The sequence below is a fragment of the Molossus molossus genome, unplaced genomic scaffold (assembly GCF_014108415.1).
Source record: "Molossus molossus isolate mMolMol1 unplaced genomic scaffold, mMolMol1.p scaffold_m16_p_19, whole genome shotgun sequence".
In the NCBI taxonomy this organism is placed as follows: Eukaryota; Metazoa; Chordata; class Mammalia; order Chiroptera; family Molossidae; genus Molossus; species Molossus molossus.
In genome coordinates, this window is record NW_023425354.1 from 28118208 (window position 1) to 28188234 (window position 70027).

At 47.6% G+C, this 70027-nt stretch overlaps 3 protein-coding genes across 3 annotated transcripts in view; 2 read left to right on the forward strand and 1 right to left on the reverse strand.

Moving 5' to 3' along the window:
- The window catches only part of MRPL45 (mitochondrial ribosomal protein L45), a 17052-nt gene extending 15664 nt beyond the window's left edge, over positions 1 to 1388 (forward strand). The window contains exons 6-8 of the mRNA XM_036268834.1: positions 1 to 98; positions 557 to 730; positions 941 to 1388. The exon at positions 1 to 98 is cut by the window's left edge and continues 52 nt beyond it. Of these exons, the coding sequence (XP_036124727.1) occupies positions 1 to 98; positions 557 to 730; positions 941 to 1027 (359 nt within the window). The 3' untranslated portion in view covers positions 1028 to 1388. The remainder of the gene's footprint in view (positions 99 to 556; positions 731 to 940) is intronic.
- A 2098-nt stretch (positions 1389 to 3486) lies between these two features.
- On the reverse strand, positions 3487 to 20341 carry GPR179 (G protein-coupled receptor 179). Its single transcript, XM_036269116.1, has 11 exons — positions 19424 to 20341; positions 17970 to 18078; positions 16254 to 16341; positions 15610 to 15842; positions 14701 to 14769; positions 13957 to 14066; positions 13414 to 13652; positions 13084 to 13222; positions 12378 to 12483; positions 11728 to 11874; positions 3487 to 10367 (listed from the first exon to the last, which is right to left on the reverse strand). Exons 1-11 carry the CDS (start codon positions 20215 to 20217, stop codon positions 5322 to 5324), a joined length of 7080 nt encoding a protein of 2359 aa, XP_036125009.1. The 5' UTR covers positions 20218 to 20341; the 3' UTR covers positions 3487 to 5321.
- A 6092-nt stretch (positions 20342 to 26433) lies between these two features.
- SOCS7 (suppressor of cytokine signaling 7) lies at positions 26434 to 57988 on the forward strand. Its single transcript, XM_036269967.1, has 10 exons — positions 26434 to 27398; positions 35318 to 35382; positions 38840 to 38944; positions 39397 to 39498; positions 40373 to 40503; positions 41003 to 41171; positions 46664 to 46792; positions 52391 to 52526; positions 52929 to 53077; positions 56126 to 57988. Exons 1-9 carry the CDS (start codon positions 26434 to 26436, stop codon positions 53047 to 53049), a joined length of 1923 nt encoding a protein of 640 aa, XP_036125860.1. The 3' UTR covers positions 53050 to 53077; positions 56126 to 57988.
- Positions 57989 to 70027: the final 12039 nt, after the last annotated feature.

Genomic DNA, 70027 nt, shown 5'->3' on the forward strand with positions numbered 1-70027 from the left:
CTTTAGAGCCAGCCCGAGTGGTTCAGGTTCGCTGTTCAAGTATGGTGAACCAGGGCAACATATATGGCCAGGTCACCGTCCGCATGCATACCCGGCAGGTAAAGGCACCAGTCTGCTTTCTTCCCAGCTTTTCTTCACTCTCAGTTTGGGCACCTACCTCTGGAATTCTGGTTACAGCTGCCTGGGACTGTGGGTTCTAAGGAAAGGTTCACTGCTGTCTTCCTTGCTGTTTCTCTACACCCTTGCTACTGCTAGAAGTTAGCTCTACTAAGATAGGTGCAAAGATATTCTCTCCCACCCTTCTTGGTCTCAACTTCCTCCCTCCTCCCCTCCCCAATCAAAAAAAAAACTTCTAAGAGTAAAGTGTCAGTAGTTGATCAGTTAGTCTAGATTCGGAACTTTCTGAGATAATTTTTTCTACCCATTAAAATGTTTTGTTATGGTTGTTTAAGAAATGGTTGCATGAAAAACAAAACAAAATAAAAAAAACCCAGGAACAAAATAAAACAAAACAATTCTGAGGACTAACAGGCCAGACTTGCTCTCATCCTTGCAGACTTTGGCTATCTATGACCGGTTTGGCAGATTGATGTATGGACAAGAAGATGTGCCCAAGGATGTCCTGGAGTATGTTGTCTTTGAAAAGCACCTGACAAACCCTTATGGAAGCTGGAGAATGCATGGCAAGATCATCCCTCCATGGGCACCCCCTAAGCAGCCTATCCTTAAGGTAAGGTAGCTTGTGTGATTTAACAGAGCTGAGGCTATACTAGTGCATCCTAAGCCAATCCTGTTGGGTGCCACCTAGTTGAAAGAGGGGGTGATGCATCACCAGGAAAGGGGAATCCTGTTAGGGGTGGGCATGAAGGCAAGGGTGAATCTCTCCAGGGTAAGCCATGGGCTTTGATGGTAGTAGATAACTCAGCTTCCTGATTTTCAGACGGTGATGATCCCTGGACCCCAGCTAAAACCTGGAGAAGACTATGAAGAGCCACAAGGAGAGGCCCATAAGCCTCAGTTAGCCTGATGACAAAAGTCCCTCCTGGGGTGAAGTATGGGTGATGAGGTGGCTGGGAGCTGTGAAGTCATCCATCTCCATCATGCTGCAGAAAAAACTACCTTTATTCTCTCCTGTCCTGCTGGGTGTTTACAGCAGTCTCATCCTCGATAACCACAGCTGATAGCTGGGCCCAGTGGGTGGCTGCTATGCACAGCTCTGGACCCACTTCTTCACATTTTATATCTACCTTCTGGGTCTATATGAAAAACACTGTTTTAGAGAATATACGACACTAGTTTTTTTCTGCAGCAGGGACTGTAAGAAGCAAACTAACATAAGTTTCTTTCTTATCACAGGGCAGGGATCAGCATTTGAAATAAAACACTTTTGGGGTATTGGATCAATTGTGGTTGGTTCTGTTTATATTCTCTGGTTCAGCCTAGAAGTAGACCAGCCTTCAAATGGCAGAAATGGAAGACTTCCAGGAAATCCAGACTTAGGAAAAATAAATAGTGTTTATAAGAGGTGGTATTGCCCTGGCCAGTTTGGCTCAGTGGTTAGATCATCAGTCCATGGACCAGTGAGTTGCGGGTTCAGTTCCAGTCAAGGGCACGTACCTCATTTGCGGTTTGTCCCCGGCCCTTGTCAGGGTTGGGCGGGAGGAAATTAGTTGATGTGTCCCTCTCATGATGACATTTTTCTCTCTTTCTCTCTCCCTCCCTCCTATTCCATCTGAAGATAAATAGAAAACTATTCTCGGGTGAGTATTTAAAAAAAAAAAAAAAGAAGTGGTATCATTTAAGAGGGTCTTTTCTCATACACTGACTCACTGAATCAGTACTTGTATTTCACAGAAGAATGTTAATCCAAAGAAATTATTTATCCCTCAGCCTTTGGATTGAGTTCTTTTTTTTTATCCTCACCCGAGGACATTTTTTCATTTTTTGTTCAGATAGAGTAGGAGGGAGAGAGAGAGAGAGAAACATCGACGTGAAAGGTACACATCGAGTGGCTGCCATCCACACGACCCAACCAGGGCCGGGGACAAACTGCAACCGAGGTACATGCCCTTAGTGGGAACCGAACTCGGGTCTTTCTGGACCGCAGGCCGACGTTCTAATCGCTGAGCCAAACCAGCCAGGGCTGGATTGAGTTCTTAATTATCAGCTGCACCCTGGTGTAATCCCAGAAAGTGTGGGGGAAGGCAGGGACCATGGAAAAGTTCATACATTTGGGTAATCTATCTGTGAGACTTGATTCCGATTTCCATCACCTTTTGGGGCAGATGACTTCTTTCCAGCCCAACACTGGGAAGGCAAAGTTTCCAGAATATGGACCTGTGTAGATGAGACAGCCCCTTCTTGTTCCTTAACCCCACCTGGGCTGTCAGGAGGAGGAAGTGGGACTTGACATGCTCATGTGTCCTGGGTCATTGGAGGTAATGACCAGGGAAATTGCTCTGTACTAGCAGCAAGCTTGGCTTATAGTACTATTGTTTTCATCAGCCCAATGTGGCCTTCCCTTAAAAAATAGGACCATAATTCTCATACTTTGTATTTTTCAAGCCTAGAATTTTTGTTTAAGGAGTCTAAATTAGGGTAAAAATTAATCTGTTCTGACTTTGTCCCGAGAATAGAGTCCAAAGAAACTGGAATCCATTGATAATAGTCTAGCTCCTCAGTCTCTCTAAAGCTACCATCTCGGCAAAGCAGCAAACAGACCAGGCAGGCTTCATTGGGGGCAATGGTTATCTTTACAACAGCTGCTGAGTGCTGACTGTAGAAACAAGATGTGTATGCCTAGGGAAGAAGCAGCACTGATGGGTTAATCCAAAACAGCCACTCTCATCATGCTACTTAGTTTCAATCCTTTTGGCTTAAAATGTACATCATTTTGCAGCCCAAGTGCAGTTTGGTCATATCCTATTTGTGTGATCTCCAGATTAAAGCAAAATGAGATGGGAAGTACTTTAAGCAGCATCTACAGCAGCAAGGAATAAAGGGAGGTAATCCAGGTTGGGTAGGGAAGCAGAGAAACAAAGCACACTTACTGGGCAAATGATGCATTGATTTCTCTGAATATGGGAAAACAGTGCTTTAAATAAGCTGTTTCACCCCATTCCCCCAGATCTGTCTCTGGGGTCTCTAGATAATCCTAAATAGCAGCTAAGCAATAGCTGCCACCAGGGAGTCAGGATAAGTGCAATTTTTATTTCCCCTTGGGATCAAATCCAGCTGAGCGAATGGCCCAGATGTAAAGGATTGATTAGAAGGACCAGGCAGAGGCCATCTGCAGTGCCAGCCACAGAGCTGAAGTCCTGAAGGCTGCAGTGTTAATCTTGGGCTTTAGAGCAGGCATTGTTTTTCTTCCTGTTCTTGTTTAAAAACATTGAAAAAAGAAAATCACCATAATGAATACATCTAGAACCAACTGCTCCCCCAAAAAGTATTCTTTATTCCCCCCCCCGCCCCCCCTCCCCCCCGTGGTTTATTTCTCAACATTTTTGTTCCCAGCTAGACCAGACCCAATGGGATTGTTCTGAGGTGTACAGTTAGCAAAATATGCATTGGCTCGGAAGCTGTGGGGTTAACCAGCCAGAGCCCAAAGCAAAACACACTTCAAATACTCTGAAAGGTGAGGGCAAGGGACCTAGTTACGTGAAGGGGCCTAGACATGGGAACAAGGGTATTTAGTCCCTAAAAATGGTTACTCCATTCTTTTTCCTCCTTTTTGGAAATGCAGTACTTGCTATTTTTATGTGAAATGCTTTAAGTGCCCAGAGTATTCACCTGCAGACTTATTTCTTCCCCATTGGGTATTTGGTCTTGTTTTGCCCTTCCTCCTCGCGAATGGCATCAATGTCAGTTTAATTCGCAGGTGGGCTTACTGCCATCTTTAGTGCCCCTGTCCAGTTCTGCCATGTTTAGTTTGTTTGTTTCCACCCCCACTCATGCCTGCCAATCCTGGGATTTCTTTAACCAATGTTTTTCTCTTTCTTCATTTCCCTCTGGTAGTATCATCTAATTCCAGCACGGTTATCTAGGATTGCTTAAGTAAGGGTAGCCTGAACTGACTTGAGAGAATAGAGCCGAGCTAAGAACAAGAGAGAGCTCCCTAAGAAAGAAGGCTTTGTATTTACATGATGCCCTGGCCCCATCCCTCAGGCCTCTAACCTGCCACATGGCACTCCTCTTTCTGCGGGCGGTTATAGTGCTGGCTGTTAACAGGACCTCCTTTCTTTCTCAGGCTTCTCAGCGAGGAGCTTGATGTAGGCCTCTTGTTACTGAGTAAGTGATTTGGAGTGGTTCTCCCATCAGAACCAGAGATCCCCCCTGGCTCTGGTTGCATTGACAACAGAGAGGGGTCCCTTTGATGACAGCACTGAAAGGCTAGGAGGGGGAGAATGAGCCAGTGAGATGAACTCTGGAGAGTGGCAAAAGATAGGGCAGGAAAAGGGGGAGGCCATCTGAAAAAGCTAGCAAGAGGCATACTAAAACTTGGAGACAGGGCATCTGGAAGGGAGAACTTGACCTTGGCCAGTGTGGGGAGGACCTGGAGCCATTGCCTTTCCTTCTCTGCTCTGATACTGCTTTGGGTGCCACATGATATGGATTTAAGAGTGCATGATTGGCCCTGCTTCAGTAGTCAGCAGGGCAGGTCTGAGGATCAATTAAGCAGAAACTGGAGATCCAAAGTCAAAATGACAAGGCATTTCAGGCACCTTTTTTTTTAGCCATTTAGGTTTTCCTCTTATTTATCTTTCAACTTGAATTAAGTGGCTTCTTAAGCTTCTTATGGTGACCTGTTTAGCCTTCCGTGACCCTCAGTCCCTATGTAGGTAGTGTCTTGTGTGGTTTAGTTTCTTCTCAAAAAAAAATAAAAAATAAAAAATAAACAGGGAGGGGGGTTCCTTTGTAGACTTCAGAGAAGAATAGGGTCTCTCCATGAGCAAATGTGGGCCAGCACTGCTGACTTCCTTTCATCCCTAACATTGGCTTTTCAAGTGAGTATTAACACAGATGGCTTGTGTGGAGTACTCTAGCTGGATAGGAGGATTTGTTAGAAGCAGAGGGTCTGGCCTTTGTTCCCTACGCAGGAAGACTTGGAAGTAAGGAGAGAGTGCAATTTTCTGTTGGGGTTTGAGCTGCACCCTTCGTGTACAATTTGTGTTTGAGTAAATTAATGTCTGGCCTTCCTGGAGAGGGGTGGTCAAGTGTTTTTGTTTCAGCTGTTTGGGAACACCTAGGACTCGGAATGGACCTTGGCTCCTGCAAACCAGCCACCCAACGCTTGACCTCACCCTAGTTTAAATTGGGAATTGTTACTCCCAGTCCCAAGGATAGACAGTTGGAGGGGCAAGTTCTTCATGTGGAGCTTTGGAAGCCACTTCTTGGTCTTCAGTTAGGGAAGAAGAATTCTGAGCCTCAGCTTCTTGGAGACTTGGCCCTGGGGCTAAGCTGGTCCTTGGCTCAAGTCCTGAAGGTCCTTGGAATTCTCTGACACCTTCCAGAGTAAAAGAACTGTCTGGCTTGCTCACCTTGGGGCGGGAGCATTTGCTTTCTGGAAGGAAGCCACCCAGAGGTCTCTGGACCAAAAGGCATGGTGGGTTCTCAGGAACTCCGGGGGAAAATATTTCTGTCTGAGTTGCTCTTAAAGCCAGGAGGCCAGATTCTTCAGATGGGGCTCCAGTTCCCTCCCAAGGCCAGATGTCTGCCATGGTAAGCTTTATTTTATTTCCTTCTGGATCTGTGACTTCCCATCGGCACAGCTCTGCCATCCTGCTCCCCACACCACTTGCTCCGTGGGGACTGACTTTGGCTTCATCAGTGTCCAGAGCATCTGGCTGGGGGAAGAGTCCTCCCGAACTCATGTCTTCCCAGGGGCAGACTGTCTCCTGCTCTCTGCTGCCTTTTGCTGCTTTTGTAAAGGGTTCTTCGGTCTCTGCAGACCTTGCCTTTTGAAGGAACAGCTCTCCTTGTCCTTGGAGTTCTCTGTCCACCTCCTGTTCTGGGCCCCCGTCCTCTGCTGCTGCTTTACTCATCTTCCAAGGGCAGATTTCTGCTCTCTTGCCAGAGGGAGCCTCTATTGCTTCCCACGGACACACTTCTGCTCTCCTGGTCTTCACACTGCTTGCTCCCTCAGAAGTGTCTTTGCTTCTGTGAGAAACTTGTGGGGCTGGGTGTGGAGACAGACCTCCACTATCTTGACTCTCCCAGGGACACACAGCCTCCTGCTTCCCACATGCCCTCTCTGGCTTTTTCTGAACTGCCCCAACTTTGGGCTCGGGTGTTTCTGGGGCTTTCCCCTCCTCTTCTTGAGGTTTCCCCTTTCCATTCTGCATTGACACTCCTTCAGGGATTCTTTCAGTCACTTCCCAGGGACAGACCTCCGCTTTGGTGCTGCTGTGAGGCTGGTGAGCATCTGGGGCAGGAGCATCCCATGGGCACACTTCAGCACGCTTGCCCCCAGTGCTGACCAGTGTCTGAGAGCCAGCTTTCGGCTGGTCAGGGCACTGACTTCCGGGATGGGAGGAGGAGATTGCTGGGGCCATGCTTTCCCATGGGCAGATAGACTGTAGTTCATTGTTTGCTCTTTCCCCATCTTCAGTACTGACTTCTGCTTTGGAAGACGGAGCTTTTTCTTGGGTTATGTGTTCTTGGAGGGAACCCATTGTGGGGTCTTTTATCAGGTCCCCTCTCTCTCCTACCTCATCATGGACTTCCAAGGAATGCCTCTCTGCCACTTTGCTACTCATGCTGCTGGATGAGTCTGCGACCTCAGGGGCCTGAGCAGAGGGTTCTCTCAAGTCCTTCTCCCAAGGACAAATAGCTTCCTGCTCTTGATTCAGTTGTGTCTCCCCTTTTGATATGTCTTCTTCCAGGGAGGTGAGTCTACCCCTTTCTGGAGTTTTCTCCCTCTGCCCTGCTGAATCACTCCCCATCTCTTGTTCCAGTCCCTTCCCAGTAGCTCCTTCATTCACCTCCCAGAGACAGATACTGACTTTTTCACTGGTAGATGCTTCTTCCACTTCCCAGGGACATACCTCGGCTGGCCTGCACCCCACATGTTCCAGTTCCTGGAATCCGCCTTTTTGTCTGTCAATATCCACAGTGTCTGAATGCTGAGAGGAGCCCCCTGGATCCACGCTCTCCCAGGGACAGGCTACTTCCTGCTCCCGGGTTGGCCTCTCTGGCTTCTTCGGAGCAGTAACAGCTATCTTGCTGGGTCCAGGATCTGCAGAACCCTTTCCTGTAATGTTTGGCAATTTCCTAATGGCTTCAACTCCCAAAGCTCGTTCCTCCCCTGCTCCAGCACTCACCTCCCAGGGACAGATCTCTGCCTTCTCAGCAGACAGGGTGTTCTCCACATCCCATGGACAGATTGCAGAAGCTTTGCTTCTATCTGTGTCTTGACCTGGTTGTAGGGGGAAGCTGTCAGGTTCCACACTCTCCCAAGGACAGACTGCTCCCTGCTTTTGGAGCTGTCCTTCAGGCTTCGCCCAAGCTGTGACATCTTTGATTCCTGATGTTTCAGGCATTTTTTCCTTGTTCTTTTGAGATTCTCCTCCTTTGGGTACCTGTCCTGATGTCCAGTCCTCTGTTCTTTCATTTACCTCCCAGGGACAGATTTCTGCCTTGGTAGGTGTTACTGCCTTTACCTCTGGCCTGAGGTCTTCCTGTGGACATACCTGCATGGCTCTGCTTCCTCCGTTGCCGAGGAGTTGGCCACCAGCTCTGGATGAGGAACTGTCCAGACCAGGGCTGGAGTGCCCAGGGGCTGTGCTCTCCCAGGGACACACTGACTCCTGCTGTGGACTAGTTGTCTGCACCGCTTTCCCAGTTTGTTCCCCAGTCTCTCCAACGAGCCCTTTCCTGGAGGCTTGACCCTCTTCTTGGACAGATTCTCCACCTGTCCGCTGATGTAGCATGTCCTTCCCCACTACCTCATCACCCAGCTCCCAGGGACAAATCTCTGCTTTCCTGATTGCAGGAGCCTCCCCTGCCTCCCATGGACACACCTCTGCAATGCTCCCGGAGCACTTGGGGGTTCCTGGGATCTCAGTAGAGATTGCTAAGGGGCCACGGAAATCAGTCCTCTCCCATGAACAAAGAGACTTCATGTCTTTGCCCGGTTTCTGTTCCTTCCAGAAGGTTGCTTTCTTGGGGGTTTGCTGCTTTTCTTGGGGGAGCTTCTTCACTCCCTCCTGGGATGGTTTCTCATTCTCTCCTCTTTCACTTGCCTCCCAGGGACGGAGCTCTGCCCTGGAGATGTTAGACATACAAGCTTCTGGGCCTGTGACTTCCTGCCAACACTTCACCTCTCTAGCGTCCGTCCTGGCCCCTGCCTCAGACCTGCCCTTGGTTCTCTCAGAGTCCTGAGGGGACAGATCCCTGGGATTGGCATTCTCCCAGGGACACACTGCCTCCTGCCCCCTGACCAGCCTCTCTGGCTTTTTCCGAGCAAAGGCAGCCACATCTTTGGGCTCTGATTCTTCTGGGGCTTTCCCCCTCTCTTCTTGGGAGTCATCTAGATCTTGTCTTAATTCTCCCCTCGTAGGGCCTCCTTCACTCACCTCCCAGGGGCAGATTTCAGCCTTGTTGCTGTCAGGCAGATAGGTTTCTGACTCAGTGACTTCCCAGGGGCATACCTCTGCCACCCTGCAGTCAGCACTGCCCTGGTGTGGGAGGCCAGCTTTGAGCAGTTCCTGCCTCCCTGCAGGGGCTTCTTTTGCTTGCTCAGTGTTTTCGTCCCCAACTGTGCCCTGCCTGACTTGCCTCAGTGTGGCAGGCTCTGTTCTACCTGCTCTCTCCACGTTCTTCTCCCCTTGACCCTGAGATGTCCTCTTGCCCCTGTCTTCTTCCCTGCTGCCCTCCTGGTGACAGACAAGGAGCAGTCTGCTGGTGTGTGCATTCTGTTGGTTCTGAAGGGACTCCTCGTCTTCGCAGGGGGCGAGGGCGGCCTGCTTACTCACCACCTTGCGCCCGCCTAGCCTGGGGGACCTGGGGCACGCCCCCACCCCCTCTCCTGAAGCTTGGCCCTTTTCCTTCTCAGTACTCTCTTCCCCACTCTCCTTGTCTCTGTGTGTGCTCCGAGAACGGGTCAAAGCTTTGATAGCCAGTCCCAGGCTGCGCACAGAACCCTGCTGAGCAGGGGTCTTGAGGCTGTGGGATTTAGAGAAGATCTTGGGCCTGTCCTCATCTACATCATCAGCTTCCCCTCGGAGACGTCTGTCCTCCGTGTCTACCCCGTTCTCCCCAGCGCCCTTTCTCTCTACTGCAACGGAGAGGGCCCTCCAGAACCTGGCCCGAGCTGGGGCCGGGGAGTGGTTGCCTAGCTCAGGCCCTGAGGGGCCTTCTTGAGCCACATCTTCTTTCTTGATGGGCAGTTCTGCATTCTCCCAGGGGCAGATGAAGGTGAGTAAGCTGGGGCTTTGGGGGGATATTGGGACTGGTGCTAGGGCAGGGACAGGGGCCAGAACCTGGGCTGGACCTGGTATCAAAGCTGGAGCCAAGGTGGAAGTGGGAGACAGCATCCTTGGCTCTCCCAGGCAGGCCCCAGACAGGGCCATAATGGGTGTGGAGATCTGGTGCTGGATGGGTGGGTGAGGCAGCCTTCTCCCAGCCTCCTCCGGAAGCTTCCCAGAGGCATAGGAGCTGTCCATGCTGCCGCTGCTCTTGGCAGGGGAGGGTGGGGCTGACAGAGGGGTCCCTTGAGCTCTCAGCAGCCTCCTGGCTGATAGCCTCCGAACTGGGCTTGCCAAGGCCACCTCTGCCTTCTTTCTCTCCTCTTGCTCCTTTGCCTGCCGATAGGTCTCCTCCAGATAGGCCTGGCTGGCCACCAGCAGGGCCTGTTCCCTGGAGCCAGCCATGACGCTGAGTGACTTCTGCAGAGAGGCGGGCCGGGCCCTGGGGAGCCTCTCTCCCACGGTCAGGTTGTGGGCACTGGCTGACCTAAAGCCCAGGGCAAGGGTCCCCTCCACTGACTCCCGGCTCTCTGCCCGTGAGGCCCTCTTGGCCAGCTTCCTCCTCGGCAGTGAGTCCAGGGGATGGGAGTCCTTCTCCCTGCAGTGGTTGTGGTTGTACGTGCTGCAGGACTTGCGCAGGGCCTGTGGCCCCTCAGGTTCCTGGAGGCTGGAGCTGAGGAGCCTGCGGCGGGAGGAGCTGGGCAGGCTGCTGCGGCCTGGGGAACCCGAGTCCCGGGAGTGCTGGCGGGCCAGGGCCTCGGGGAACTCAGCCAGGTACCTCATGAAGGAGCGGCCCAGGCCCTGCCGTGAGGTGCCCCGCTTCCTGGGAAGGTGGGGGTTGTTAGCAGCCATTTCCTTGGTCTTGTGGACCTCTAGCTGGGCATAGAGCTTCTTCAACTCGTCCTGGGGGAAGGGAGGAGCAAGGAGAGCAGGGCTGACATGGGACAAATGGGCGTGTCTCTCCATCCCCTGGCTGGACTGTTATCCCCCTCAGCCTTTACTTAGACCATTCTCTGGGGGAATCTCTTTCCCACCAAGCTGTGTCCCTTCCTTGCTTTTAAACCTCTCAGTTCACTGCTCCATTCCTGCAAGGCCAGCACCAGCCTGGTTCCCAGCTGGACTTACTCAGCTCTGAGGACACAGCATGTACTCACTTCCCTGGGGCACTGTGGTCTGGTGGGCAATCACCAGCTTGGGGACAGGAAATCTGAGTTTAAAGCTGCTGACCCATCATGTGTCTTGAGGTTATTATCTTGACCTCTCTGAGTCTCTGCTTCTATAAAATAACAGAAACTGGCTGCCTAGTGTTAGCTTCGTTAAAAGAAATTTATATGAGATCCATGGGACTAATGAGCACGAAAAGTGCCATGTTCAGGTGTAAATGATACAATGAGCTTTGGAAGTCTTATACTTTGGATTTCTCCCCAGAGCCAGCAGAGGGAGAGTAGACTGGTTGCTGCTCCGTGAAGTGGAGGACGGGGGTGGCGGGGCTGTGGCAGTGGCCTCCACACTCTCCAGGTTCCCTGCTGGATTGGGCCTCAGTTAAGCCTATACGCAGGGGGCAGCAGGCAGAGCTCAGAGAGTGTGGAGGACACCAGGGGGAATGAGAGGCAGAGGTCGCTGGGACAAGGAGGGCACTGGGAGAGGTAAACAAGTTCGGTGTAGAGGTGAGCCCCAGGGGAAGTGGAGGGGATGGACCAAATGGCTTCCTGAGATTTCCCTTCACTGTAGGTTTCATAAAACTGGGCTGCGACTGCCAAGTTTCCTTATTGCCTCCCCACTGAGCCCCTCATTAGGGTTCCTGGACTATGATGATCTCCCTGAGCAGTAAAATGAGAGTATGGGTGCTCTCGTGATGTAAGACTCCGGAAGAACTTCCTTTCTCTAAGACAGCCAGGTCTAGGGAAAGGGGATCCTGGTGTGGAAACCCTTGTGGCCCCTCACTGCTTGAACTGCCCAGCCCCAACTGACACTAGAGTCACCAACTGCCCCAGTGTGCTGGAGACTCAGGGCTTAGTCTGCCCCTGTGAAGGGAGTGGGGGCACGGAGGAGGCGAGCGCTACTCGGCCCTGACTCGACCTTACCAAGTGCCCTATGGCTCTGGGGTATGAAACTTTTGGGGTCTTTTCAAGTATGTTAGGGCAATAGAAGAGAAGGGAGGGAAGCAAGTCCTAGAGAGAGGGAAAGCTAGGGGCAGGGCAGCAGGGCCCCTGCCCAGTCCCTGAGAGCTAGCACCAAAGGAGGCGGAGAGGGCGGCACATACCCGAATGTCTCCCGGGTCCAGGCTGTGCTCGCTCCAAGCTGAGGCAGTGCTGCTGTTGAGGTAGGAGCTTGAGCGCTGCAGGTCCAGCTCATCCTCGTACACTTCATCCACCATCTCCTCTCGGGGAGGAGCCCCCGGCTTCCAGAACTGGCCAGGAAAATGGGCGTGATTGGGGAAAAGACTCACCTTGGGTCTCCCTGTTCACTCCTCCAGCTGCCCCATGGAATAAGGCTACTTTGTGAATCTTTACTCCCTCTCTGATTTGGGATTCTGGGTTCCGAAGACTTTTGCTCCCTCTCCTCCTCCCTGGTCTTCTGTAGCTAGAGACCAGGGGTTCTCAAGCTCCTGCCCCTGCAACTCCTACCCATGTCCTCAGCTCTCCAACTCTCTCTCTGTAACTGCTTCCGAGTTGATTTTCAGAGTCTGCCAACCTTAAAGCTTTGTTACAAAGACCCCTCCAGTCCCACCTCTTATTTCTCCTGCCCCAGTGGGCTTCTTGCTTAGGGCCCCTGTTGCTCAGAACCCACATGTCCACAGGGTACCATCCTCACCCTGACCTGAAGAGGGCGCTGCCGCTGCTGCAGTTCCACAGTGCCCTGACAAGGAGACTAGGGGGCCGGCTTTATATCCAGACCCGGGGAAGACCTCACCTTAGGGATGAAGATCAGAGCCAGGGTGGTGGTGACTGTGCTGTGGGTGTGGAAGAAGAAGAGGAGGAGGGTCCAGTCGGGGTGCAGGGAGGCAACCAGCACAAACCTGAGAGTGGGATGGGAGGGGGGTGCTTATTCGTGGGTAGGAGTGGCCTCTTCCCCTCACCAGTCTCACTTGTCCCAGCCCCAGCCCTGATCACATGGAGATGTTGGTGGGTGAGGAGGGCCCTCTTCCCTCTTCTTGCCCTTTTTGGGGTGTGGGTCCTACCTCAAGGCTCACATTAACGCCCGCCTCTGAGAGGCCCTCCCATACTGCTCCAGCTCGCCTTCTCTGGCTGCCTGTAGCACAGACATGTGCCCTACACTGTCCTGTGGACCATCCTGTGGATGGATTCTGCCTCCACCACAGGGCCAGGTCCTTAGGTACACACAGCTGGCATACTGCTGGGACAACTGAGGCGTGAGAAGGCAGAGAGAGCTGAGCAAGTGTGGGAGGACACTTCCTCTTCTTGGGTGTTGGGTGAGACATGGGGTGCAAGAAGGATATCTGTGGGGTAGGGAGAGAGCTACAGGTGGGGGTCCTTCCTCACTTGCTGAGGCATAGCAGTGTTGTAAGGATGCCCATGGAAGGGGGTACCCTCATCTGGGAGAAGTGAGGAGTAGTGTTGGGTGAGGAAGAGTCGTGGGTAGGTGGGCCCATCCTCACCTGGCTGCGTGGAAGGCAGTAGAGAGCAGCAGCTCGTTGTGCAGGGCAATGCCCATGTAGCGTGGCTCGTGGAAGGCTGAGGGCACAGCCCGGGTGGCGTAGCAGAGGAAGCTGCCCCAGCACAGGAGCAGCATCTCGGCTGTGGGGAAGCAGTGAGGGACAGAGCAGCAGGCCACCTCCGCAGCCAGGCCACCCCTTTCTCTGTAGGGCTTGCTAGGGGGAACCTGGGCCAGGGGTCAGGGTACAAGGCAGGAGGAGCAGGACCAGAGGACCCATGGAAGCGATGAGCCAGGGGCCAGAGTGAGACTAGGCTTGACTAAAGCAACTCACCCACAAACATGACGTAGTCCCAGCGGTCGTGGTGGCAGAGGTAGAAGTGGCGGCCCATGGGAGTGTGGCCTCGGGTCACCAGGGGAGTGTGCAGGATGCCTCGATCCAGGACCCTCACTGTCCACACAGCCAGGAAGCCCAGTACTAGTAGCAGGAGCAGCCCCAGACGCCGAAGCAGGTGCCCGCTGCTTAGATGGGGGCCCCTCTGGGCCGTTCGAGATAGGAACAGCTGCAGCACTCTATAGGGGTATGTATACATGGTGGGTGGGCACAGGGGGAGGACCAAGGAAAGGGGGACAGGATTCTGTTCTCTGACCATTGCTCCCCTCCCCTCCACATATATGTTTTCCTATCCCTTTCATGGTTTGCTACCTCCTTACCCCCAGAAAAGTTATGTGGAGGGGAGGGCTATAGTGATGGAGGCAGGCCTTGGGGACACGGCAGTGGAGCTGGTAAGGATCTGACTGAAGAACTCCATTCCATCAATGAGCTGGGGTGGCCAGAAGTGAGCAGCACGAGAGCAAGGTCTGCTCCCGCCCCTACCTGTAAAGCTTGAGTATAATGGTGCCATAGACAATGGCAAAGCCCAGCAGCCGGACCCAGCGGAGAGCAATGCAGCGGAATATGCTGGGCTTGAAGTACAGGATGAAGACCTGGTGAGGAGGGGGCAAAAATGGCTGCTTTCCACTGCATTCCTACTATGTGCCAGGTCTATGCTAAACACATTATTGATCCTTCTGACAGCCTTGCAATAAAAGCATCATCACCTCCATTCTGTATAGGAAAAGCTTAAGAATCAGAGAGGGGCCCTGGCCAGTGTGGATCAGTTGCTTGGGTGTCATCACATGCACTGAAAGGTTGCTGGTTCAATTCCTCATCAGGGCATATGCCCGGGTTGTGGGTTCTATACTGGTATGGGGGTGTTGCAAGAGGCAGCCGATCGATGTTACAGTCTCACATCAATATTTCTATCTCTCCCTTTCTCTCTCTCTGAGCCCAGGTCCTCTTAAAAATTATTAAAATTTTTATTAAAAAAAATAAAAGAATCAGGTTAGGTAACTTGTCCTAAGTCACACAGTGGGTCATACAGCTGTTTTAAGCCTGGACTGTTTGCTTCCAGAACTCACTAGGCCAGCCTGCCATTTGTCAATCTGAGTAGGGGGATTTGAGGTCTCTGAATCCCCTCAAGAGGGCGGAGAAGAGGAAGCATCCTGGGGTTTGGAGAGTACCATGTTGGGACCGTGGGGACTCTGGGAGATGGAGGTCAGCCTCTGGCCACAAACTCACAGGGAAGTAAAGCAGCAGGGATCCAAAAAGGATGGTTTCCAGCAGGACAACTCCAGATGCCCGGATCCTCTGTGAACCCAGGAACAAGAGAGCGGAGTAAGCAGGGCAGTGGGAGGACAGAGACTGGATGATGGCATGGGAGGATCTCAGGCCTATTTTAGGGGTCACTCAGTGAACCTGGGCTAAGACTTTACCCCATAACATCAGCACCACACTCCATCCACAGCCATGCTCCTACTCCCACCACAGGCTCTTAGTTCCCCTGGCACTAAACCTGGCTAAGGCCCAGGTTTCCGTCCCCACCCGACTAGCCCTATTCTCCTAACCCCAGCCTGGACCTTGCTGCAGACCTGGGCTCAGAGGCTGCTGGAACTAGAAGATACCTCATGCATTCCTCCAAGCTTTGGTTCAGACTGCTCCCTTGTCTCGATATTCCCTCCTCTGCCCAGTAACCATCTGGTGGACCTTCAAGCCTGGCTCAAATGTCACATGCTCCAGAAAGTCTTCCCCATGCCAGCTCAGGCAGGACAACTGGGTCCTTTCTCTGCGCTGCCACAGAAACCAACACGTAACTCCATCCTCACCTGTCTTGCTGTGCTGTCATTTGATTTACATGTCTTCTTCCTCCATTCACCTGGGAGCTAGCTCCACAAGGGTCCAGATCACTTCCTCCAGTACCTATGCACTATTTTGAACCAAGTCCAATGCCTTTATTTTACAGGTGAGGAAACAGATCTAAGCGGTGAGGTCACTTGGCCTAATGTCATATAGTATGTTAGATTAAGAATCAAAACCAGAACCCATTTCTGCCAAGTTATAGTATTAGGTAATATAAGGTCTTCAGTTGATGCTAGGAACCAAAGATGGGTTGGACATGAGCGCAAAGGAGAGATGTGGAGCCTTGCTTACTTTGCTCTGGCGGCAGCGGTAGGAGACCAGCATGCTCAGGAAGACAGCCAACATGCAGCAGGCCTGGCAGGCCAACACTGCTACCCGCAGCACCAGGGCTTCCTCCACCAGGCATGGTGTGGCATCCATGCAGCTGGTACACCCCTCAGCACATGGCTGGCACCGAAGCAGCCTCCCAGAGCCATCTTGTGGGGACCCAAATTGCCCAGTAGCTTGGGTGGCACTCTCTAACCCTATAAAAAACAAGACGGGTGCAGGGAGAGGGGCATGGCTGGGGCATTCTGAGATCCTAGCCTTCTCTCCCAATGGTCACCACAGCCCTCCCCCTGCCCTCCTATGGTGGCCTCTGGGATAGGATCAGGAGGGCCAGAATGAGGAAGTGGGTACTCCCAAGGGAGGGCAGGGTAACAAGAAGAGGTGATGCCAAGCCAGGGCTCATTTCCAGGTCAAATTGCAATGGATTGGCATGTTATGGGCTCATCCTCAAACGAGATCCTGCCTGCCTCTTCTGCTTCTCTTGACCTTCTGCTCTTGCCCCACAAGTTTCCTCCCAGTGTCTCACCCCAGCCTGCCTTCCCCAGATACCCACCTCCAACCAGCCCAGCCTATAAAACACCTGCCTGGCCCTCACCACAGTTACATACCCCAGGGGCGGCTTGTCCCGTAGAAGCCAGGTAGGCAGTGGCAGAGGTAGCGGCCAAGGACAAAACCCTGACTCTCCAGAGGGATGCACTGTGGGAACAATAGAAAAATGATAGATATTTGTATGGGGCTTTTCCTCCTGGGAAGAGATGGAGGGTCCATCTATGTTCCTGTCCATCGTACCTGGGTCCACACTAGGGCATCTCATCAGAAGCCCTCCCTAGTCCTAGGGAAGCCTTCTCTCTATGGAAACCCTATTCTACCCCCCACCCACTGCCTCTCTTCTCCAAGAGACACCTAAGCAAAGAATATGGAGCAACATGACCCTTTTATTCAGATCAGCAGTAATAGGAGCCTCACAGGTGCCGTTTCCCAGTGCTCAGCTTTTGCTAGAGCAGGTACTGCAGGAGGTAGAAGTAAAAAGAACTCTGAGCCCAACTACACCTGTGTGCCTACATCCTGCTTCAATGGGTCCCATCAGCCTCCCTCTTGGGCACACAGGTGGATTGAAAAGGCTCCCACAGAAGAGTGGCTTCCTCTGTGAGTGGCCATCTGGCTTCAGCACAGGACCGCTTTCCCCAGCCCTAATGCCAGGCTGATGAGATGCGAAGGCCAGCTCTTTATTCCACCTCCGCCCATTAATATTTACCCAGCAGGGGACAGAGCAGACCTCAGAGCCAGGTGAGGAAGCCAGATGATCTGGATGAAGCCAGATCTGCCGTAGGGGTTGGCTAGGAACAGACAGCATTTAGCAGAGGAAAGGGTGAATCCTTGGAGATTCTGCATCCAGCTTGAATTCACCAAGAAGGTTAGAGTGTTGGCTCTGAAATCATGGCCCAGCTTCCCTCTTGCCTGGATCACTGGAACATGCTTTGCTCTGCCACAGTCTGCACAGACAATAGCCTGACCAGAGATGTGAATGTGGCCAGGTTTTAAAATGCACTGGGTGATGGGATCCCTTCTCTGTCCCTGGACTCATAGCTTCAAACACATGTGTCCCGAGGAGAAGCAGATGCCCAAACTGGCCCCACCTCCCTGCAGGCTGCAGGGCTCGCCTTGGCTTCAGTTCAGCTCAGGAACAAGCATTCAGCCAGTGTAACTGTAGAGCAGATTAGTACACTGGCCTCCTGGTTCTCCAGTGCTGGGCTTGCAGGATTAACAGCCATTGTTTTCCATTATCCAGATTCTTCTGCATCCATGGCTTTGATTCTGCTGTCATCTGGCCTGGGTTCCATCACTTCTACCCGTCCCAGAGCTCTCCAAGCTCCTGCTTTGGTTCGAGTCCTCCCACACCCCAACAAGCAATTCCACTTATTTCAACAAACTCTAGCTGAGCATCCTCTGTGGGTCAGAAGGAGCCTGGAACTCTGTTGACATGAGATGACAAAGTGGTCCAGGATAAGGGAAGGGGATGATTAATAGAGGCTCAAGAGATGGTCCTGGAAAGGGATCCTGGAGCACCCAGTATCAGAAGGGAAAGCAGACAGAGGAACATGAGATTTCAAAGAAATGAGGGTGGTTGTCTTTGGTAAAGGGTGGGGTTAGGCTGTAGGTGTCCCCACTTTTAAAAAGCCTAGGAACTAATTTTTAGGAACCCCCCTAATGCCCCAAGAAGCTGGTCTGCCTTTGTCAGGTGCTCCTGGGAGCTGGGTGGTGGCAGTGGTGGGAAAGGGAGAGGGCGGCAGGACCTAGTGCCCCCTCCCCCCACTTATCTTTACCTGTGTGCTGTTGAGATCACACAGGTGCGTGTTAGAGTACCATCCTGGGCCGCTGGCACACTGATCGATGTCCACCATCTGAAGATCTATGTCCATCTGCACCTGCCCCCTAGGGCAGTGAATTGGCAATTAGGGGCACAGTGAAGGATGCCAAGGTGGACATGTGTCCTTGGGCCCCAGACTATGGGCAATGCAAGCTCTGCAAACGTTAGCACAGTGGCTGCAGTGTGTTGAGAGAGGGCACACATGCATTCCATTTCTCCAATGCTATTAACCTTCCCTGTCTTTGTAGGCAGCAATCCCTTTCCGCCAGGTCATCTCCCATCCCCCCATCCCTCAGCTTTGCAACATCCTAGCATTTCCTGGTTTCTGTCAATTGGTAGAGAGAGGAGGCATGCCAAGACATTTGGGAGCTGGGACTTTGATGATCTTTTTGAAGGGGATTTTCACACTTCCCCACTGCGTGTACACTCACACACATACACACACACTCACACACTCACACTTACATACAAACACACATGGAGCTCAACTATTACCTACCCCTCACTCTGCCCAAACCAGCAGGTCTAAATTCATTATAGCAAAGGAGATATGGAATGGAGGAGCCCAGAGTGAGAGCTGCTGGGCCCAAGGGCTCCCAGCCCCTGCTCTGGTTGAGTGGGAAAGGAGCTGGCAGGGAGCCAGGCTTCCTGCAGGCAGCAGGGGAACCCTGCTGGGGACAATGAAGGGGGACACATAGCTGGAAAAACAATGTTGATTGTTGAATGTCTTGAAGTACTGTGCCTATTGGTTGCCTCATTCCCACCAGGACTCCCAATCACCTCTTTACTCTGGTTGAGGGGGTCAGTTATTTGAGGGGTATCACAGACTCCTGGGTCAGGACAGGCAGGACAATGGAACCTACTTGATATAAGAATATAGCCATTGGGAGTGACCCTGAGTACCTGGCCAACTCCTGGCAGAAAGGGCAATGGTTTTAGCCCCCCACCCCCACGAAGAACTTTCCTTCTCTTGGAAAAGCCTCCTTTTACAGCTCTGGATTACTAGAAAGCAGCAGGTTTAGCTCCTGAAGTGCCCACCTGGGTCCTCTAAGATGCCTGGTACATGAATTGTTGTTTTCACACAAAGCCCTCTCACGCCTCTTATACCCACTACTCAGACCTGAGGGCCAAGATCTACCCAGGCTATACCCATACATCTCACATCTGTACATACACATATGTGTATACCTATGTGTAAATACATTAATTCATACACAGTACACAGTATGTACACTCATACCTGTATGTGTTAACCATAGTTACAGAATATCAGAGTCGACTGCAAATACACACATCTGTGTCCCCCAGACACACATGTGCATACCAAATGGCCCATGCCCAGCTGGCTGGACTTGGGCCCCCCTCCTCACAAACTCACGAATGCATCGAATCCTGCACAAACCCACTTACCTTATCTCTGGGCTAAGGTCTGGCTTGAGTCCATAGAAGGTGGCTGAAAGTGTGATAAGCCAGCCCGGACGAAGCTGGCCTTCCTGGCACTCCAGGAAGGGAGGAGACAGCCTCACATGCTGCATGTCCCCCAGATACCCATCTCCTCGTGGCCACTTGGGGCTTCCGAGGCTCCCTAGGTCATTGGTCAGCACCCGCTTCTGCAGGGCAGGAGTGTCCAGGGCCAGGGTTAGGCTCTCTTCCAGGTTCCTGTTCCCAGACAAGTCCTGAAGGATGGTCTCCTCCCCCATTCGGGTGGCCTGCAGGGCCAGCTGCAGATGGCTGGCCCCTGGTGGAGGGTTAAATGTCAGCAAAGCCCGGTATGCCTTTGGGTCCCCCTCAGCCACGCTGCGGACCAGGGCCTGGTACCACTCCACATCCTCCTCCACACTGGACTCGCGGATGTCGTTGGCTTGTAGGAGCATGTTGAGGAAGTTGGCGGCCTGGGCAAGGGTGCCCGCTGCCCTCCCTAGGATCGGGGGGAGCCCTGGACTGGCTCCTGCCTCCTGGGCTTCATAGCGCTTACTGCAATTAGCCCCCAACAGCTGTTGGGCATCTCCAGAGTAGAGAAAAGCCAGGGCTGCTTCAGCACCCTCTGGGAGCACCCACATGGGTACATACCCTGGCTTGACTTGGGAGGGCAGTGTGGGCAGAGAGCGGAGGGGCCGCAGACCCTCCAGAGCCCAGCAACAGAGGAAACAGCAGCTCAGCAGCCCCCACACAGGACCAGGCATGACCACTTTCCTGGTGCCCATCCTTGGGGCAGCTCTCAGGGACCCTGGGGTCCAGGCTGCCTGGGGGGTTTGGTGGCTCAGGACAGAGTGGCTGCAGTCGAGAACTGCCTGCCTTCCCGCCTCCTTTCCTTGCTTTCTGTTTCTCTCTCCCTCTTTCTCTCCACTGTGCTGTCTCGCTTGTTTTTTCTTCTTTTTAATGTCATCAGCTGGCTTCTGGATGTAGGCATGAGGGCTCTGCCTCCTCCTCTCTGTGTGGCCCCCATCGCAAACCCTCTTAATCCTGCACACCACCCTTCCCTCCCCCCTCTTATCCAATATCTAGGCTCCCTCCCCCTATTCTCCACCCTACATCTGTTCTAGAGAGAGATAGATGAGAGGGGAGAGGAAGGGACCAGTCATTCTCTCTTTCCCTCCCTCTCTTCCTGCCTCCCTCTGCCCTTTGCTCCATTAGGAGAGATGGGCAAATCCAGGATGGGGCGTCATAGCAACCGCAGATGAGCCCATGCTCCCCTCTCCACCCCTCTGCTCCACTCAGCCTTCTGGCAGCAATTGCGATGGGCATGATAAAGGGCCAAGCTGCATCTCCTGGCAATCTGCTCTGGTTGCTGTACCCCCTGACACTGTGCTGCTGAACTGGAATTTGAGATCGGGGATGGCGAGGGTGGGAAAGAGAGCTTCATGTGACCATGGATCGATCATTGTACAGACTGGCAGTTTGTGCACTCCCCACTCACACAGTGATCTGGTCTCACAGGCACATGCTGTCTCCTGGCTCCTTTCCTTTGCACTCTGCCCAACCTTTGATGCCCCAGATCACTGAGTGTATGTAGGAAGGGACAGGTGGATGTTGCTAAAAACTTCCCTTACTTTACAGGTGGCCTCTGCAAACAATTCTGCTTTGGAACCCAAAGTGGGAATGTAAGGGGTGGGAGGAAGAGAAGAGGCTAAAGGACAAGTCTCCGGCAGAATCCCTAGGATGTCAGAACTAGAAGTGCCTACAGCCCAGACTGTTCTCTAAGAGAGAAGAGAACTAAAACCAAAATTGAATGTCAGCAAAGTGACTTTCTCAAAACCACAAAGCCAATGAGTGGTTACCGGGATCAGAGCCTGTATCCATAGCTCTCTCCTTGGCTGCTTTGATTCTGTGTGCTAAGTAACAGAGAGAGGGACAGGGAGCAAGTGACCCATTCCACGTTCTTGGTGTTAGTAAAGGCCAACAAAACACACTGGCTGAAGACATCATAGTAAGTTGTTTTTTTCTCTCAAGAAGTTTTTCATAGTAATAAAAACAACTAACATTTGTATAGTGTTTTAGCATTTACATGTAAGTTTCCATTTAATCCCCACAACAGCCCCGTTAAGGGGGATTATTATTGACCTACTTTTACAAATGAAATACAGGTTCAAAGATGTTTAATTATTTGCTCATGGTCATACATTCAGGAAATGGCATGATTAGGACTCAAACGAGATAGCAAACTCCAGCAGGACAGGGACTGAGCCTGTCTCACTCATCACTGTACTCCAGAAGCCTGGCCCACTGCTGAGTGACTTAAGTGAACCTCAGGACCGGCTTAGATGATCTGAATCGTTTTTCACAAACTTTAAAAACTAGGGTTCTACCACTGCATGGACCACTTACATAGACTTCAGTGAAAGAGGTATGTGTAGACACAAAACCCACTCAACAGACACACACCAACCCAACTCATACAAAGATATACTTCCTTTGCTTGGCTTAATTTTCAATGTTTTTTCTAGGACCTAGGCTACAAGCCTGGACATTTAAGAAAATGGAGAAAGAGAGCATTCCTTTTTTTTTCTTTCTTTTATTTATTTTTATTTAAAAAAAGAAACAGAGCGGGAGGAAGGGATTTGAGAGAGACACATCAACTGGTTGCCTTCCGCAGGACCCCAACCAGGGCCTGGATGAACCACAACCGAGGTGTGTGCCCTTGACAAGAATCGGATTCTTTGGTTCTGGGGCCTACGCTCTGACCGCTAAGGTAAACCGGCGAGGGCTCCTTGCTCTGTTTCAGAAAGAGCCAGTGTGCATTCCCTTGTGCCTCTGTGTACTCTGGGCAGGCATTGATACCCAAGGTGGGAGGCAGTATTTCCCTCTCAGGCCAAAAAAGTAGCTGGACAGCAGAGGGCGCTGCAGAGCTACAGACCTTGAATTCTCTGGCAATCTGTTCTGGGGCCAGAGTTTTCCAGACACAGCCAAGGATATTCTGGGGTCTTCTTAGACCTCAGGTGTTCCTGTGATCCTACAGCGATTCCTCTTCTTCTCTCCAGAAATCTCAATGATGCCTAAGAGGTAGCTAAGGGAGAGAGGGTAGAGAATAACATGTTTGACATCAGACAGCTGGTTCTGAATATCACTGCAGCTTTTTTTTTTTCTCTCCTCCTCACCGGAGGACATTTTTCCAATTTTTGTTCAGATAGAGTGGGAGGGAGAGAGAGAGAGAAAAAAAATCTTCGATGTGAAAGGGACACATCGAGCGGCTGCCACCTGCACAACCAACCAGGGCCAGGAACAAACTGCAACCGAGGTACCGCACCCTAGCGGGAACTGAACCTGGGTCTCTCTGGACCGCAGGCCAACGCTCCAACCGCTGAGCCAAACCGGCCAGGGTTCACTGCAGCTTTTGAACTGTGTGATCTTAGGTGAATAACTGAGTTTCAGTTTCTTCATGGGCAAGGAAGGATATTAATTCTGTTAGGCTGAATGAGATGAATTTGTATCAGGAGCCTCTTACAAGGTGTGAGGTTGAACAAGCATTCAACACATTATTAAAGGCTTACTCTGCCCAGAAACAGTCCTCGGCACTGGAAAATCCACAATGGACAAATGTGTCCCCTGCCTTCAATGGAGCTGACAGCTTAGTAACAAAGACAGACTTTAATTAAATAACATCAAAGATAGATGACAAATTATATCTGTGCAATTAAGTGCAACAAAGGAGTGGTCCTGGACTTCAGTGAGGAGGAAGTGCCCAGGCAGGGAGGTTTCCCTGAGGTAGTAAAGAGTTCAATCCGAAGAATGAGTCGGACTTTACTAAGCAAAAAAGAGGGAAAAAGCCTTTCAAGAAAATGGAATAACTTATGCAGTGGCCATATGTGTGCAAGCCTGACACAGGGCTAGTGGAATTGCACTGGAGGGAGAATAAGGGAGAGCTTGGTGGGAGATGAGGCCAGAGAAAGGCAGGGTCAGCTCACACAGGACCCCAAAAGCCTACTTAAGGAGTTTTGTCTTTAGCCTAAGAACAATGGGAAACCATGAAGCGTTATAATCACCGGCTATTAGACAAATTTCCATTTTTAAAAGGTCTCTCTGGCTTCAGGACTCATAGCAGACCCTCAACCCCCTTCCCTTCAATGCACCCTGGGTATCAAAGTTGCTAAGTGCTGCTGGCTGTTCCTTCCTCATTATCCCTTGCATCCCTAAACACTTCACATGGGCCGGTTGCAATGGTTTCCTAACTGGTCTCCCTGCTACCAGTCTGATCTCCTCTACACAACAAGCTTGATCTTGTTTGATCTTCTTAATATGCTTGCAAGTAAGTAAAGCAGCAATCTTTTTTTTTTAATCTTCACCCAAGGACATTTTTTTTGTTCAGATAGAGTAGGAGGGAGAGAGAGGAAGAGAGAGAGAGAGAGACATCAACATGAAAGGGATGCATTGAGTGGCTGCCACCTGCACGACCAACCAGGGCTGGGGACAAACCAAAACAGCAATCTTTATTCCCATTTTGCAGATGAAAAAACCGTGGTACCATGGAGCTAACTTGTGAGAGCCAATTATTAAAATTTCAGGAATTCTGCAAGCCTGTTGTTAAACACCGCCACTGTTAAAATTAAATTATACAAATTTATAATGTTTTTATTGATTTTTTTATTTTTTAGAGAGAGGAAGGGAGAGAGAGGTAGAAACATCGATGTGAGAGAGAAACATCAATCGGCTGCCTCCTGCACACCCCTCACTGGGGATAGGGCCCACAACCTGGGCATGTACCCTGACTGGGAATCGAACTCGGACCTCTCAGTCCATGAGACGACATTCAGTCCACTGAGCCACACTAGTGGGGCTACAAATTTATGATGATATTAAAAACAAAGGTAGCCCTGGCAAGTTTTGCTTAACAGTTAGAGCGTCGGCCCCAGGACCAAAGAATTCGATTCTGGTCAAGGGCACATACCTTGGTTGCGGTTCATCCAGGCCCTGGTTGGGGTCATGTGGGAGGCAACCAGTCGATGTGTCTCTCTCATATTGATTTTCTCTCTCTCCCTCCCTCCCACTCTATCTGGAGGTAAATAAAAAAATATCCTCAGGTATGGATTAAAAAAATAAAAACAAAGGTAATAAATTCTTAACACTCATCACTTCCTAATAATTTTACTATTATTAGTTATCTATGCTCTTGGGGTTATTTATGTTGTTGTATCTGCATGATAAAACTACTACATAACGGTATGCTACTGCTCATCTCTTTTTAACTCTGTGTTCAGTAAAGACAGGTTGGTAGACTGAAATCAGCCATGATAGGAGTATTTACACCATGGAAACTGGCAAATCATACACATTTAGTGTTTTGTCGATTATCTAATCTTAAGAAAGTGATGGAGAAAATGTTAATAATTCAAATTTGAAGTGTTATGTCTGTAGCCAATACATTGTGAATAGAACAAAATTACAGACATATTCGGTATTTGAAAACTGTTTTGTTTTTTTAAATTCTCACCCAAGGATATTTTCCATTTATCTTCTAATAGAGTGGGGGGAGGTGGGGAGAGAGAGAAAAAAAAAAATCAATGTGAGAGAGACACATCAATGTGTTGACTCCTGCACGACCCCAGTCAGGGCCAGGGCCACCCAACTAGGGCCAAACCCAAATGCAACTGAAGTACAAACCCAACTGAGGTACAAATCTGTGTGGGCTGGGCTCTAACCGCTGAGCCAAACCCACCAGGACTTCTCATTCAGCAAAGAAGTCACTCAGTTAAGACTGTCTTTGTTGTGTGTTGGTTTTTTGTTTATCCTCCCCTGAGGACATTCTTCCATTTTTTGTTTTGTTCAGATAGAGTGGGAGGGAGAGAGAGAGAGAGAGAGAGAGAGAGAGAGAGAGAGAAACATCGACGTGAAAGGGACACATCGAGTGGTTGCCACCCGCATGACCCAAACAGGGCTGGGACAAACTGCAACCGAGGTACGTGCCCTTGGGAACTGAACCCCGGTCTTTCTGGACTGCAGGCCGATGCTCTAACTGCTGTGCCAAACCGACCAGGGCTGTGTGTTTGTTTTTTAACTTTCCTCTTACACTGACATAGAGGAAAATATTAACCAACATTCACTCCTTGGTCAACTGAAACCACAGGGCTACCCTTCAAGAGCTTGGTAAAAATCAACTAAAGTATTCCGTGAGAATCAATTGGTTACATGGAATTTGTAATTGTATATGTGTGTGTGTGTGTGTATATATATATATATATATAGTGTGTGTGTATGCTTCACATCTTTTACATCAGTAAAATTTATGATAAACTTATGAACCTATACATATATACACATACACCCCCTTTCCCCCCCAGAGCGCCAGCTGTTCAGCATTTATCAGCCCACCTCTGAGTCTTAGAGCACATTATTCATATGTCATTACATAAATATTCACTAGATGCCAGGGGTGATACAGTTTGTCAATGAAGAAATGACTCCGCCTCGGTCACATATTGCAAACCGCATAGGCGGGACCAGAACCAGAGTTACTCCCAAGGCCAGCACCTCTCTCCCAGGAATCAAACCAGGCGTCCCAGGGGTGCTCCACCTAGCTCAGAGAGGTGGCTTCGGCCTGAACGCCCGGGAAGTGAAAAGCAAGGGTCGGGACAGGAGTCCAACAGCCAGGCAAGAAGCAGCTCACAGCCAATAGCGGACCAGGCCGCTCGCAACGTCACACTCCCTGGAGGCCCGCAGGAGCACACCCTGGGGAAAGGGGCGTGGTCAAGCCTCCCGGAAATGATGCCATCCGGGGGCGGTCCTCCGCGGCGGCGGCGGCGGCGCGCGGCCTGGGCTCGCGCTGCGCTCCGTGCGCCCCCCCGCCCCCCTCTATGAGGCAGAGGCCGCGGCGGCCGTTAACGCTGTCGCTCCGGGGCCCGCGGCGGGCGGGGCTCCGGCGGGGCCCGGCCTAGTCCCCACCCCAGCCCGGCTCCCAGCCGCCCGCCCTCCCTCCCTCTCTCTCCCCGATGCAGGGGGCCGAGCTCCGGGATGGCGAGGCGGCGGCGGCCGCCGCTTCGTACCGCGTCCTGAGCCGCCTGCTCGGCTATGGAGAGGCGGCCCCCGAGCCAGGCCCGCCGCCCCCGCCCCCGGGCCATGGCCCCCCGCCGCCACCCTTCCTCGCGCGGCCCGGTACGCGGGGCTCCCGGCCGCCGCAGCTGATGGTGTTCCGCAACGTGGGTCGGCCGCCGGAGGAGCCGGACGCGGAGGCGGCCCCAGAACCAGGACCCTCGGAACTGCTATGTCCCCGGCACCGCTGTGCCCTGGACCCCAAGGCCCTGCCCCCGGGGTTGGCGCTCGAGCGGACCTGGGGCCCGGCGGCTGGACTAGAGGCGCAGTTGGCAGCTCTGGGGCTCGGGCAGCCGGCGGGGCCGGGGGTCAAGACGGTTGGGGGTTGCTGCCCGTGCCCGTGCCCCTCGCAGCCGCCCCCTCCGCAGCTCCAGCCGCCTGCTGCCGCCCCGCAGGCCGGGGAGGACCCCACGGAAACGAGCGACGCGCTGCTGGTCCTGGAAGGCTTGGAGTCGGAGGCGGAGAGCCTGGAGACTAACAGCTGCTCGGAAGAGGAGCTCAGCAGCCCGGGCCGCGGAGGAGGAGGTGGCCGGCTTCTGCTGCAGCCCCCAGGCCCTGAGTTACCCCCGGTGCCCTTTCCGCTGCAGGACTTGGTGCCTCCAGGGCGCTTGAGTAGAGGAGAGCAGCAGCAGCAGCCACCTCCCCCGCCCCCTCCCCCTCCCGGGTCCCTCCGGCCACTCGCGGGCCCTTCTCTGAAGGGCTCCCTCAAAATCCGCCTCAGTCGCCTCTTTCGCACGAAGAGCTGCAACGGTGGCTCCGGTGGCGGGTATGGAGCTGGCAAGAGGCCTTCTGGAGAGTTGGCTGTATCAGCTGCGAGCCTGACAGACGTGGGAGGCTCTGCCGGTCGGGAGCTGGACGCAGGGAGGTGAGACCAGCTGGGGGTCTGGCTGACAAACTTCCCTTTTTTGCTTCATTTCTCTATTATTCTAACAAGATCTTGACAAGTCGTATGATATGTTCTTCATAAGAAGACAAAGAATTGGGACTAAAGGTGGTGACATCGCTCATTAGGTCAGAGCTAATTATGGGAAACAGCTTTTGCTGAGTTCATTCCCCTTGACACTTCTCAGCAGGTTAACATCTCTCATTCTGAGATTTGAATCCATGCCCCCACCCCTACCCTGGCCCAGCTTTTAAAGTTTTCCCAAGGGTTCTGTCTACCATTAACTCGCAGAAGGAGTTGCTGTAAATGTTTGTCCTTTGAGACAAAAAGTTGGTGTTGCATTTTGACCACCTTGCTTATTACTCTTTCTGTGTACCAGCACTCCAACCTCCTTCATACTCATGCATGCAAATGATGTGAGGAGTTGTAGACCCACAATCAACTGGGCCTCTCAATACCAAGTTTTCATGGTTGGTCTCTTAGATGCACTTGTATTTCAAGCCTGTTGCTGACCACTGTCAATGAGAATGGAAATAGCCTTGCTCTAAAGCCTATGTGAGAATTCTACTTATGAGGTGTGTAGCATTGGTGCATGAGTTCTAGGCCAACTGATAGAACGTCTAAACTTAGACATTTAGTTTTTTCCTGCATTTCTGAAGGGTGGACAGCTCTCTAACATCCAGTATATTGGTTGAAAGCTGTCAGCTTTTGTGTCAATGAAATGAGACTTCCTTTGTGGTAACTGCCATTGTGGTTTGTGCTGCTAAATGGATTCTTAGAAAGGGTAGAATTGGTTTTGGTGCAGCTCATGTCATGGATTCTTGAGACACACTGGCAGCCACAACCCAAGGCTGAAGAACAGGTAGGAGAATAGATAGAGAACTCTGTGTACCAGAAGCTTTGGGAAAAGATCAGTATGTCTGAGGACCCAATAATTTAAATTTTTAAAAAGCTTCCCAGTTGATCTAAGTTTGACCTGGACTGGGAACCACTAATCCATGGACTTCTCTTTTCAAGGGAACTTGGGTACTCCAAAAGGAAAGTGTGGAGTCACTGACTTTGCTGTACTTTCTGAACAGCTATGCCAGGGGCTCATCTTGGGGATCATACCAATCACAAATTCCCTAAAGAAATCAGTGTGTTGGTGCATGTTACCCCTTCAGGAAGACCTATGTTTTTGCATTTGCCTCCCAATGAACTCATGCTCAGGTCTTGAAAAGTGTGTGGCTGCTGAAACAGCTTTTTTGTAGTAGGCACTGCATTCGATGCTCCACTTAACCAGTATAGATGAAATTTTCATCATATTGGGGGAGGGCAGGATTGAAGCTGTGGGTAATGACATAGGATAATTGCTAATTTTCTTGTGATTTGTCTTGCCTTTGTTCCATATTGACCAGGACTTGATCTAAGATTCCAGAGACGCCGAATATGAGGTGTGGCGTGAAATTAGCTGCTCCATCTATAGATTAGGAAGAGGAAAAGGCATATAACATTATACGGTTTTTTGCCTTTGGAAGCAGAATTTAATGGTCATTGGCTGCTCTGTCACCAACCCTCACGTTAAACACAATACAGATTTTTGCTGCAGAGCAAATTGGGCTGTAGCTCTGCAAAGCTTAGTTCAGGGCACTGGAGAATTACATGTTTTGGTCCAAGGGCTTATTTTGATGAATTGGAGAAGAGTTAGTTATTTGTGTACAAATGTTTGGTTGACTGCTGTTAGGAGGCAGCTTGTTGGACAGAGAATGTGAACACCTAAATTCCATTTAGAACTCCAGCATCAGCTGTGGGATGCTGGCCAATTTTGCCTTCTTCATGCTTCTGTCTTTTTATCCATCAGTAAAATGGGAGTGATTCCTGTCTTCTTCCTGTCCTTGTAGGAACATAGTGAAGACAAGAGAAGTAGAGCGGAATATTTTGTGCTTTTGGAGGATAAGAGTGAACTGGTGATTTTTAATTTTTTTTTAATATGCTTAGGATTTGGTGCTGTTAGATTTGCTTGTTAGCTTTTACACAGCTTACTATGTGCCAGTCTTGCTGGCAGCCTCGCAGCTGTGAGAAACTTGGTAAGTCTGCCCAGGGTAGTTGTGATTTCTATGGCTGCACCTCCTAAGTAAGTCCGTCCTGTTGGAAGGAAGGATGAGTTTGGATTTTTAGCTTGTTCTCTTATTTTGATTGGTAAGACCTGGAAGCTGTGAGAAATCTCAATCTCTTGCCAGAAGATATATAATGCCTTCCTCCTTATTGATGGTTGGAGTCTCTCTAGTCTTTGCTTTATAATTTGAGGCTTTTACAGTAATGTTTGGGCATGACTCTCTTTGCTATTCTTAATATCTACTTTTCCCACAGCTATCACTAGAAAGTACTTCATATAATCATTTTATAAGGTTAACAATTTCCATATTTTATTTTTTATTTTTTTGCAGTTTTTATTAATTTTTGTTACAAATGTTTCTCTCTTTTTCCCCCTAGACTCCCTCCTCCCCATCCCGCTCCCTCCCCAGCATTGTTGTCTATGTCCATTGGTTACGCATAAGCACTTTCCATATTTTAACATTAAATAAAACTATTTCCTTTCAGATGCTTTAGAGTGTAGTAAGTGGACCTGCCTGAATATTCTGAGTCTTAAGTCTAGTATGAGTTAGCTTAGAGAACTCTTTTGAAGCAAAGGAAGACATGGGCCCACCAACTAATCAGATTTCTGTTGTGGAGAACTGGGCTAGGCCTTTCACACATATGTTGAATTCACAGAGCTGGGCTTGATGCCTGTGGGCTTCAGTGTAATATAGAATTGCTATTTCAGGAAAACCAGTGAAGTTCTCATTTCTGTTTCACATATGTTGAGCTGATTGTCTGTCTTCCTTTATATTTGGTGGGAAATGGCATTTGATCTGACTATGTTTGAACGATCACATAATACACACTTGGTTGGAAATGGGTACCTTGTTCATTTTGATACTGACACTAAACGGGTCCGAAGCTGCCTGTCACTACTTGAGCCAAATTAAACAGAGACAGGGTTGAATCATATGAGCGTTTATTCCAATAATGCCAGCAGTATGGGGTGAACAGCAGGTCATCCTGAAATTTCTACTCTAACATCTCCTACTAGCTGGCTGATTATATAGGGATAAGGAAGAAGGGTCACATGCAAGGGAAAAGGGGGACAGGTTAAGGGCTGCAGGGTCCATGGTCTGTGGTCCGTGTGTCTCCTTCCAGGATCTTGAATTCTGATAACAAGGTAGTTAATTTTCTATGATGTTAAAAAAAGCTCAGCCCATTCCTGGGACCAGAGAGAATGGTCAGCATTCCTGAAGCAAACTCCTGGAGGTGGTCAGGGTCCAGGCACAGCAACCAGGTCAAAGTGTATCATGTCCTTGGTTTGTTCTCAAGATGTATTTTCTTTTCTGAGTAATGGACCCTCATCTGGGCTCCGAGGCGTCTTATCTTTTTAGAGCCCTGTTTTTCTTCTTGCAACACATTCTCCAGTTCCCCAGGGTCTACAAGAAAACCTGTTATCTATAGTTAGTAAGGTGAATAATCATGAAACAGCTGTGGTCCTATTACTATTAGGTGTCCTTACCCTATCAGTTTTTTAAGGTTTATTTTTTTTCTGAGTTAACAGTTGAGGCTGTTACCATCGATCTTTATAGTTGTGGGGTGGAAAATGGAGAACAGTTCTGTAGTGGTTTCCTATCTATTTGGGAAAAAAGATATGGTTCTGGAAAGAGAGGCAGTCTGCCTTGGCATCAGTTTGGGACCCTGCTGTTGTGGACAGACTTGGCAAACATGAGAAACTCTTTCTCTGTTTCCTTGGGTCTTCAGGTCCAAGGGGGTAGTTTTAAGAGAGAGCATGATATGCTGAGAGCAAAATGATTTAATGGTGTGATGAGGAAGTTCTGACTCTTATGTTTGAGTTTTGGGTCCATATTCTATTGATCTTTTTGACTGTTTTTCACAAAGTGATTATGGTTGGCAGCTCTCTTTGGAATGAGTAGCCTGGCTTCAGAAATATCTATCCATTTGAGTCTTGTATCTTTCACTTCTTAATATTTTCCCTGCTAACATCATTCCTAAGGTTTTAGACCTTGGACTACACCTCTTGGGTTTTCCCTGGAAGTTCCCTCCATAGGTTCTTTAGTTGGTTTATAGTGAAGTTTTGGATCTGACCTTGCTGCACAGATGTCTGTGTATTGGAACTAAAAATGAACACATGGTTTTTGTGCCTGTAGCACATGAACAGACACTGGCTCATGACGTGTTGAAAATGGCACAGGCTGGCTGACTTGGCACTGTGTGCTTTCGTAGGGGCAGAGGTAAATTGTGGCTGTAAATCCTGATATTTGGACATTCTTGTTTGGAAGTTACTTTAGAAAAGAACATGTGTCAGTCTTAGGACATCAGACGAGGAGATTAATGGACAAGAAAGGGAGGGCATTGCTATTTAATTGTTTATATTTTAGATTTCAGGGAATTTGAAAAGTAGCCAATGGTTATATCAGTGTGTTGTTGTCCTGTCTAGTCTAATGCTTTTAACTCCTTTTATCCTACATATCTGTTGCCATACAATTAGCAATTTTTAGTGTGGAAATGGACAGGACATTCTGTCTCTTTGTTACCTGCAGCACGGGCGATGCACAGCTGACGCAAGGGCTGCTGAGCCTCAAAAAAGACCTTTGCCTAAGGTCTTCTGCCACCCTGTCCTGTACTGCCATCTGAGACATAGCCCACCAAATCCTACTGCATCCCACCCTCCAAGTCTTTCTGCTACTAAGATGCATGTGCCCCCTGGCACAGTTACAGTGGCTTAACTTTGCACCTTAATGCTCGTCAAGGTGATCTGGGGAGGAATAAAATAACATGGGAATGTGGTATAGAAAGGTTAGTTACAAATGTTATTGGTAGCATTCATGATGCTCTCCAAAATAACAGCACATTCAGCTTAGAAGGGTTTTTATCATTTTAAATGTTTCAAATATACAAAACGAGGTATATAAAGTGTGTGCACTGTAATGATAAGTGCATACCGAGGTACTCATCTTTAAGCTTAGCAGATAGAATGTTATCAGTTACCTTTGAAGACCCTTGTGTGTTGCTTCCTGATTACATCTCCACAGCTACCATAACTACCATCCTCAATTTCATGTTAATCATTCCCTTGCTTTGTTTTATTATAGTCATCGAGATTGGTCTTTTCATGAGTGACTGCCATTAGAATGCTCTCAGGATCCTTGAGACAGAAACTGCGTTGGATTTTCAGTTAGACAGCATCTCCCTGAAGAGAGAAAGAAACACTCATTTACTATTAGCCTTTCAGCCTCTGTTTTTTGTTTTTGGTAATCCTTACCCGAGGATATTTTTGCCATTGATTTTTAGATAGAGTGGAAGGGAGGGAGGGAGGGAGAGAGAGAGACATCAGTGTGTCTCACATTGATTGGTTGCCTCCCACACAACCCCAACTGGGGCTAGGGATTGAACCTGCAACCCAGATACATGCCCTTGACTAGGAATCAAACCCGTGACCCTTTGGTCCTCGGGCTGATACTTTAACCACTGAGCCAAACTGGCCAGGGTGCCTTTCAGCCTCTTAGAGCTTCTACCTCTCCGAGCTTCCAGCTCTGAGGTCCCCTTATTTTCCAGGAAAAAAACCATTTCAGGGCTCTTAAATGGCTCTGCCTGGGTTTAGATTCATATGTATTTCTTTTTCCAGATTCTAGAAACTGTGATTTTCTTCATCAAAATGCTGGGGGTGGGGAGAAGATGAGGTGGAGTGAGAAGGCTTCCGCAAGCTGTGTGCATTTGGGTACTGCCATTCTTCAGTACTTGGCACTGAAGAGATTTGTCCCCAGCATGGGCAGATGGCAAAGTAATGCAGCTTCCTTTGAAAAGAGGCAAACAGCCAAGTAGCTGAGGTGTGAACCCTTTGAAAGGCCAGTGCTTTAGGTTTCTACTTGCTGAGTTTAATATTGTACCCACAGTTATCAAATAAAAATCAGTTTGGAAGCTCTTCAGTCTTAAAGTTCATGTCCAGTGGAATTATCTTTCCAATCCAGCCCTCTGGAGTGCTGGAACTAAGCTACAGACGGTCATGAGCAACTTTTATAAACAGAAGGACTGTGTGTGCTTGTGTCTTGTTTTGATGTAGCCATCTCTCCCATGGGTGCCATGGATGGGACATTTACAATGTGCACCATCATTAATCATTAGACTTTTTTTTTTTTTTTTTTTTTACTCCTCACCTGAGGATATTTTTCCATTTTTGTTCAGATAGACTGAGAGGGATGAACCGCATCCGAGGTACATGCCCTTGACCAGAATTGAACTCGCGACTCATTGGTCCGCAGACTGATGCTCTAACCACTGAATCAAACCGGTCATGGAAGTGCTGGGAGTTTTTTAAAAGTCTGGTTTAGTCCTGCCCGTATGGTTCAGTGGTTGAGCATCGACCCATGCACCAAGAGGTCGCTGGTTTGATTCCCGGTCAGGACACATGCCCAATCCCCAGTGAGGGGCACACAGGAGGCAGTCAGTCGACGTTCTCTCTTATTGATGTTTCTATCTCTCTCTCTCAAACTCAATAAAGAAAAAAAAAATCTAAAAAAAAAATATGGCCCTGGCCGGGTTTGGCTCAGCAGTTAGAGCTTTGGCCTGTGGTCCAGCGAGACTCCAGTTCGGTTCCCGCTGGGGGCGTGTACCTTGGTTGGGTTGTGCGGGTGGCAGCCACTCGATATGTCCCTTTCACGTTGATGTTTCTCTCTCTCTCTCTCCCCCTCCCTCCCACTCTATCTGAACTAAAATTGGAAAAATGTCCTCAGGTGAGGATAAAAAAAAGTGTGTGTGTGTGTGTGAGATGTGTGTATATATGTACGTGTGTGTGTGTGTGTATGTGGCTTATTGAGGTATGATTTATATATCACCTAAAACTCACCTTTTTTAGGTGTTCAGTTCTGTTAATTTTGATAAATGTAGATAGTCATCATGATCTCTACCACAATCAAGATATAGCATATTTTTATCACCTCCACAAGTCTTTTCCTAGTAGTTGTCATTTCAGTTATCCTGAGGTGAATATTTTGAAATTAGCACATTTTTAGCCAGAAAGTCTTTGTCAGTCTTTTTATTTTTTTCATCTCTCTCTGAAAAGCCAATTGAAATTGGTACAAAGCAAAATTACCTTTTGTGTAGCTTTTCACAGGAGAACTGGGTTTTCCAGCTGGTCACCTGGAGCAGCATCAAGGAGAAGTCATGGGGAGAGCTATGTGACTGGCATTTCAGAGAGGGGAAGGGGCCATTTCGTTTGTGTGGCTAGCAGACCCCCTAACTGGAGGAAGTCCCCTTGTTAGTTGATGGTTTTAATCATGGCTTGGGAACATTTCTGCAGAAATCAGAGGTCTTAGTGGTTGAAGATTACATGTGCATCCTGGTAGTGCTGGTGTCAAGTCCAAATACTACCCTGGTTCACTTTGGGACCTCTTGCTCCCAATGGCAAGCCCCACGGGAAAGCTGTTACTCTGAGGTGGCACCTTATCAGATCAGTAGCCTTTTTCTTGGTTTCCTTATGAAAATTAACTGTCTTCTTCTTCTGACTTCTTTACTCTAGAAATGGACTTGCTAATTATCACTCAAGGTGTTTTACTCCTTTAAAATGTGCCAGGTGTGGAGAGATCCAAAGGGATTTCTCATTGCTTTGTAGGCTGGTGAATTCTGTAGCCAGATCTATTTAAGGAATTGACTTAATTATTTTATTCTCCCCCTTTAAATTTGAAGCTTTATTATTATAAAAGTGTTGCTGACAACGACTAGGGTTTGTGTTGCTTTTCAGGGCATGTGGAATTGAGTATTATAGTGCTTTAAACGTGCCCCCCTCCCTTACTCTCTCTCTCTGCTTTCTCACCCACTAGGAAACCCAGGTTGACAAGAACTCAAAGTGCCTTTTCTCCAGTCTCCTTCAGCCCCCTGTTCACAGGTAAGGGTGATCTCTTTCTTTTCTGACATCTGAAAGCAGGAGTGTTCTGAGACCTGTCAGGAAACACAGATGCATCGCAGAGGGAGATTCAGGCATGTCTGCAGTTATTTTCTTCATTCTCTGCCTGCTGGGTTTGGGGTGAGGCTATTTTTATGGTGCAGAATGTGTTTTTGACTTTGGCTACTTTATAGTTTGAGTAGTGACTTGCTTGCTGGTAATTATGTGGCCCTGGCAGTTATGCAGTGCTTAGTTCAGGGTCATCACATATAAATTAAAAGGAAGAATTATAAATTTATAGGTTCATAGTGCATGAAGGACTCACTGAAGTCATACAATTCCTGTCCCTGCTCCAAGGGAGTTCATGGATTATCTAATAAACATGACCCATGGTTATCTGGTCTATTTTTAAAGACTTTGGGCAAAGGGTATTACATGAACTCTTATCTTACCCATTTTAGGGCTGGCAATTCTTGCAGCTGTTGGAGTTCTTTGTTGTATCTAATTTAAGTCTGTTCTGTTGTAGGAAGGAACATAGTTGCTAAAGTAGGAAAGCGGTTGAGTATCCTTTGGGCAACTTCCTTCTCTTTTATTTTATTTTATTTTATTTTTTTATTTTATTTTTATTTTATTTATTTTTCCTCACCTGAGGACATTTTTCCATTTTTTGTTCAGATAGAGTGGGAGGGAGAGAGAGAGAGAGAGAGAAACATCGACGTGAAAGGGACACATCGAGTGGCTGCCACCTGCACGACCAACCAGGGCTGGGGACAAACTGCAACCGAGGTACACGCCCTTAGTGGGAACCGAACCCGGGTCTCTCTGGACTGCAGGCCAATGCTCTAACCGCTAAGCCAAACCAGCCAGGGCTCTTTTTTATTTTATTTTATTATTTTATTACTTCGTTTTATTTCTTTATTGATTTCTGAGAGAGAGGGAGGGAGAGAGAGAGAGAAAAACATCAATGAGAGAGAACATTGGTCGGCCACCTCCTGCATGCCCCCATTGGGGATTTGCCCCACAGCCTGGGCATGTGCCCTGACCAGGAATCAAACTGGTAACCTCTTGGTGCATGGGTCAACGCTCAACCACTGAGCCACACCGGCTGGACAACTTTCTTCTCTTTAACGGGGAACTGTTTCAAGGGAGACCTTTGGTTATGTCAGTCAGATGTGAAGCTCCCTCTTGAATAAGCTGTATAAAAAGAAGGTCTTCACCCTGGCTGGTTTGGCTCAGCAGTTGGATTATCGGCCCACGTACCAAAGAGTCGCGGGTTTGATTCTGGTCAAGGGGCACGTACCTCAGTTTCGGTTTGGTCCCTGGCTCTGGTTGTATGGGAGGCAACCAGTCGATGCATCTCTCTCACATTGATGTTTCTCTCTCTCTCTCTCCCTCCCTCCCACTCTATCTGAAGATAAATAGGGACAAAATATCCTCGGGTGAGGATTAAAAAAAGAAGGTCTTCAGCACACTGCCTCAAGTCTCAGAAACTGAGTACTCATTGGTTGTGACTGAGAAGCCTTTAAAAAAAACACTCAATTTCAAACTCTTTTGAACCAGGGCCGGGGACAAACTGCAACTGAAGTACATGCCCTTAGCGGGAACTGAACCCAGGTCCCTCTGGACCGCAGGCCGACGCTCTAACCACTGAACAAAACTGGCCAGGGCTGAATTACATATTTTTATTGAGGTGCTGGACATCTCTGCCCCTTTAGGAAGCCCACTTGTCTGCATTCATTGCATTGCTCTGGGCAGCTAGGCTCTCACTCAGCCATGTGATAAGTCCAGTATATACCAGCTTCCTAGAACTTCCACTGATAACATTTATTTATTTATTTATTTATTTATTTATCCATTCATTCATTTAATTAATTAATTAATTTATTTTTTAATCCTCACCTGAGGATATTTTTTCCCATTTATCTTCAGGTAGAGTGGGAGGGAGAGAGAGAGAAACATTGATGTGAGAGAAACACATTGACTGGTTGCCTCCTGCATAACCCTGACCAGGGCAGGGGACCGAACTGCAACCTAGGTATGTGCCCTTGACCGAAATCGAACCCATGACTCTTTGGTCCTCGGGCTGATACTCTAACAGCTCAGCCAAACTAGCTAGGGCCCACTGATGACTTTTAGAAGAGATTTTCTGCATATCTTAATTAGTGTTCAAGAACTTTGTAAAAGACAAACAAAAAAACAACTCTGTATTAGATTCTGAAACCCTAGCTCCTGACCCATTGAAGACCAATGTCTCTAAAAATAATAATAATGAAATCTAGCTGAGGAGCTAATTCAGCCTCCTGAATAAGAAAAAGGTGTTGGTAATAACACTCTCAAATTAGAGAAATCCTGAGTTCTGACATATTTTTGGCTGCCCACCTTAGGGAATAAAATACCCTTCATTCTCTGGTGACTCAATGGAGAGACAGTAGATAGGGCTGGGCGGCAAGAAAGAATGTATATGGCAAAGAACAACTGCATGGCATGTTGGGAAGTAAAAAGAAACCACATGCCACCTATCCCCCACCCCCCACCACTTACCCATCCAACTTCCTACTGAGAAACTTCCACTAATCTTACCTGACACTTGGCTGACTGTGAAAGTAGTTAATTACTAAGGTTGTAAGTGTACTTTTCAACCATTGTAGCCTCAGCTATTAGGAACTAATTGGTATCTGAAATGGTTCTCTTATGAGTGAATATTCTGAAAACTCTAGACATGAAAAACCATGTAGGAAGAAGTTGGGGATAACATTGGGACCTTTATCTGCTTGTACCATTAAGTTCTTACATTTTTCTGCACTTGCTTTCTATGTCTTGTTTGGGCTTGTAACAAGCTGCTTGCCTTGCTCCTTAAGGCAGAAATTGGTATAAAAGTCTGTAAAGATAAGATAAATGATGTTGTTTCCATTTGAATAAAGAAGACTGCTTGGTCAAGGTTTATATTATCAGTGGCAGAACCGCAATTAGTTGACTTTTCCACTATCAAGCCCATGTTTTTGTCCTAAAGAATCCTTGACCAGCCCTGGCCGGTTTGGCTCAGAAGTTAGAGTGTCGGCCTGCAGACCAGAGAGTCCCGGGTTCGGTTCCCGCTAAGGGCACGTACCTTGGTTGCAGCTCGTCCCTGGCCCTAGTTGGGTTCGTGTGGGTGGCAACCACTCGATGTGTCTCTCTTGCATCGATGTTTCTCTTTCTCTCTTCCTCCTCCTCTCTCCCTCCTGCTCTATCTGAAGATAAATTGAAAAAAAAAAAAGGATCCTTGACCATTACAGGGCAAAGAAATAGAATTTAAAATTGACTCCCCAGGTGTTTGAGGTAGGGGGTGATTGGAGCCCTGGGAGCATTAGATTTTGAGAGCCATGGATCTCTAACTTCCCTTGCTTGCCCTTTGCTTTCCTTTGCTCTGGCTTCAGCTTTGGGCAGGGTGCTCTATAACATGCTTGCTCCATGAATTCCTCAGGTGAAACAGTGTCGCTTGTGGATGTGGACATCTCTCAGCGGGGCTTGACCTCTCCACACCCTCCAACTCCCCCTCCTCCTCCAAGAAGAAGCCTCAGCCTTCTAGGTATAGTCTCCTCCACTCTCTGCCTTCTTGCCCTAGTGGGAGGGGAAGCTCTCTGGACCTGTTGTTCTTTGCCAGGAACCAAACAAGCTCCTGGTTTCTAATGATGGACCAATTATTTCCTGTCCCTTTCTCACCACCCTATCATCTCCCTAAGTGGTTGAATAGGTCGCTTACCTACATGCTGTAGCATTTACTATCCATATGTTGATTAGATCTACATTTGTCTTGCCCTGAATCTACAGCTAGTGGGCCGCTCTAAGAATATCCTTACTTTCCTGCTTTCAAGCAGAGGAAACTAGATTAATGATTGTTGCCCTCTGCAAAAAGACAGGATGAAGGTCAGGCCATCTTGCCCCAGAGGGCAGCCTGATGATCTTCTCCCTCTCCTCTGCTTCACCTTGCTCAGTCTGTGCTCATATTTCTGAACCTCTTGCTTTTGTTCTCTCTTCTAGATGATATCAGTGGGACGCTGCCTACATCTGTCCTTGTGGCTCCGATGGGGTCTTCCCTGCAGTCTTTCCCCCTACCTCCGCCTCCTCCACCCCATGCCCCAGGTTAGCTTAGCTTAGCAGCAAGACTTGCAAGAATCGGGAGTACAAAGTGATAAACTTTTGAAGGATGGGAGAAATCTATTTATGGAAATAACAGAACTTATGAGAAAGCATAAATTTTATCCCCTCGGCTAGACCAGAACTCCTTGGAAATGAGGTCAAGAACTGATTTTTCTAACCCGTTTTATTTATGGAGTTGAATCTGATTTTTGTTAGAGATAGAAGACTATTGAATTTTTTATCTTTTTGCTGCTGAAACTGTGTTTTAAATCCTTGAGTAGACATCACTGAGGAAACTACCTTAATTTCAGGACAGTGAGGAAGTTTAATATGTTGCTGGTTTTCAAAGTTCTGTGGTTTTTCTAAGCTTTTAGTACTGACTGCAGCCTTGTAAATAAGTACCAAGCATTTAGTAGCCCATACCTGCTTTGCCAGCCTCCAGTACCCAAGGAATAAAATGAATGAAATCGGCATTCTTTTCTACTTGCCTGGCAAAATCGTTACACTTCCTGGGCAAGTAAGCGAGTCACTATTTCCAAGGCTGCTTTACCGGCACTTCACCTCGAGGTGGGAGAAGTTGGAATCGCTCTAGGCTGGTGAAGGCTGAAGTAGTCACCTTAGTCAGGTTAGTGAGCAGCTCCCCACCCCTTTCCTGGGGTTCAGTGCCCCCACCCATCCTTCACAGCTTACACAAGCCCACACAGCTTTTTGTTCCAGCCCATTCAGCTCTTTCCCACTGCTTTGGCTTTCACCCTTTCCAGCTTAGCTTCTAATGCCTTGCCCCTCTTCAGTTAGCATCTCTGTTTTGGGGGGAGGGTCTGCTTGTGGTTGGGAGTGTTGAGAGTAAGCAAGTAACCACCACTCTCTTGCCCTGCAGATGCATTTCCCCGGATTGCTCCCATCCGAGCAGCTGAATCCCTGCATAGCCAGCCTCCGCAACACCTCCAGTGTCCCCTCTACCGGCCCGACTCGAGCAGCTTCGCAGCCAGCCTTCGAGAGTTAGAGAAGGTAGGTGGCACCTGAGCACTGGAGGCTCGCCTCCTCTCCCACTTCCTAATTGTGTACTTGGTTCCCCTGTTATTATTTTTAGAGGCAGAGTAGTTTCCTTGTCTCTATATTTATAATGTCAAAACAATATGCTACTGTTACCAATACTATAAAAGATGTAAAATTGAATCTTGAGGGGAAAAAATTGAACGTGATAAGGATTAGTGTGGAGAAATGTTTACATAGTCTAAGATGATTATGGCAGATTAACTGACTCAGGTCCCTCTTCTCTCCTTTGTAGGACATTGATAATGGAATTGTAGAATTGTTATTCTGTTACTTTGGATGGCTTAAAGTATAATGAGCCTGATGGTTATTGCTAGGGGTTGAGACACTTTTACAGTTTTTTTCTACCAAAATGTTTTGGAAGTATGATTCTCCTGTGGTAAGATAGATTGTGCTGAATAGTTTGACATTTCTCTGTTCTGTTAACCACCTGGCTACTTTTTATCTTTGATAGTGTGGTTGGTACTGGGGACCAATGAACTGGGAAGATGCAGAGATGAAGCTGAAAGGGAAGCCAGATGGTTCTTTCCTAGTACGAGACAGCTCTGATCCACGTTATATACTGAGCCTCAGTTTTCGATCACAGGGTATCACCCACCACACTAGAATGGAGCACTATAGAGGTAAGAGGTGCTAGTGTTGGAGGAAAGTCTTTCTCTACCTTTGCTGTTTGACATTTTCTTTTTTTTTTTTTTAACCCTCACCCGAGGACATTTTTGCATGTATCTTCAGATAGAGTGGGACGGGGAGAGGGGAGAAGAGAGAGAGAGAGAGAAACATCGATGTGAGAGAGACACGAGTAGTTGCCACCCACACGATCCCAACCTGGGTCGGGGACAAACTGCAACCAAGGTACATGCCCTTAGTGGGAACTGAACCCAGGACTCTCTGGTCCATGGGCCAACACTCTAACTGCTGAACCAAACTAGCCAGGACATGCTATTTGACATTTTCATAGGAAGGATTGATAGAAATGGAATTGTGAACAAGAGAGAATCTCATAGATTCAATTGAATGCTGATATGGGCATTAGTTTCAGTTACTAGAAGAAAAGTAGGCAGAGTTAGGGAAGAGTAAGGGTTCTATTTAAAAGTATTGTCTTTTTTTTATTCTGAGGACATTTTTTCCTTTTTTTTTTTAATCCTCACCAGAGGACATTTTTCCATTTTTTGTTCAGATAGAGTGGGGGGGGGGGGAGAGAGAGAGAGAGAGAAACATCGACGTGAAAGGGACACATCAAGTGGCTGCCACCCACACGACCAACCAGGGCTGGGGGACAAACCGCAACCAAGGTACGTGCCCTTAGCAGGAACCGAACCCAGGTCTCTCTGGACTGCAGGCCGACGCTCTTAACCGCTGAGCCAAACCGGCCAGGGCTCCATTTTTTTGTGCAGATAGAGTGGGGGGGAGAGAAAGGAAGAGAGAGAGAGAGAAACATCGACGTGAAAGGGACACATCGAGTGGCTGCCACCCGCACAACCCAACCAGGGCCAGGGACAAACTGCCAACCGAGGTACATGCCCTTAGCAGGAACCGAACCTGGGTCTCTCTGGACCTCAGGCCGCTGCTGTAACTGCTGAGCCAAACTGGCCAGGGCGGAAAGTATTTTGGACTGTTACGAATTTCTTTGCTTGATAGTCACATCAGCTTTTCTGCCAGTCAGCATGGTGACGGTAATTCTCCCTTGGTCAGCTTTGTAGTCTCTTAGGAAATAAGTCATCAGAACTCTGAGAATCAGTGTGCTTTTAGACTGTCTACCTGTCTTCCAGGTGGTACCTTCTCCCCTGTGGTCACGTTGTGCTTAATGTTGCTGTCGCATCTAAGAAGATGCCTTGTTAGACACCGCTGTCCGGATTGACTTTGCTGCAGGGCATTTCTGTACTTGACTTGGGCCAGAAACTTGTGATGGTCATTGGTGGTAGGGCTGGATAATATATCATTTGTTGAAATACCTACATATGCTATACATTTTAAAAGCGTAGAGAACTTTGGGGTGTTTGGGGGACTTGCCCCTCCCATCCCTCACACTCTTCCCACATGTGATCACCTTAACTGAGCGTATTAGACATTGAGCTCAGATAAGAGTCTCTTTTGGTGCTTTTCTGAGGCACCACCATGTCTTTCCTGCTCAGCCATTGTCTGGATTTATTTGGTTTGCTTCTCTTGTGAGGCAGCTAGTAGCTGTTAGGATCAGCATAGATTTGCCCATGGTTTCCTTTGCCTCCACCTTTGCCTTAGAGATGCTTGATGAGAAAGGAACTTCGGCCTCAAGACCTGAGAATTAGTTCAATAATTGTGGGGTAAACTGCTGCCTATTTTTCTGCTGTTCCTAAAACCAAAAAACAAACAAAGCATTTCAGAGTGAATTTTTTTTTTTTAATCCTCACCTGAGGATATTTTTCTATTTATCTTCAGATAGAGTGGGAGGGGGAGAGAGAGAGAGAGAGACATCGATGTGAGAGGGCCACATCAACTGGTTGCCTCCCGCACAACCCCAACCAGGGCTGGGGACGAACTGCAACCGAGATACGTTCCCTTGGCTGGAATCGAACCCGGGACTCATTGGTCTGCGGGCTGATGCTCTACTGTTGAGCCAAACTTATTAAAATAAATGACTAAGCCATGGGAATGATGAATAAATGCTTGACCTCTAGGTTCCTGATAGGTGAGATGCCAGGAATGAGAGAGCTCTTTCAAATGGTTCTCCAGTTACTTTTTGTTCAAAGGGACTTTTCTTCCTTGAATAAATGGAATTTTTAATAGAAGCCTTGTGGGCCTTTCAGTTGCCAGTTTGCAATGGAGCTTTTGTCTTCGTCTTTTTAAGTGATACTGTAAGAGTAGCTTGAGAGACTCAGATCTGCAGTTCTCTTGAGTGATTTAGTATCCCCTTTGTGGGTGACTCTTTTGGATTTAGAGCTTTAGTTTTGGGGGTTTTGTTGTTTTTTTGAAGTCATGGGAGTTCAGATTTCCTTTTACCTTTGGGATCCTAAAGTTTGGGGTGGAATCTTTGTAACATATTAGGACGTGGAATTTTAAAAGCTAAAGACAATAATTTGATTTTTTTGTGCCCAACACATAGATGAGAGGCTAATGTCCACAAAACTGCTCTTCTTGTCTTCGACTGTCCCATGAATACTTGAAGACTTAGATCTTTTTGAGGGAAGTGTCATTTATTTTATTTATTTACTTATTGTTTATCCTTCCCCGAGGACATTTTTTCATTGATTTTTAGATAGAGTGGAAAGAAGGGAGGGAGAGAGAGACACACACACATTGGTCAAGAGAGAGACATCAATTGGTTGCCTCCTGCTCTACCAGGGCCAGGGACTGAACCTGCAACCAAGGTACATGCCCTTGATCAGGGATCGAACCCACGACCCTTTGATTCCTGGGCTGACACTCCAACTGTTGAGCAAAACAGCCAGGACTAAGGCAGGAGTGTCATTTAAACTTGCTTTTGCTATGGCAATTTAAAAAAAAATACTTTCAGTTATAGTTGATATTCAGTATTAGTTTCAGGTGTACAGCACAGTGATTACACATTTATAATATAACTTACAGAGGGATCCCCTGATAAGTCTAGTACTCATCTGACACCATACATAGTATTACCATATATATATACATATATATATATATATATTTTTTTTTTAATCTTCACCTGATGACATGCTTAGAGAGAGAGAGAAGAAATATTGATGCAAGAGACAAACATCATTCAGCTGCCCTCCGCACACTCCCCAACCAGGGATCAAACCCGCAACCCCAGCATGTACCCTGACCAGGAATCAAACCTGCAACCTTTTGGTGTACAAGATGATGCTCCAACTAACTGAGCCACCCGGCCAGGGCCAATTTGTACTTCTTAATCCCTTCATTTTTTTCATCCAGACTTCCCATCCCCCTCTCCTCTGGCAACCATCAGTGTGTATCTATGAGTATAGTTCTTTTTTGTTTGTTCATTTATTTTGTTCTTTAGATTCCATGTATAAGTGAAGTCATATAGTATTTGTCTTTCTCTGTCTGATTTATTTCACTTGGCATAATATCCTCTTGGTCCATCCATGCTGTTGTAAATGGTAAGACTTCATTCCTTTTATGGCCGAGTAATATTCCATTGTATATATGTACCACCGTTTGTTTGTTTTTTAATCCTCACCCGAGGATATTTTTCCATTTATTTTCATAGAGTGGGAGGGAGGGAGGGAGAGAGAGACATCAGTGTGAGAGAGACACATCAATTGGTTGCCTCCTGCATGACCCCAACCAGGGCTGGGGATCAAACTGCAATCAAGGTACGTACCCTTGACAGGAATCGAACCTGTGACTCTGGTCTGTTGGCTGGCACTCTAACCACTGAGCAAAACTGGCCAGGGCTGTACCACAGTTTTCTTCTTTAAAAATTTTTTTTATTAATTTATTTTTGTTACAGATGTTTCTCCTTTTTCCCTCATTGACAACCTCCTCCTGATCCGCCCTCCCCCGCCCCCAGCATTGTTGTCTATGTCCATTGGTTACCCATACATGCATATAAGTTCTGTGGTTTATCTCTTCCCTCCCCCTACCCCCTCTTTTGAGGTTTGTTATTCTGTACCCTACTTCTATGTCTCTGGGTCTATTTTGTTCATCAGTTTGTTTTGTTCATTATATTCCACAAATAAATGAGATTATATGACATTTGTCTTTCTCTGATTGGCTTAGGATAATACTCTCCAGGTCATCTCAAAGGATAAGAGATCTTTCTTTCTTACAGCTGCATTTCTTACAGTATTCCATTGTGTATATGTACCACAGCTTTTCTGTGCACTCATCTATTGATGGACACTTAGGTTGTTTCCAGATCTTAGCAATTGTAAATAGTGCTTCTATGAACATGGGCGTACATATATTCTTTCTGATTGGTATGTCAGGCTTCTGAGGGTATATTTCTAGAAGTGGGATCACTGGGTCAAATGGCAGTTCAATTTTTAACTTTTTGAGGTATCACTATAGTGTTGTTCATAGTGGCTGCACCAATCTGCATTCCTACCAGCAGTGTACTAGAGACCCCTTTTCTCAACACCCTCACCAGCACTTGTTTGATGATTTGTTGATGGCAGCCATTCTGACAGGTGTGAGGTGATACCTCATTGTTGTTTTAATTTGCATCTCTGTACCACAGTTTTCTTTATCTACTTGTATATTGGTGGGCACTTGGGTTGCTTCCGTATCTTGGCTCTTGTGAATAATGCTGCAATGAACGTAAGGTTGTATATATTCTTTTGAATTAGGGTTTTTGGTTTCTTTGGATATATACCCAGAAGTGGAATCACTGGCTCATAAGACACTTCTATTTTTAATTTTTTGAGGAACCTCCCATACTGTTTTCCATAGTGGCTGCACCAATCTGCACTCCTACCAACAGTACACAAGGATTCCCTTTTCTCCACATCTTCGCCAACACTTGTTGGTTATGGATTTATTGATGATAGCCATTCTGACAGGTGTGAGGTGATATCTCATTGTGGCTTTAATTTTCATCTCTCTGATGATTAGTGACATTGAGCAACTTTTCATATGTTTATTGACCTTCTATATGTCCTCTTTGGAGAAGTGTCTATTCAGGTTCTCTGCCCAGTTTTTGATTGGATTGTTTGCTTTTTTGGTGTTGAGGTATATGAGTTCTTTATAAACTTTGGATATTAATTCCTTATCAGATACATCACTGGTGAATATCTTCTCCCAAGGTTGTCTTTTTGTTTTGTTGATGGTTTTCTTTCCTGTGCAAAACGTTTTAGTTTGATGTAGTCCCATTTGTTTATATTTTCTTTTGTTTTCCTTGCTTGAGGAGATATATCAGAAAAAAATATTGCTAAGAGAAATTCAACATAGTGTTTTTATATCTTTTTTCTGACTTGAATTTATTATTTACTTTAACAAAAGCCTTGTAAGACCTCATTTATGTCTTATTAAAGGCAATATCTTTCTTTAATTGTAGAATAAGCAGGAACAGGTGCCTTCAGGGACCTTTGACTTAACTTGCCTGAAAAGTGAGAATCATAGAGTGCAAACCAGCTTCTCAGATCTTTTAAAAATATTTTACATTTTTTTACCTCTTCCTAATTTTCCATGGTAGGAACTTTCAGCCTGTGGTGTCATCCCAAGTTTGAGGATCGCTGTCAGTCAGTGGTGGAGTTCATTAAGAGAGCCATCATGCATTCCAAGAATGGGAAGTTTCTCTATTTCTTGAGATCCAGGGTTCCAGGTAAGACTGTAGTTATATAAAATTATTTAACTTATTTGAGTATGGTCCAGTATAGTATCAGAATGCACCCCCCCCCCAAAAAGGCCACACTTACTTAAAGCTTTTTATCCTGGCTCTTATAGCAATCACTCTTTCTAGATTCCAGTGGTTAATCCCCTATTCTTATACATTAATCCCTCAACATACTGAGAAGGAATCTTTGCTTCTCTGACCACATGAGTGAGAAAACTGAACCTTCCTCTGATGTACAGGCATCATGTGAGTATTTTACGTTCGGAGATGTCTTCTTGTCCCTGATCCAGGCATCTTACACTTGCATGTGAACAGAGGTGAGAGCTCTCAGGTCATTTCCACAGGGACAGGGAAGGTAAAAGAGTGTTCACTAGAAAGGCGATGGTGAGGGTCAAGGAGGCTAAATTCAGTGGCCGTGTGCTCTAGAGTTTGTCCACATCATATTAAATTTTTGCTTGAAGAGTACTTTTTGTTGTGTCTTGTATCCCTACCATTATTGTATACAAAACTCTCCAGTTGGGAGCACTGAGCAGTTCCCACCCTCACTGGTGTGGTCCCATAGTCGTCCTGCCCAGTAAGTAGGGAGATATCTATATAATAGCTATTGAAGGGGGAGAAGGGGTGGTTTGGAGGAATCTGCTTTCAAGTGTTGGGAAAAGTAAAATGACAAGCACATTAATTGAAGCATTTGTAAGATACAAACAGAACTTAAAATGAGGACGTCATGCTTTTCCATTGAATCAAATTAAGATTTTAAAACAAAGTGCCAAGAAATTACTCTAAAATGAAGTTGCAGGGGAGCCTTAGGCACAACATCAGTAACAGGATTGAGCCAGGTTACAGAAATGTGTTTTATAATCTTGGTGATTTAAATAAGGCATGACATGGTACAGACTATATTAATTCTCACTTCATTTAGTATTTGCCTCAGTGCTGTCAACACAGGTTGGTCTAATGCAGTTGACTTGGTTAAAGGGAGAAGTTAGAATTCCTTTCTTACAGGAATTGACTCTGCTTAGCAGTTTTTAAAGTTTAGAGCTTTTGGGGGGTATTTAACAAACATTTATTTTATATCTCAGTATCAAAAATAAGCCACATTTCTGTCTTCAGGAAGCTCATAGCCTCAAAGAGGGAACAGATAGGAAGATAAAAGTAATAGCACATGTTAAATTCAATACAAGGCATAGCAGTAATCACCAGGGGCAGGCTAATAAACTCTGGGAGTGATCCAGGAAATCCTCTCAAAGGATTCTGGATTCTGGAGCATGTATCTACTTGTGGAATTATTGAGAGACTTCATGGAATCTTGGAGTCCTCATGTATAGTATAGCTCATTTCATTCCACAAATGTGCCCTATCTGCAGAAATTTTAAATAAGATTTTTAACTTTGTTAATGGCTAGAGATTGTGATAATTGCTACTATTTATTATTGAGTGCCTGTCATGTCCAAGTACTTTGTCAGGTTCTTTTTTTTTTTTTCTTTTTTTCTTTTGATCCTCACCCGAGGACATTTTTCCATTTTTTGTTCAGATAGAGTGGGAGGGAGAGAGAGAGAGAAACATCGACGTGAAAGGGACACATCGAGTGGTTGCCACCCGCATGACCCAACCAGGGCCGGGGACAAACTGCAACTGAGGTACATGCCCTTAGCGGGAACCGAACCCAGGTCTTTCTGGACCGCAGGCCGACGCTCTAACCGCTGAGCCAAACCAGCCAGTGCTGTCAGGTTCTTTATTTACATCTCTCTAAGTTCGTTAGCTAAAAGATTAGTCTGTTATTTATAGATAAGACTGTTTTCATATTGCCAATGAGTAAACTGAGGCTGAGCCTCAAAAGTGAAGTTACTCTACAGGTTAGCTGATCAGTGCTGACGCCAGGATTCAGACGCAGGCCCATCGACTCCAAATCCTGTGTTTTATTTACCACCACTCTATTATGGGAAGAAGTAGCAGTAAGCAAATGGAAAATTGAGTTTGCTAGAATTTGTGGAAACTACATAAAGAAAACAGAATTGTGCTTGTTAGTAGTGGGTGTCTTTCTAGGACCTATGATGAATAGGATACCAATTTTCATTTAAAAATGTAATCAAGTTGAGAAGACAGGACAGAGTTAATATTTTCCCCTAGACCCTAAGTGATCTCTCTTTGAAGGAATGGGACAAAGAAGGCGAAGCCAGTGTTCTCCTTTACCATTGTTTGCTGCCCTCTTTTGCTTGTCATAAACGTCTAGGCATTCCGTGAGGTTGATTTATTAGAGACGAGAATTGGCGTGAGGAGAGGTGGTCTTAGCATTTACGTGGCGCTCTGTCATCCTGCACCAGGGATTTTAACTTAATAGATTTGAAAAGGAGCCTGTTTGTTAAGACTTTGGGATGATGATAACTGAATGCCCACAAGGGGCCAGGTATTATTTCACTTACCCTTACAAAATCCTTTGAAAGGATATTACAGTCTCTCCCTGTCTGTCTCTCTCTCTCTTTTTCACTTTCTCCCTCTCTTTTCCCCCCTTCCCCCCTCCCCCCCTCTTTTTTAACAAATTGAAAAACTGAGGTACAGTGAGTTGCAGAGCTGAGAATCAAAGTCAGGTTTTTCTGGTTCAAATGTAGAGCTGATTGCCCTAGCAGAGCATCCAGACTGGTGTTAAACAGATACCAGGGATGGTAAATCATAAAGCTAGGCCTAATTGGAAAGTTCTGGATGGTGGCAAATAAGAAGCAGAGAAATTAATTAGCATAAATGGAATAATTAGCATCTAGGGGAGGGAGGGGCCCTTGGTAAAAATGATGGCACCTGAACTTGGTTTCCCCTTACTACTTCTTTTTTGTTTAGTAAATCCTCACCCAAGGATATTTTTTCCATTGACTTTGTTAAAGAGTAGAAGGGAGAGAGGAAGTTGGGGGGAGAGAGAAAGAAACACATCAATGTGAGAGAGAGAGACATCAATTGGTTGCCTCCTGCACATGCCCCTACCAGGACCAGGGATCAAACCTGCAACCCAGGTACGTGCCCTTTTTTTTTTTAATCCTCACCCGAGGACATGTTTCCATTTTTTTTTCAGATAGAGTGGAAGGGGGAGAGAGAGAAACATCGACGTGAAAGGGACACATTGAGTGGTTGCCACCCGCATGACTCAACCAGGGCCAGGGACAAACTGCAACCGGGGTACATGTCCTTAGCGGGAACCGAACCTGGGTCTCTCTGGACCGCAGGCCGATGCTCTAACCACTGAGCCAAACCGACCAGGGCATGTGCCCTTCACTAAGAATCAAACCCTGGACCCTTTGGTGTACAGGCCACCACTCTAACCACTGGACCACAGTGATTATTTATGTATGGCCAGGGCATACATAAATAACTTTTATCTCTGAAATATTATGTTGAATTTAGCAATATTACAACCAACCTTCGAAAGCTTTTCTGTTTATCATAGTTTAAATTACTAAAGAATATTTTAAAAACATGTGAGAGAAAGGGTAAATTTAAAGAGGCAGTTGAACCCAAAATCACTTAAAACCACTTGCGTTTATATTTAAGAGAGAACTCCATGTTTGAATTCTTTTTTTTTTTCCTGTCCTCACCTGAGGATATTTCTCCATTCATCTTCAGTTAGAGTTGGAGGGAGGGTGGGAAAGAGAGAGAGAGAGAAAAAGAAAGAAAGAAACATCAATGTGAGAGAGACACATTGACTGGTTGCCTCCCACACAACCCCAACCAGGGCCAGGGACAAACCACAACCGAGGTACGTACCCTTGACTGGAATCGAACCCGAGACTCATTGGTCTGCAGGCTGACGCTCTAACCACTGAGCAAAACCAGCCAGGGCAATTCTTTTTTTAATGGTGTGTGAGGAGAGGGCTGACCACATGGATGGGGCTACAGTGCTTCATATATAAACTTTAGGCATGAAGGAGAGGACTGAGAGGCTGGTCATGAATCAAGGTGCTTTGACTGTCCTGGAGAACACCCCTGAAAAGTTCCTGGGCTGAACTCTAACTCAGACTAAAAGAGTTCAAGGCAGGACAGCTCTGTTGGGTCTATGCTGTGAGCACAGATAGACCTCAGTGTCTTCATATGTGAAATGGAGGATAATAGTGATATTTGTCTCAAAGTATAGTTTTGAAGACTAAATGAATTAAATGTTTTTATGATAAGCTTACTTCTTAGTAATAGTATAATATGTATTTTAGTTTTTTTTTTTTTTTTTTTTAAGACAGTCACTTGTCAACTGCCATGAAGAGGCTTTGGGAAGCAGTCTTCAAACTGTAATCTTTTCTTTTCATGCCTTGAAACAAAATTTTAAAACTCTTTGAAATTAAACTAAACAAGAATAGTAGATATTGTATTTTCCAACAGATTGTGTCTACAGAATTTCTTTTGATAGGACAATGGCTGAGAAAAACTTTCAAAGATTTTGCAACTCAGATTCTTTCTGAGAGTAGTTTCCTAGCCCCTTTATTTATCGAAACCAGGATGTCTTTGTTCCTTTGAACCTGTTTCAGTGTCCCTGCCATTCTGGGTGTCTCCATTCTGTGGCCTTGACCTTTGGGAGGAGTTGGAATTTCCCAACACAGAGCCTGCTGATATTGATGAAACATAAGGGTGTGGGGCTCCCATTGGGCCTGGCTGGCATCAGTCAGCAGGCACTTCTGCACTGAGTAGTACTAATTCCAGCTTGCCCGAGCTACTATAGTTGCTTTTCTTTTAAGTTTTTTTTTGATCCTCACTCAAGGATATTTTTACATTAATCTTTAGATAGAGATGCAGGGAGAGAGAGAGAGAGAGAGAGAAACATCGACGTGAGAGAGACACATCGACTGGTTGTCTCCCGCACAACCCCAGCTGGAACTGGGGGGACAAACCACAGCTGAGGTACGTACCATGGTTGCGGTTCATCCCCCTGGCCGGAATCGAACCCAAGACTCTTTGGTCCAAGGGCACCGCTCTTATTGCTGAGCCATACCAGCCGGGGCTGCTTTTCTTTTTAGTAGCATCATCCTTTTTTTTTCTGTCCCTGTAACCAGCCTAAAATTTCAGAAGCAAGAGGATGGTTGGGGGATGGGAAATAAGAGGTGGCTAAACCTGATTGTCCTAGCTTGAAGTAAATGACAAGAGTGATAGGCTTGTAAACTTAGATCCCAGCTGTTGCCTTCTGATTACCAGCCTCAGTTGGAATTTGGTGGCTACCCCTTTGAAGAGCCTTTCTGAGTCCTTACCTTTAGGGTACTGATAGATGTGCTGAACAAGCATCCCCTTTGATTCTTACCCTTCCCTGAGAGCAGGCCTTGGTTGTGGCCACTTGGTTCCCAGTGAAGTCTAGCTTGGCATTTTTCATTCTGAAGAGCAAGAGTCTCAGCTGTTAAGAGTGATGCTAGCGAAGCCCTCAGCCAGGAAGAAAAGATTCTCTTGAGTGAAATATGCTGGTGGTGCTTCTGCAAATGGAAATCGGCAGTCCTTTGTGGAATGAAGCTTTTGCACAGAACACATAGATTAACTATAAAGAAGCCCATTTCCTTTCTCTTCGTAAGGGAAATCATAGTTAGCTGCATTGTTCCCTCTGAATATTTCTCTTGGTTTTCATTTTTGAAGGACTGCCACCAACTCCAGTCCAGCTGCTCTATCCAGTGTCCCGATTCAGCAATGTCAAATCCCTCCAGCACCTTTGCAGATTCCGAATCCGACAGCTCGTCCGGATAGATCACATCCCGGATCTCCCACTGCCTAAGTACGATGCGGTGTTTAGGGTTGGGGCAGGAAGGAGGGTTAGTTACAAATGCTAGTGAGGCCTGCAAGCCAGTTGCACAGGCAGAACCTCGCAGTGTTCACAGGCATCCTCCTTTCACTTCTCCCGTGTCTTGGCACCTAACTCAAGCACGGTCCCATTGCAGCCAGAAGGGAGGAAGGGGTATGTGTGTCAGCTTCCCTTCTGCGGTTTCTATGAAGGGTGGAGGGAAGGAGACAGAACTATTATAAATGACAAAATGGGAATTTTGTTAGAGTAGCAGAGTCTTTGGTGTAGTCTCAACCATATAAGGATTGAAAAGAAGGAAGAATTGAATAAAAGTGGTCTTTCTTTTATAATCGGTGTAAATGACACTTTGTGGGTATCCCTCTGTGTTTTTTACAGACCTCTGATCTCTTATATCCGAAAGTTCTACTACTATGATCCTCAGGAAGAGGTATACCTGTCTCTAAAGGAGGCGCAGCTCATTTCCAAACAGAAGCAAGAGGTGGAACCGTCCACGTAGCAAGGGGTCCTGCTGGTCACCACCAAGGGTATGAGCTCTCTGCCTCTCTGTCCAGCCATGTCTCTTCCTGAGCCGTTGTCATCATGCGTGGGCCTTGTCCCCCCACTCCTGCCATCTTGTGTGTATACCCCTGATCCAAGCATCTGCCCATAGAATTACCACATCTGATAAAGGAGTCCCCAAGGGGCACCCCAATTGGAGAAGAGTCAATAGACAAGGAGGTTTAAAGAATATTTTTGTCAAGCAACGTGCAGACTAACCACTGAATATGGAGGAGGTGGAGGATACACATGTGTAGCAAAGTGCAGCCTTCTCTCATACTTCGGCTTAGCTCGCTGATACTGCGCCAATGACGTACAAAGCCAGAAACCAAAGTGGAAAGGAATGTCATCAAAGGAAACAAACATGCCTTTAATTGCAATAGGCCTGCTACTTCAGTGAGAGCTCCACTTGGCTTAGAATGGAAAATGAGGAAAATAGCTCCCTCTTCCCTTTAGAGTTCCATTTGGCCACTGAAAAGTAAATTGTTCAAGTAGAATAAGTGAACTAACTAAGGGATTCATTTATCTAAGAGGCTATTCTCCCATTGCTACACTGAGTTCTACTCATTTATTTTCTCATAAAACATTGTAGAATACTGGTTTGTGCAGATGAGTTCTAATTAGTCTTTTAACTTTCATTAATGGGGACATTGAAAGGTAGAGGTGAGTAGGGAACAAAATTCTCACAGGGTAGTGATTTTGGTAGTGTGGGTCCATGTGCAAGGTCTCACATTCTCGTGATAGGTGCATGACACCCGCCCCCATCTTTCCTTAGTGTGGAGTTTCCTTTTTAAGCACTGAATATTTATCTTCTTCTAACCTTCTCAGTTCCCCGTTCCCAATCCCCACACAAAACAAAAGGGGGAAATTCACAAGAGTAGCCACCTTCGAGCGAAAAGAGGCTTTAGTCTTTCCGCCCTCTCTGCTCTCTCCATGATGGGAGAGTGACAGTTGGTGTGTATTTCCCATGGGTTTTCTTGAGCCATGGCTAAGGTGAACTACTGTGTGTCTCCCCTTGACTCTGGAAGTCTTTGGTCCTGTGTTATTGGGAGAAAGTACAGGAGGGGAGCAGGCTAATAAGGATTAAGAAAGGGAGAAGGAGTAAAGAGGAGAGATCAGTAAATGGTAACTCTGGGAGGCTGCAGAATTTTAAAGGATCCTGGATTGGATATAAAGTATCTTAAATTATATGCAAATTGTATGCCTTTGGAATTATCTCTTAAAACATCTAAATGCCTGAATGTTTAGTAGCATCTCTCTGTCTACTTGGTGGCTTTGTGGTTGAGATTAGGGTGGGAAGGAAGAAGGGAACTCAGGAGGCCCACCTGCCAGACCACGCCCTTTGGTAAGAACAATGCTTCTGTGGGTGCTGTGCCCTCCGAGGGCCGCACGTGAACAGGAGCACACTCAGAAAAAGGCTCAGGTTGGTGAAAGTTTCCAAATTTCATCATATGGGGAGTAAATGATTAACATGAGCAAAGAAGTCTTAGGGTGGGAGGGATTTGATAGCTGAAAGAAGTATTTGATGGATTTTTCTAAGAATATTAAATGTATTCTGTGTGATTGTAGAGGGTGGGACAAGGACCACAATGGTTATAAGGAATTAGATTTTAGTCCAATTTTAGAAGAACGTTTTTAACAGAGAGGTCCAAAAATGGAATGAGTTTTTCGCAGGAATTAGTAAATTCCCCATTTTAAAATTCATTCAGCAGATATCTATATATAAAGCATCCAGTGTGAGTTGAGAATAGAGTGCTGCGCAAGATAGTCAAAGGTCCTGTCCTCACTGCGCTGCAGTTCTCATAGGGAGAGACAGACAGCAAACCTGTAAATAAATGAACAGGTTCATTTCAGTTGCCTGTACATGTTATGAGGAAAGTAAAACTAAGTGAAGTTTAGTGATTAAGTGATGGGATACTACTCAAGTTTTTGATTCCTGTGAGGAGGTGGCATTTCAGCTGACTGAAGACCAAAGAGTCAGCCATGAAGGGGTCTGGAAGCAGAGCATTCTGGGCAATGAGGCCTAGGCCCTGAGATGGGAAAGATCAAGACATGATCAGGTACAGGCCAGGGATAGCCATTTGTCACAAGGTGGGGCCAGTCATGTGTTGACAGAGGATTGAACTGAACTCCCAGGGTCTTTTTGCTGTGACACTGGCCTTGTCACCTGTGTCAACGAACGAGCATCATGCTTTAGTCGCTCCTGATTAGACCCTAATTTTTTGTCAATCCTCACCTGAGGTTATTTTTCCATTGGTTACTTAGATAGAGTGGAAGGGAGGGAGGGAGGGAGAGAGTGAGAGACATCTATGTGAGAGAGACATATTGATTGGTTGCCTCCCGCATGACCCTGACTGGGGCTGGGACTTAAACCTGTAGCCCAGTTACTTGCCCTTGACTGGGAATCAAACCTGAGACCCTTTAGTCCTCAGGCCGGTGCTCCAGCCACTGAACCAAACTGGCCAGGGCCCAGCACCTTTTTTTTTTCCCCAAATACCTTCACCAGAGGATATGTTTCCATTGATTTTCAGATAGAGTGGGGGGGGGGGGGGACTGATGTGAGAGAGACACATCGATTGGTTGCCTCCTGCACGACCCCGACTGGAGCTGGGGATCGAACCTGCAACTGAGGTATGTGCCCTTGATCGAGAATCGAACCCACAACTCTTTGGTGCTAAACCAGCTAGGGCCTTAGTTCCTTTTTAAATCCTTTGAGCAGGTGGACCTCAGGGGAGAAATGGTGGTGGGGTGGTAGGTGGAAAATTAAAGAATAAGGGAAATGGAAAGAGGGAAGTTAGGCAATGTGGTAGGTTAGTTATTTTAGAACCTTTTTTTGGCATCCAGGTTGTAGGCTGCTCAGGCCTCCTGACAAAGGCTGTTGCTACATCCCCAGCCAGCAACAGTGTTTGTGGAAGTGTTTGGCCAGCCAGACTCCATTCTTGTGAGCTATACTCCAGAGGCTGGGCTATCCTTCACTCTATATTGGTTCCACTCTGTTGAACCATGTTAATATTTTTACCTTTTTTTCTCCTCAGGCATTTGGTTGCCAAGCTCCAGTTTTGAAGAACCAAATGAAGGTACCATGTAAAGAGGAGCAAGAAAAAAACAAGATGAAATAGGAAGGGTTGGGGTCCTCTGTGCAGACTTTGGTTCCCTCGCCACCCTGGGGCTTGGAAGAAGCACACAACCATACTGTCGAGTGGGGCTCCACCTTTCCCATCCCACCCCCTGTTATCCTGGAACTGGACGGGCTCCTGAACAACTGGAAGAAGTCTGAACACTGTTTCTTTTTCACAAGTTTTGTTTTGGATATTTACATTTCTTGGTGTGGAAAACTCACCTTAAAGGCAGCTGGGGTTTGTGGCCATTGGATTGGAAGTGGTGTGAAGGGTGAGCAGGTACAAAGGAGGGGGTGGGGAGGGGATTGCCAGTGCCGGTCAAGCAGCTCGTGCCAAAGGCAGAGTTCGAGTCTTCACCATTGACCTTGAAGAAGGGGAGAGAAGGAGTCAGAAGTGCAAATCAAGTTAGGAGTTTCTGAGGGATGAGAACCTGCTTCTCTCTAAGCATGAGTAGCTTCAGTAGGAGCAGGAAAGAAAGGAGGCGGGTGGTCTTAGAAGATTGCTGGACAAAAACGGGCAGATGGCCTCTGCTGAGGGAAGTAGCGACTCCTCACATCCTTTCATGTTCAATTTAGGGACCTCATTTTAGAATCACCTCATAGAAACTGGATTCGTTTGGTTTTTAATTTTTTAAGCTCTGTGACCTCAAGTTAGCCCCATTATTTCTCCATCCTCAACCTGTTCCCAGGTAACTGTCCATTTCACTCTGGTCATGGTAACATCATTCCTATTGCTTCCGCCAGCTGTCAGGCTGGCGTTTTCCCATCACCTGAGCAGTAGAGCTCCAGTTGTGGGCCGCTGAAGTTAACGGAGCGTGCCTCCAGATTCTTGATGGCGAAGCGGACCCATGACTTGGGAGTCAGTGTTACTTACCTCCACATGTCTGTCAGCTAGTGAGAGGGAGTGTGGAGGAAGGCGTGAAACGAGTCTATCCTGGTCGTGCTCTTCCTAGAGAAAGCTCTGTAGTGTGTCAGCCTTAATGGGATGTCCTTCCCTCGGGGAGAAGAGCACTACTTCTCCTGTCTTTAGGGTTATCACTGTCATCCCCCTTCTGGAATGGGCGGTAGCAAGGGCTTCTTAATGTTCCTGTGTTCTTTCTGACAACCCGGTCACTCTCCTGCATCAGATCCTGTTTGCCCACCTTTCCCTGGGACTCTGTCCGAGGCTGGTTTCAGAGCTGCCTGTCTTCCAGGTGGAAGTGGGAAGAAAACTCCAGTGCTTTTCGGTGGTCTCTACTTTTTTCTGAAGCAGGCCATTGTCCAATCATATAAGATTATGTGTTTGCTTTCCTGTCGAGTTACTCTGGGGAAAGGTTTGCTGTTGAGATGTGAAAATGGAGCTGTTTGGTTTTTATTACTCTTCTGCAGTAGTGTTCCATTAGACTGCCTCTTGCTTCCCCTATGCTTATATCTGCCTCATCTCAAACGATAAATAATACTGTCAGGTTTGTGGTTTCCTGATGGTGAGGGGTGAGGCCCCAGTGTCTTGTTAATTTATAGGACTGCCTCATCTGGGAGCACTGGCCTTTTGCCTTACGACCTGCATGGGATGACCACTCTTCCTCCTCGTAGCCGAGGAGGGAAGAAACTTGCATTGTTACTTGCCTCTGAAGAGGTGGCCCACAAAGTGAGCGGTCCAACATAAACAGCCCACCTCTGGTATGTCAGGTAGTCCCTCTTCTCTCCGTGGCTTCCATGGTAGTATTACCAACCAGTTATGAGTGTGATCCCAGAAATTGGCTTAACCTGTGAGTCTGTCCTCTTGAGGGTACAAATTAACTTGCCATCTTGCAGAAAGTGCCACCCCCACCCCCACCCCACCCCACCCCCGCCACTGTAGAGTCTGAAGTCTGGGATCTACTGGGATCCTTGAGTGGCTGATGTACAGCTACCTGAATGTTTTTTGTTTTTGTTTTTTAACCATTTTTTCTACCCATAATTTTAAAACTATTTTTTGATATGTATTTTCCTGGCTTTGGGCTAGATACTGTGGAAAAGAAGCGGAAGACATGGTATCTGGCCTTCAGGACCTTTTAGGTGACTGTCACACAAGAAGCAATTGGAGGATGACTCAGTGTGGCAGAGAATCAAGGGCTGTGTTTAAAGAAATTCTGTGGGTAAGATCAGGGTAGACCAGATGGTGTAGGAAAGCTCTGAGGTGGTGAGATTTTGGGTCATAGGCCCAGGCAGGACAATGAGTTGAGAAACGCATGAACCAAAAACATGGAAGCAGAAATCAGCATGGTGTATACTGAACAGTGCACAGCCCCAAGTTAGAGCAGAACCCTTAAGAACCCATTTTTAGTGCAGTGGTCCAGACATACTTTCCAGTCATGGGTAGATCTAAATGCTGAGGGCTCACGATGGTGAAGTGGAATCCAAAGCCAGAGTCATCTGGGTTCCTGCCCGTGGCCAAGGACCACTCTGCTATCAGTGCAACCTGGGTGAGGGAGGCAGAGCCCCCGGACCCCTGTGGTGCTAGGGTTTCTGGTGGAGAATTCCTGCACTCAGGTATAAATCTAAACCCACTGAGGAGACCCAACCTCCTCCCTGTCCTCCTTTCTCTAAGAAGGGTGGTGTTTACCTGTCTGATCTGTCTGTGCTTTAGACATAGCCCAGGTTCCAGCCAGTCCTTTCTCAGTAAAGTGGGCCATGAGACAGGTGTGCAAGGGGAGACAGGCTCCGTCAGGAGATATGGAGGAGGAGGTGCGGTGGGGGCACCAGCCTGGTCAGGGAGTAAACGGAGCAGGAGCAGCTGGCCTGTGGTTAGCTCTTCCCTTTCATCTCTCCTGGCCGGGCCCACCCCCTCCTTTGCCAATTCTGTGCAGTGCGAGTTGATATGCAGTCTACAGAGGGTACGTAACCCTTTTTAGTTGTATTTTAAAGTCACAAACTGGAAAAGGCTCTCCACGAGACCCCTCCTTGGTTTCTGTGTTGGGGGTGGGTAGTGTCAGTACCCTCAGGCCCCGCCTGTATAACTGCCGCTTGTTTATGGTAGATCTGCTGTAACCTTCCTCAGGATGGCGTGAACCACTGTGAGCAAGTGAACTACTGCTGCGACATGCTATTACTTGAAACGTGTGCTGTGGGAGGAGCGCAGGAATGAGGAGGGTGGGAGCTTTGGTGTAGAGACTAGGTAAATGGGTGACACTGGGAGTTTGGGGCCATGGGTGATGACCTTGGCCTGGTCGCCTGCCTGTGTCTTGTTATAGTGAATGTACGTTCACTGGAATGTGAGCCGAGGACTGCAGCCATCAGCCTCCTGGGAGCTTGCCTGGTTTATACTCCGCCTCCTTTCTCCTTTCCACTTAGCTGAGTATGTAGTCCCCACATTAAGGTTGGGAATGATGTTGAGATAGCTGCAAACACCCCTACAAGTGTACATCCAGGAAGAACTGGGGAGCGGGGAGGGTGGTTAGTGGTCTCAGGTTTGGGTGTGAGAGACTAGAGCGGGGCTGGATGCCCTGGGGTGCCAGCCCATTCAGGCCTCACCCTGGAGCCCCCCAAAGAACATGGCCTGTTAGGAGCTCTCAGGCCCCGTAGGGTGTGGGGATAGGAGGAACTTTCCCTTAGGTGCCATCTGTCTCTGCCCTGCTGCCTCTCCCTTGGCCTTGAGCCCTGAGATTGGAGGACTGGGCATTGGGGTAGAGCGCAGTGGCTGCTGGAGGATGGTCTGGAGGTTGTGTGCGCGTGTGTGCGTCTTCATTTGCAGAAGTCTTGCCACCAGTTGGGGTGTTGAGAGCATCTCCATTGTGGGGAGACTTGCCATTTGTTTTCCACTTTTAAGAGAATGACATGCCCTCTGTCCCCAAGGGAGGAGCTTTTGAGTTAGACGTTTTCCCTATGGGAATCCTCATGGTTTTGTCTGTGGGAAAGGGGGGAACGGATAAATGATTTTTATCTCTAATTGTCAACACAGCTGTTCTTACACTGAATTTGTGCTATTGCATACATGTAGCCATCTTTCTTTTCACTGCAGCAGTGTTTATCAGTAGTTCAAAATGATTTATTTGCTCCTGGGGAGTAAAATCTTTTTTATTAAAAAATAAAAAGAAAAAAAATAGAAGTGTGACCCTCCTCTTCCCCCCCATGATCTTGATAGGATTATTGGGCCACAAAGCTCAAGAAGGCAAAGTCAAGCCTGCTGGTCCTCATGATCTCTCCTGTTTTGACATTGGAGCCTTCTTGCTCAGCACAAAATGACAGGAGGCCTGGAGAAGACGTAGAGCTAAGCCTTGGGAGGAGTGAGATGGGGTAGGACCACAGAAACAGAGGCAGTAGGGACTCAGGTGCTGCAGTTAGAAAAATAGAATAATGAATTGTATTTAAAATATTGACTCCCAATCTGCCAGGGAAAGACCTTTCTTTACATGCAGATTCCATGTTGTCTGTCCTTTTCATCCCTCCTTGACCTTCCCGGTAGGTGCTCTCCAGTTCCTTTCTGTTTCCCTTCCTGTCTTCTCTACCCCTTCTCTCATTCCCTCCCTGTCCCGTCTGCCTCCCAGAAAGCCAGTCCTGCATGCTGAGTCTGTGACATGCCTTCACACGCGTTTCATTTCACTTAGAAGGTACCTGGAGCTGCTCTCCCCCCCGTCTCTCACCCCTCCTCTGCCATGCCAAGAGGTATCAAGGGGCAGACAAAACGCAGCCAGCCATGGTGGAAGACAAATGTCTGGTTGCAGCTGGACTGCGATTTTAGTTGCTCCTGGAGATCGAGTGCAAGGAAAGCTTAGGACACTCCTGATCAGAACCCAGGGTAGTCACAAACTGCACAGCCCTGCTCAGAACTGCATCCTAAGTCCCCCTACCCAGCTCAGGTGGAGCGGGAAGGCGGGTCTGACTACTCCATCCCTGGTGCTCCCTTGAACAGGGACTTTCTCTCTCACTGTAAGGCCCAGAACCTATCCCAAGGGACAAGCATCATCCAGGCACCACTCTGTGGGCAGGCCAGGTATTAGATGGCCAAGATGGTGCTGCCCACGGCACAGCCAATGATGTACATTTTGGGGTGGTTTTTACGAAACTGAAGAGGGGTGTCATTCTGGGCTAGGGTGGTTGCCAATCCTTCACCAGAGGGGAGCCACATCCCCTGCAACCATTTCTGACCTCCAGCTCCCCCCACACACACCTACCCTCCTCCAAGCCAAAGCGTAGCCTGGCTTTTATCTTCCCGTTTAGTTTTCCTCCTTTCCTCTCCCTTTTTGTGCTTAATTTATTAAAATAGTTACTGTATAATTTATTTTCATAAGCTATAAAAATTACTAAATGGTTAAAATAGACTTGCAGGCCAATCTTAAATGGGGTGGGAGGGTCTGAGGGTGGGGTGGGGAAAGATGTTTTGATATAAACAAAACAAATGCACTTTGGGTGTGTTTTGGTATTTTTTGGGGGCTAGAGGGGTGGGTGTTGGGATGTCCCTGTAGATTAGTTCCAGAATGGGGTGTCTGTACATATTGTATTAATAGGCATGTTTGACTCTTGTAAAGGGACATTAGTAGCTGCTGCAGGTCCTGTTTGGAACCCCATCTACAATTCCTGGTTTTTGTAAGTGTCAGTGCGGGAGACATTTGATTCTTGTGTTTGTATCTCCTTTTTATGATTGCTGTACTGACCCATGTCTTTTTGGGGAGGGGTGAAAAAGAGATTTGAAATAAAAATGTTTAGAAATTATTTCATGTTATTCGAATGTGTTTTTCAGCCCCTCCCCCATCTCACATGACTCCACCACAGCCCCGAAGGTCAGATGGCCCACTCCTAGGGATTGAGCAGCCAATCAGAGCACCTCCAGCACTGGTCTTGTCAGAATTAGAGAGTGAAAACATCTCGAGTCTGATGGCCGTTGCTCAAAGCTGCCTTCTCCTTCCTTAGGAGGGGCAGGAGAATTTCGGAGTCCTGGGCCTGTTCACCTTGGTGAGCAGTGGTGTGGGCTCTACTGAGGGAGAGCTCATATTTTATCTTAGAACATAGTACTCACCTAGGCCGGCAGTCAAGGTTTTTTCATAAATTTAATCTGCATCTCTCTGCCTTTTTCTAGTTCATTTTTTCTTGAGCTGTGTCTCTCTGACAACTGTGTACTGGAGCCACTCAAGTCTCTCTTCGCCTTCCAACCCCTTGCCACTGAGCGGGCCAGTATACAGCCTCGGCACGTTTGGGGGAGTTTTGTGTAATTTCGCTGCATCTTCAGTGTGGGAAGCATGCTGAGAAAAATAAAACCCGAGTTCTCAGGAGTTGCATTTCCCGAGGACCCACTAGAAGTGCCTCAAGGAAGGAGTCTGGGAATACCTGGTGCCCAATCAGCTCACAAGTCCCAGGTCCGTGTTAGGATGAAACAGTAGCGGATGAATATGGCAGCATCAACTCCTGATTCAAATTTCATTTTGGAGGAAAAGGTGCTCCAAGCTCTGAATTGTGATCAGCATTACAAGGGAAAATGCGTACTCAGAATCAGCAATTCAAATGCTCCAATGAGCACCAGTTGGACACAGTTTGTCAATCATAGGGAATCTTTTTTATTTTTATTATGTTTTTTAATCCTCACCCGAGGATATTTTTCCATTTTTTGTACAGATAGAATGGGAGGGAGAGAGAGGAAGGGAGAGAGAGTGAGAAACATCGACGTGAAGGAACACATCGAGTGGCTGCCACCCGCACGACCAACCAGGGCCGGGGACAAACTGCAACCGAAGTACGTGCCCTTAGCGGGAACCGAACCCGGGTCTCTCCAGACCGCAGGCCAACGCTCTAACTGCTGAGCCAAACTGGCCAGGGCAGGAATCTTTTTTTTTATCCTCACCCGAGGTCATTTTTCCTTTTTTTTTGTTCAGATAGAGTGGGACAGAGAGAGAGAGCAAGAAACATCAACGTGAAAGGGACACATTGAGCGGTCGGTCATCACCCGCATGACCCAACCAGGGCCGGGGACAAACTGCAACCGAGGCACGTGCTTTTAGCGGGAACCGAACCGGGGTTTCTCTGGACTGCAGGCCGATGCTCCAACCACTGAGCCAAACCGGCCAGGGCAATCATAGGGAATCTGTGCTAACATCAGTCAAGCGTGTTAGTGTACATCTCTGAAAGTAAAAACGCAGGTTTTCATCTCCTCAAATTAGCCTTCATACTAGTGAGGATTGGTTTGTTTGGAAAGATAGTACTAGTCTTCTCTGACTTGTCTAATAAAGCCATGAAAGGAAAGGCATTCTTTTGGAAATAGCCCCAAAATTAAATTACCACCTCCCACCCTCTTCACCCCCAAAACCTGAAACCATCTACTTCATCTGAGTTCCCTGTGTTCTCCTTTTAACCACCACTTTAATTCTTCCACAAAGGCTGTTCCATCTCACCTCTTGGTCGTATCTCATCATACACATACCTAACTTACTTGAATTCAATTATAAGCACGTGGCAGATAGTAATAGTGCAGGGGATTCCCTCCTTCATTCCTTCCTGTGACCCCCGGATTGAAGATGAGATGGGAAAGTGACTTTTGTCTTCCTTGGCTCCCTCCAGCCTCTCCCAGTGTGAGCAGCTCATGCATAATTATGCTAGTGCCTATTTGTGCCACGTGGGTTCTGAAGACCAACCATTTTCCCCTGGTGCTCAGCACAACAGTTGATTCTAGCTCTGAAGAGGCACTAACTGGGTTGTTCTTCTCTGATGAAGCCCCTTCCTAAGAAATTTCAGGAGGCATTTTGACTGTGATGTTATCTCATGCACTGATCCCCATTTATGCTGTCATTTCATCTTGCATCTCTCCTTAATGACCAATCCTAGTTTAGGCAGTCCCCTTTTCTCACCTGAACAGTTCAACAATTTCTCAACAGTTCTTCCTGCTTCCCCTCTCCTGTCCTTTTTAAAGTCCTTCTAAAGTGAAGATGTGCTCAGGTCACTTCCCTAGTTTTAAATCTTTAATGACTTCCCACCTAGAGAAGAGAATCTTGACTTCCCAGCTTGACATTCAAGGGTGTTGTTTCTCCTATATTGCCACACAAGCTGCACTCTGGTCATGATGTGTGACTCCAAGTTCTCAGATCCTGGCACCCCTTCCTCCTGCCATTCCACCTTCCTTCACACCATCCCCTCTGCCTGGAGGACCCTTACCTGTCATCCTCTTTACCTGAAAATCTTTGGCTCATTCGAGGTCCTGCTCCGAGGCCTCCTCTGGAATTTTCACCAGTCACTGCCAGCCAAACAGATGCTCTTTCCTGTTAAGATATTTGTTCATGTGTCTGCCTGCTTGCCCCACTGTGAGGGCCAGAGCCTATGTCCTGTTCGGCTCTCTCCCTGCCCCCAGGCCTGGCACAGTTGAGTAGATGTACCAAGGTAGTGGTTGAAGAAATGTGAGATCAGCCCCGTTCCTGGGAGTGCTGCTTGTTTTCCTTGGTCTCTAGTCAGCCAGCCTTGAACCTGGATTTTCACCTTTCACACAGGGCAACTTGATTGTATGGGAGGAGGGGTAGCCACTAAATGTTAGGCTTCATAATTTTTTCAAGGGATTGAAGTTTTAGTGGTCGGAGTAAGAGTGTGAACTGTGTGATGCAGCTGTGAACTCAAGATATTCCACAAGTGAGATGTGGACCGTGGACCACTTCTTGGTGCCAATGGCATCAGGAGAATGATAAAGCTGTCGCTGCCCTTTGGGTGGAAGATGCTGCTGGTGCAGGGTCAGCAGGCTTCATCCAGTGACCAGAGACTGCAGCAAAACCCCACCCTTCTTCACATCTTGGGCTTCTCATCTCATCCCTTTGGGCATCAAGGCCTGGTCTTTCCCCCCACCTCCCAGCCTAAGAAACTTGGCTTTGTTTCTGGGCCTTGCAGGAGAGTAGGAGAGACTAGCTTGGTTTATACTGGGAGAGAAAAATAAGTGTAAAAAGATAATGACCGAGCTTGGATGGGTTTGGAAGGTTTGGAATGGGACAGGATAATCTGGCAGCAGCTACCCAGTATGGGGGATTGATGGAGTTAAAGATTTCAGGGACTTTCTCTGTGCATATTGGGTGTCATCTCCTGGCACCCCTTCCCTGCAGCTGCCACCCTCCCCCATGCCCTGGTGTTGGTGAAGAAAACTGCAATAGAGAGAGAGATCGTTTTCTTCTGGATATGAGCACATGTCTTTGAATGGGACACCAGATGTAGAAATGATTGCAGGCCCAGCTTTGGACAGTTAAACACAGTTAAACGCTTATCGCACCTGAAGAGTGGGATTTGGGTCTTGTTCATCTTCTGCTAGCCCCCCTCGCCCCCACAACCCAGCATGGGTCAGCACACCAAGGATGCCCCATGTTTGCTGGATGCGATGGAATGGGCCAAAGACAGGAGGGAAGGTGGCAGTCGGGGAGGGTCCTCTGGGTGGAATCACTTTCAGTCCTGAATGCAGTGGGCAACCATGTAGAATAGGAACTCTCAACAGAGGCAATACCGGTGAGGGGAGAACCCAGAATGCCATGTGGAGTCTGGAGGAGAGGCAGCAGGGTGGGGTGCAGTGGTCTCAGCCAGGACAGGGGTTTTGTGGGCCTGAATCACTTGGACAATCTTTTCAAACCTCACACTCACCCCTAGACTAAGACACCCTCCTAGAATCTCAAGGTGTGGGGTGTGGGAGGAGGTGGTAAAGAGGGTGGAAAACGTCTCAGACCCTGCCCAGCATTGCAGACCCAGGTGTCAGCCTGGCTCCACCCCTTGCTAGTCATGCGATCTTGGGCAATCTACTAATGCTTTCTCTGTCTCCTCCTGAAACGCGAAAAAGTGTTCTTATTTACCCGTGTGTGAGTAAATGAGATAGATAATGCATGTAAAATGCCTGGCACTTCAGCACTTAATAAATAGCCGCAGGCACTACTTATTATCATTCTTAGCAGCATTTTGAGGAGAAGGCCTGGAAACGTTTTGCCTTCCTAAAAGCAGAGGGAAAATAAAAAGACTTCAAGCCCTTTCTGGCTGCAGAGAGGGGTGAGCTCAAGGGAAGCGGCCAAAGGAAGGCGAGGTTTCTGTGCAGTGGGTGGTGGCAGTCGGTGGGGCGGAATGAATTGTTGAGCTTTTCCTGCCACCTAGCGGTCTCCTCTGGGATAGGCCACCCAGTTGCTTTCTCGGGTCTGGGTGGTGATGGGGCCAGGCCAGGTTTAAATATTCCTGAACACACTGTCTCCAGTCCTCTTCTGCTGCCCCCATCCAATGCCCTGGCCCTTTGGTGACCCTGGCCTGTGACACATCCTCCACATGGCCCTGGTGTATGCGACAAGTCCCCTTTCTCCTGGTGGAGGGACAGGGGGAAGCCTTTGTTTTCCTGGCTCCCAGGCAGAGTGGGGAGCTGAGGCAGACACCCCAGGGGCTGTTGGGGGCCACTCTCAGGTCTACCCTCAACCCCACTGGCTTGAGGACTGCTAATGGTATTCTTGCCCCAGGGGAAGCCAGGGCCTCGCACTGGGGCTCCAGACCTGTCTTAGTATAGGCCTTGGGTTTATGTAATTCTATAAATATGGACTATTTTGTGCAGGCCCTGGGGTAGGGTTGTCCTGCGCCTTCTCCTTCCACCTTTCCCAGAGGACTTTTGCTCTTTATCTCCGGGATGAGAGGAACAGGGGAAGAGAACTGCAGCCCAAGGTCTGCCGCTCAAGGGCCTAATCGGGGCCTGAGTCAACTCCGTGTCTGGGTCTCATCATCCCCTCCCAAGGGGAGGTGCCCTCCCTTCGAGGAGGCTGCCTGGAACGATGTCTTAGTTGCATCATGTCCGACTCCAGCTGTGACTTTCCTGGGTGGGTCTGATCCTGGGGGAGGGACTTTAGGAGTAGGCCAGGAGCCACATATTGGGCTAGGAATTCAGGGTCAGCCATCCACAGGCCCCTAGTGTCTGCCCTGCTGCCCACTGCCTTCCCTACCCTGGACACCCACTTTCCCTCCATGTCTGCAGCCTCAGCTGCACCAGGCCAGGATTGCATCATTCTTGGCTTTGTTTGCAGAGCAGCAGGTGGAGGAGTGGGGCCTGCTGCTGGCCACCCTCCTTCCCTCTCATCTCCTTCCACTCCCTCCTGGGTAATCCTCCCCCTGCCTCCCTTCTCAGGCCCACACACCCCTGGAATCGCCTGCCTTACCCAGAGGCTTCATTCAGCTCCCTTTCCACCTTCCCCTGCTCCCCCGGGAGCCCCAGAAGCTACAGAGGCAAAGGGAAGAAGGCTGGGGGCTGGGATCAGCATCAGGCTAGAAACTGTCCTTTTTGTCATCTCTTCCCCACCCTGTTGAAGGCAGGTGCTATCTCCAAAAGGAACACCTGGTTGTAGCCAGGGTATGGCCTCTAGAATTTAGGGATAAGGTCAGAAATTGTCACCTGCTAAACTAAAGCTAATAATAATCAGCGTTAGATGAATTAATTTAGCTCTTCGTGGAAAGTGCTTCAATTGAGTATTATGTGCTTGGTCAGAGGACCAAACATTTTATATTCACATCTCATTTAATCTTTTATCAACCCTGTGAGGTGGTGCTATTATCATTCCTGATTTATGGATGAGGAAACTGGAGCTCATCTAGTCCGCTACTAGATGGCAGACCTGGGATTTGAATCTTGGCTTCTCTCCCTCCTGCATGACTTGAAGCCTCTCAAAGAGATAGTTGGAAAATACAATGCTGAGCAGACTTGGACATATTTTTTTACCCCCTAAAAGGAGGTTTTTATAAAAATCCTAGAAGAGCCCTGGTCGGTTTGGCTCAGCAGTTAGAACGTTGGCCTGTGGACCAAAGAGTCGCGGGTTCAATTCCGGTCAAGGTCACGTATGTTGGTTGCAGTTTGGTCCCCAGCCCTGGTCAGGGTCGTGCAAGAGGCAACTAGCCGATGTGTCTCTCTTACATCGATGTTTCTCTCTGTCCCTCCCTCCCTCTCACTCTATCTGAAGATAAATGGAAAAATATTATTGGGTGAAGATTAAAAAAAAAAAAATCCTAGAAGAAAATGTAGGCAGCAAAATTGCAGACATTAAACAAAGCAAAATTTTTACTGATATATCACCTAGGGCAAGAGAAACTAAGAAAAAAATTAATGAATGGGACTACATCAAACTAAAAAGCTTCTGCACAGCAAAAGAAACCAGCATCAAAATGAAAAGGGAACCCACTGTATAGGAGAACATATTTGCCAGTGATACATCAGATAAAAGGTTAATTTCCAAATTATATAAAGTGCCCATACAATTCAACAAAAGGAAGACAAACAATCCAATTCAAAATGGGCAGAGGAACTGAATGGGCACTTCTCTAAAGAGGACATACAAATGGCCAAGAGACATATGAAAAAATGCTCAAGGTCACTAATCGTCAGAGAGATGCCAGTTAAAATAACTATGAGGTATCACCTCACACCTGCCAGAATGGCTGCCATCAACAAATCATCAAACAAGTACTGGCAAGGATGTGGGGAAAAGGGTACCTTAGTACACTGCTGATGGGAATGCAGACTGGTGCAGCCACTATGAAAAACAATATGGTGTTACCTCAAAATATTAAAAAATGGAACTGCCATTTGACCCATTTGATCCCGCTTCCAGGAATATATCCTAAGAAGCCTGAAACACCAATCAGAAAGAATATATGTATCCTTATGTTCATAACAGCACTATTTACAATAGCTAAGACCTGGAAACAGCCCAAGTGTCCACTAGATGAATGGATAAAAAAGCTGTGGTAGGCCAGCCGGTGTGCCTCCCTGGTTGAGCGTCGACTCATGCACCAAGAGGTCGCCGGTTCAATTCCTGGTCAGGGCACATGCCCAGGTTGTGGGCCCAGTCCCCAGTGGGGGTCATGCAGGTGTCAGCCAGTTGATGTTCTCTGTCAACTATCTCTATCTCTCTCTCCCTCTCCCTTCCTCTCTCTCTAAAAATCAATAAAGAATATATATATTGCTATGGTAACTTTACACAATGGAATACTATGTAGCTGTAAGAAAGAGAGACCTCTTACCCTTTGAGATGACATGGAGGGACTTGGATAGTATTATGCTAAGCAAAATAAGCCAGTCAGAGAAAGACAAGTATCACATGATCTCACTTATTTGTGGAATATAACGAACAAAATAAACTGATGAACAAAATAGATCCAGAGGCATAGAAGTAAGAAACAGACTGACAAACCTCGGAGGGAGAGGGGGTGGGAGGGAGGGAAGAGATAAACCAAAGAACTTATATGCATATATGAAGGGGGGGAGGGACAGGGAGGAGGGTACCAGTGGGGGGAAAGGGAGGGACATCTGTAATACTTTCAACAATAAAGATGTATTTTAAAAATAAAATAAAATTTTTTTTCCTTGTCCGAAGATATTCATCAAGAGACAAGACTATCCTCTTTTTATCTTATGAAAGAGATAAAATAAGATACATATCAAATGGCCTGGGCTGAGCCCTGCCTCCACCCTGACTGCTGCCCCTCTAAGGTAAGGCTGCTGCTGAAGGTTCTGGCTTTGTTGGTGCAGAAAAAAGAAAACAGAGCAAGAACTTATGGGGGATCTAGAAAGACTGGGGGTTGCACATTGGACCCTGCGGCTGGGGCAGAGACAGAGGACAGTACCATCCCTTCCTTTCATAGGGACTCTGCTTGTGATGTTCCTGCAGTGCTCAGGTGAGCTGATAAAATGGCTTTGGGGTTTAGCAATCTAGCCACCATGACTTTGGCAGTCCTCAGGGGGAGCTCAGCATCTTTGGGGACAGATAATTCTCAGCTTTGCAAAGCCCAGCTCCGGTCTTGGGCCTGGCCAAGCAGCAGCTGTTTCAGAAGCCCAGCACGGGTGGCTGCTTCAGCTCCGAAAGAAAACCAGAGGGAAACCGACTGCAAAGCTTAGAGCCTG

Coding starts and splice junctions, on each gene's coding strand:
- SOCS7 (XM_036269967.1), top strand. CDS start 26,434: ATGCAGGGGGCCGAGCTCCGGGATGGCGAGGCGGCGGCGGCCGCCGCT. Junction 38,945..39,396: donor AAGAAGCCTCAGCCTTCTAG/GTATAGTCTCCT, acceptor TCTCTCTTCTAG/ATGATATCAGTGGGACGCTG. Junction 41,172..46,663: donor TAGAATGGAGCACTATAGAG/GTAAGAGGTGCT, acceptor TTTCCATGGTAG/GAACTTTCAGCCTGTGGTGT.
- GPR179 (XM_036269116.1), bottom strand. CDS start 20,217: ATGGGCACCAGGAAAGTGGTCATGCCTGGTCCTGTGTGGGGGCTGCTG. Junction 15,843..16,253: donor CGGGACAAGCCGCCCCTGGG/GTATGTAACTGT, acceptor TGTTTTTTATAG/GGTTAGAGAGTGCCACCCAA. Junction 14,067..14,700: donor CCCTGCTGCTTTACTTCCCT/GTGAGTTTGTGG, acceptor CCTCCTCACCAG/GTCTTCATCCTGTACTTCAA.